Source organism: Chamaea fasciata, unplaced genomic scaffold (genome assembly GCF_029207755.1).
Source record: "Chamaea fasciata isolate MVZ Bird 193981 ecotype frontalis unplaced genomic scaffold, bChaFas1.0.hap1 SCAF_6, whole genome shotgun sequence".
Classification (NCBI taxonomy): Eukaryota; Metazoa; Chordata; class Aves; order Passeriformes; family Sylviidae; genus Chamaea; species Chamaea fasciata.
Genome location: NW_027094091.1, coordinates 36,129,039 through 36,199,308, shown reverse-complemented (window position 1 = coordinate 36,199,308; position 70,270 = coordinate 36,129,039). Strand labels below are relative to the sequence as shown.

The following is a 70,270-nucleotide window of genomic DNA, read 5'->3' as shown; positions in this document are numbered from 1 at the left end:
TCCTCCATGGGTAGAATGCCAAAGTTTTAGTGTCTTCACATGAAATTACTGTCCAGGATCAAGGATTTGCTACCAGGCTTTTATAAAGATAATGGGTTGTTTGGTCATCAAATCATACAAAGAAGTCTCCCAAATAGGAATCCCTTTACCATTTTTCTCTTTCTGGTTAAGTTTCTTTGCCTTCTAAGTCCCACATGAAAGTTAACCATGAAATGCAGTATTGTGATAGTAAAAGTGTGTTATGCAAAAGAAAGAACCCTCCTGAAAGACAGGTGTAATAAAACCAGAATGTTTTGAATGTTGCAATTTTATTGTATTTTCAGTGTTTCTAGAATGCTCATTGAGTCAGTTGTTATAAAAATGGCTTTTTCTTTTCCGTTAGCTTTTCCGAATCAACGAAGCCAATCAACTCATGCAGTATGATCAGTGCTTAACTAAAGGACCAGATGGATCCAAAATTATGATTACACACTGTAATCAGAACGAATACAAGGAGTGGCAATTCTTCAAGGTTTGCAACAGATACATGGAAGAAAATAAATTTTTAGATTTCATACTGGTTTATTTGCACCTTTTAAAAATTGTTTTATGTATACCTGAAATTAAAGATCTAGTACAAGGTTAACTGAGTCGAGTAAATTGTTAATGGCGCATTGTCAGAAATACATGCTTGCCAGAAAAACTTCCTCTAGTGAAAGATCCTTTTGTTTAGTGATTCTAGTTGCTGTCTTCTGTAGCAAAATCTTTAACGAAAACTCTATGAGGCTACTTTTGTTGCCAGAGAGACACTAGGAGTTAGCACATATCTCAGAGGAAGCAAAAAGCATGTCCACTACTAGTGACACTTTATTAAAGGTTTTTGTGCCACCACGCTCTCTGCTTGTATGCTCTATATCAAGAAAATCTCTTTATCTCATATATGCTGTGAGAAGATGGCTTAAATGCTGGAGTGCATTTAGAAGCTAGGGTTGCTATTAGGTCTCATTTTGGGCCATCTAAATTGAAGTGTTTCTCTGTTTAAAAACTGAAGATTTTTTTAAGCCTACATAGAAACAGGTAAACATAAGATTACTCTGCCTTTTTGTGTCATCTTTGTCTTCTTCAGTATTTCACTTCCTGTTCATTTGCCATTCTCTAGTAATAATAACATGCTCTGTTCTTAATCCTGGGTGTGGTGATGTTATAATGCTATTGCAAAATCTTTAGATTTTTAATGAGGACTTGGAATGTTGGCTGATATACATGTGAGGGCTGCCGCAGTCTATTTAGTCATTACATCTGTAAGTCCTCTATTCATGTAAGTTTTGTTACTGTTACTTTAAAAATGTCCAAGTTTCTATTTCTGTTTGTCTCTTAAAAAAGTGAGACTGAATAGTCTAGGGATGATGTTATCCTTGGATATAGTGTATATAACTTGGTTCTACATCTAAGAAACTATTCCATGTCAATTTTTCTTCAGCTTATATAGCTAGCATATTGAATATTTATTAATTCATTAGCTGGTTTTCTGGATTCTTTATTGTTTGTCTGAAAGACGCAGGCACAGTTGAGTGCAGAGAAATCTATTTGTTATCCTTTAAGCCACTCCACATTTTCTGGTGTTTGCGTAGGGCTAGAAAATAACAGGTAACATAATGCCATTTCCATCCAACTCAGCTTCCTTGTGCTAGATAGTCAGACAAATTTCTTTAAACCTGAAATGTAAAAGTCAATAAACAGTGGCAGGTAAGTACCAACTTCAGCTTTAATATTCAGCAGAATAATACATAGCTGTTCTTAACTCTCTGGCCATTCTAGCATGTCCCAGCATGTTACTTGGCTTCTCTCTAAGAATTTCATTTATGCAAGATCCATTTCCTCTACACTAGCAGCAGTTGTGTAATTGTTTGCTTATTACCACAAGTTATAAGAAAGCCCAGTAAGCACAGTCTGGGCTGTAGAACAAAACACTGACTGGCTTCTAGAAGGAAAAAAGGGAGGGTGAGAATGAAAGGACCACCAAGGGTGTGTAACCAAATATTAAGAACTGGCCACACTGCTGTGCAGTACAGAGGGTATAACTGTTTCTTCTAATGGCAAAGGTGTAAGGAATGAGACACTTACCGACTGCTGAAAAATGTTGTGGCCGTGTGTAAATTAAGGCTGCAAGGAGATGTTGTCTGGTTGGTCAGTTGGTTGTCTCTGAAACAAACAGTGTGCCAGTTTGGTGGGTGTAACGTGCTGCTTGAGCACTGAGCAGTAGCAGGCCTTCAGTGCCTGTAAGCAAACATTGAGAACAGGGCTGGTGGTGGTCTGCCTGTTGCTTTTGTTTAGACATCCTTTTTTCTCTCCAGTTGGAGGACCTCCATATCTGGCCACACGGGAGGAGCCAAGTATTGATCTGAACCCACATTTGGCTGTGCACATGTGTGTGGTGGTGATGGAGAGGGCCCCATGCCGGGGGTTTTCTGTGTGCACGGGACAGGGCTGCAGAGCCACAGCCTAGCCGCAGTGCCAAGGACTTGCTTCTGCTCCCTTCCCCTCCCCACTGGATGCAGCCAGTCAGCAAGTCAGGGCTGCCTCTGGCACACAGGGTTAGCAAGAGGGAGAGGAGCCACAGACTAAACACATGAGACTGGAGCATGGGACCATGGTGGGTGTGGAAGGAGATAGATGTGCAAGAGTCAGCCTGAATGTGCCTGGGGCAATAGGTCTGCACTTCCTTAGGCAGCCTGCTGTTCCTCCAGAAGCCAGACTCAACTCTCATACTCTCTACTCTTCCTTCTGCCAGCCAAACAGGGAGCCAAGTTCGTTCTTTTTTTACCCCCTCTGTGGTGTTGTGCAGTTGCTTTCTGTGAGGTTTTACTGGAGGAGGACCTGCCCAGTGAAGTCCTCATAGGGCTGTGCACAAGAGTTAATCTTTGAGTTTGGTTACTGGATGGATGAAAAGGCTAGAAGCATTTTAGATAGAGTTTTGCTCATTTTGTTAGCAGTTTGTTGCCTAAGAGAAATGGGAGGAATATCAGGTGGACCTACAGGAACCAAAGATTTAATATGAAGACTGCAAAGCGCTAGGTTTAGCAATAGTAAGATGAGTATAGAACTGATCTGTTTTGGGATGCTGAAACCTAGTTCTGTAAATAACAATATTGCAGATGTAAGGAAAAGATTTTAAAAAAAAATGCCAAACAAACAAAAATAAACCCAACACGTTTTCCTGGTGGTTTTGTCTTTCAGAATCTGCACAGATTTACTCACATTCCATCAGGGAAGTGCTTGGATCGCTCCGAAGTCCTCCATCAAGTTTTCATTTCAGAGTGTGACTCCAGTAAAGCAACACAAAAATGGGAAATGAACAACATCCTTAGTGTGTAGACAGACAAAACCTACCTACTGACACATTCATTTGTACAGGACTGAAAAGAGCCTGAAAACTGCTGCAGTTATTAACTTTGTACAGCTGTGAGCCTCCTGGCTTGGATGAAGGACATAAAGGAACTGTGATTATTACAATAACATTATCATCCGCAGTTAATGTTTACAAAACTGCTTTACCTTAAACTCTGTAGATGTTTACATCTTTTTGTTTCAAGATGTTGGTAAATTAATGTGCTGTTAGCTATGGTTCATAGGAACATAGTTAAAAGCGTTGTCTTCTTTGGGATTACACTCAGGGGTCTGAAGGCAGTTTTTTTACACACACTTGAAAAGGTTGGAGTAATCAGATTTTCATAGAACTTGGTGATTATCAACCTGTTGTATATTTTTATTTAATTTTACATCTTACTAAGCACTGCCACAGGTTATTAGCCAGGGTGGCCTTCTCTCACAGTCATGCTGCTTTTTTGGAAGATGAATTTCAACGTATTTAGTGCCTCTTTCATTTCTCTCTTTCACAAGGAAAGCATTTGTTGGAAATTTACAGTGGATTGTTCTGAGCTGTCACCAGGGGTAGGGACCAACTGTACCACCCTATGTAATTACTGTGCTAATGAAGACAGATTTCTATTGCCAGTTTGGCTGCTCTGCTTCGACTGAATGCTTGGTACGGTGGAAGGAAGACTGTCGAGTTTAGTGCTAATGTGGTACAATTTCATGGAGGTAAGCACCCTCACGAATCCAGTTAAGAATTTATAAGCACTAATTTGCTTGTTTAAACCATGCCTTACATAAAAATAGTTAAAATAAACAACAGCAAACAAGCTGCACCATTATGTAAAACTTGGAAAGAATCAAATACTTCATTTATACTGCTATTTTGAATGGAAATCACTTAGAGATGGACTAAAACTTTTAATTAGGAAAAAAAATCCAGCTATTTAACACATCTGCGTAATTTGTCACAAGGACATCTGTCAGCAAAGTTTGGATGCCAGATTTAGATCAAAAAGAGAAATGGAAATCCTGAAATCAGGCTTGTTTGTACTAATTTTCTTGTTACTTCTGTCATTTCTCAACTTCTCCAGAGGGATTAATTAAAACACAAAAAACCAACTGCTTGGTGCTATAGTGTACAGAGTAGAATGTGAAGAAGTTGTTTCAAAAAACGTTCTGGAAAGGAGTTGATGCGAACTCCCTTAGGAGTATAAATATTTACTCTGAACGAATAGAGAGGTGGAGAGGAAATGACGTATCCTCACTTCCTTTGTCCAGATTTTGTGACTTAAATGTTGACATCAGTGTACTGATTCCATAACAGTTATCCCTGTAACACGTCACACAATTAAGTATGACTAAATACTTCCCTGAAGACTAGAATAGCATTGCATGCAGCTTCCATTGATGTTAACAAGGGTTATGTATCATATTTGGTGACAGAGTTGGGTCTTTATAGATCTGTCTGCACTGATCTATTAGTTTGGGATCTTTCCTGGTTTCTTTAAACTTCTCATCTATCCTTTCAGAACTATGAAAAATAGAAAATAAAGGAGGGAGAAACTGGAAAAAAAAAAAAGGAAAAGAAGGTTTTGTGCCAGTACTTGTTCCATGTGTGTGTGAAAACTGACTCCATTTGTGTGTTGGGTAGATTAATTTAATCATACAACTATGCATAAGAGAAAGAATGGTGGCACATAAATTGTGCGGGTGTGCATTTTAAATGGGTATTATGTGCAATTCATTGAAAGCTGATGCTGTATGTGAATATGAATCTGTATGTGAGACTGAAACCTTACAAAACACGAGATCATAAGAAGCTGTTGCTGTAATGACTTTTTCCTACTAGAGCCGGCTTGGAAAAAAAAAATATTCCCATATTCTTGCTTTGTAAGTTGAGGATAATATCACTATGCATTTCTACATATTTTATAAATTTGATTTATGCAGATTTTGATACACTGTATGTTTCTGTAGAAATTGTATAAATCTTAAAAAAATTTATTAGGGATAAATCGGGGAAACCTATGTATATCTTACTCATGGGTTGCTTGTTTTTTAGGTGAAGTAAATAAAATATTTGAATTTTTTGTTTTACTATACTTTTTCAGAGTAAAAATGGATTCTTTTCTTTATAGAACTCCCATATCTCAAAATCTAGACAACATCAATGTTACAAACTTACCAATATTAAATGTGGTTTAATTTAAGTTTTATCAAGGTACCTTTTGTTGCATCTGTGAGGACTCTGTTTTTTTCCAGTGAAATGAAAACTTAAATTCCCACTGAGAAGTGCCACATGGACATATTTGGATTTTTATATCACCTGCCCTGATACAATTAGGTAGATTTAATATGCTCATAGAATATGAACTTGAGAGTAGAACCAAAGGTCAGGTCTAGTTTGTAGTGTTTTTACTGTGTCTTATCTTAGTTCATTTATGTTTCCACCAAGAAACATGTCAATCAAACTTTATTTTTTCCTGAGAAGTTTCTTTAGCAAAGGAGGAGTCATTAAATCAGGGCATGAAAGACACAAGTTCTAAGAGTGAACCTAAGTGCTGAAATCTGCAGGTCTTTTTTTACAAATGGGATTCTTGTTTCCCAGCCATAACTGTCAGTGCACTTCTGAGTATTCAGATTTCAAAAGGCTGTTTTGACAAAACCCTGGAATAATAGTACAGACTATCCATGTAGGCAGCACCCTTTATGAATGGAAACAGGGACCGATAGGAAGGAGGGGAGATCTTTCTTTTTTACCAGAGATCCTGGCACCAGGAGAACCTACAGCGCACTTAGGACATTACCAAAGACATTGTCCCCACTGATAGCATCCTAGACTCAGTGCATTCTCTTTCCCTAATGCCAGTCAATCTCCTTTACTACTGTCAGATTCTTCCATACCATTTGCTTCCAAACTGCAGTCCCTAAAGCCAAAACTTACCACCTTACTGCTCTAAAACTCCATCAAGAAAATTGAGATCTATTACACCAAGCCAGAGATGTTAAAATTTTATGCTTAGCTCTTGATCTGTGAGCGTTCTCGCTAGAAGGAGCAAAACATACCACTGCCTGTAAAAACACAAAAGGTGCTTTGGTAGGTTTTGCTGTATATAAAGCGCAATTTTCCTTTTACTTTAAAAAACATCAAATTGTACAAGAGCAAGAATCTATGGAGGCAAAGTAATAAGGGGAGTTTAAGAACATGAAGAAGAAATAATCTACGCTCTTGAACACAGACTTTGTTTCTGTAAAAGCATTTATTGTTTCTTCCCTGCTGGTGAGCTTAGTTCCATCAATTGTAATAGGTGAAAAATAACTCAAGGGAAAACAAATTGGCAATGTTTCTGTTTCTGGTTGTTCTCATTGCTATGAAAGGCATGAGAATACTAGGTCTTGCTGTGTTCTGAAATCTTGTCCTGCTTACTTATCTGAGAAATGTCAGTGGTTATCTTCCAGGGAACATCAGAAGTGGTTGCCAGCATTTGGTCCTCTAGCTCTTGACGTACCCTCCAAGCCTTCTCTGAACTCCTGCAGTGTTGGAATAGTAAATTGTGTAGCTTGACTGGCACTATATAAAAGGACTTTCTATGTAGAATGAATCTAGTTTGAAAAAGTGATAGGCCATCCAAAAAATGTAGGTGATTTTGGCTCCCTTGGGTTTTGAATAAAACCCAAAACATAAACTGTAGGTGATACCTGAAGTCTGAAACCAGTTTGGCCCTCCTGTCATGGGGAGCCTCCCTCCCTGCTGCCTCAGGTGTGTGCACTGGTGTGAGCTGTCTCCCTCGTCCCACCCTCAGCTGTGGGAACTGCTGTGGAGCTCAGAAAAGCAGGAAGCAGTGTTCACGTGGATTTTACATCCCAGTAACTCCGGTAATGGTTAGTAACCTTTGTTTTTTAAAATCCTAGAAATCTAACCTGTTCTTTATATGGAGGAAATAATGAAGTGTTCTCCGTAACCCTGTAATATGGGGCCTGGTCACACTAAAACTAAGGTGTCTGCCCAACCCTTGGGGTTTTTACCTCAGTGCGCTACTCTGGCTTTTCTGAACAGCAGTGTGGATAGAGACTGTCCAGCAAAGCAGTGGTCTGAACCGACCCAACTGAAAAATGCATGTTCCTTCAGTCGTGTTCCAACAGGTCGATGAAGGTGACAAGCATCCAAGTCTGTAAGGAGGAGTTAGAGCTGCTGAAACACCAAGATGAAAAAGGTTTGTTTGCATTGTTAGAGCCTTACTTTTTCTTACTAATATGCTTCACAGAGAAGAAACATGATTGTTTTAGGGACAAGAACAGTGTCCTCTGAAGTGGAGTGCAGCTAAAGCAGGGCTGAGAGCTGCATGTGTCCAGCAGCTCTTGTGAATGCAGTTGTTCAGTGTAAAAGCAGATCTCCCTCCAGTGATCTAACATTCAAACAACTCCATGATGTTTCTTGTGCGAGAATAATGTCTCCTGCACACACACACACACAGGGAAAAAAAAAAGAAAAAAAAAGGAAACAGAAAGGTGAGAGAAGCAGCATAGCTCTAACTCATAATTAAAAAAAAAAAAAAAAAATGCCTGAGATGAGCATGATGGCAATAGCAGCCTTCTGGCTGAACATCCGTGGGAAAGGGGAAAGGAATGGAGAGATATTTTAGTTCCCTGGAAAGGGCTGCTGGTGGCAGTGTGTGTCAACTAAGAAGGCAGCCTGCCCAGTCTGCTTTTAAACTACAGCCTTCAGATGAAGGAGTGCGGCTTGGAATGGGCTCGATGAACCACATGAAGGCACTAAAGTGGAAATAGGAATCAAAATACAGTCTTTCCCCTTGAAATTTGTGGGAGGTTTTCCCCAGGAAAATAGTGTAGGGCAGTATCTTTCTAGAAGTCCTAACATTAGACAGGAGTAGGTCTTTGGGTCCAATGTCTTCTGAATCATCAGTGTGTGAGGGTGCATGTTCTCTGAGTTAGACCCGCCATGGGAAACAGCATTAGCACTTTTGGGAGACAGCTGGGCCAGAGCCATGGATACTGGTACTGGCATTTCTGAGGGCTGGTGGTGAAAACACCCCACTGCAAGCTGATGAAAATACCCTTCCATAAAGCCAGGGACTTTGTCCCACTGTGTCACTCTGCACAGGAGACCCCAAGCTCTGCCTGGCAATGGGAGCTTTGCCAGCCTGTGGGATGGCTGCAGCACCTTGGCAGAGCCCTCAAGGCCATCACTATTGCCCAGCAGCTACAAATGCAGTTTTTTATGTTTTCATTTCTCAGACAGCAGAAACTGTGGAAGAAAGTAGAACTGAATGAAAGTAGAAGCCTTCTGGAAGATTCTTGTGAGTTTATAAGAAGTGGAGATTTGGGAAATGCAGACCAGGAGAAAAAGCATGCCCAGCTCTGGAGGGGCTTTGTAGTCAGGCTGCTCTTTTGATTGCACTGAGGAATGCACTGAAGTACTTCCTGTCCTGAAGATGCTAAGGAACCTCTAGAGATACAGGTAATCAACCTGGCAACGGAAAGGAAAGCTGTCTGTCCTACCAACTGAGAGAGAAGGTAAGATGTGTGGGTGTTGCTGAGGAAAACAGTTCTATAACCCTGTAGCAGAGTGGGGTCTGGTTACTATTGACGCCAAAGCTATTGAGGATGAAGTAATATTGAATGGGCCATTTCCAGCTGGAGATAAGAAACACTCTTGGGGTTTTTTTCATGTAACATTATCCCATTATCTTCCATTATGAGAAAACGGTGTCCATATTGCATAATTATGATGAACAGGCTGAAAAATATTTTGAATTAAGGTAAGAGCTGGACATAACATTAAAACATTAAGCAAAGGCAAGATCAGATCAAAAGTCCAGGTAGCACAGCAGCCTATCTCACTCAGAGGTCAGAAGGATCAGTGTGGTCAAAGAGTGCAGGGCAGAGTGAAAGAATGCTGTGAGGATACTTGTCAAACCTTGTCTCTGCTTCTGGCACTTTCTGACTAGATGGCGTTTCTATTTAATAATACAGAATTTCTCCAACTGCTGCTTTTATCTAGGCAGACTTTAGTCACGTGCCATCTGATTTATGCAAAAAATATTAAGGTTTCTGAAAACGCATGCTGGCTCTGCAGTGTACTCCTCTGCTGTGACAGATCAGATATAGGTGAATTATGAAGGTTTGGTAAAGGTCTTAATTCCTGAGGGAGTAGTCAGTGCTAGGTCAGTGCAGAGTTCAGCCAGCCAGGAGCTGGTTTCAAGGTGGAAGCACTGACAATAATGTCATCAACTGCTCATTTTTCAAAGGGCCTTTCAGAATGTTATGATCTTGTCCATATAAACATCATCCCTCCAGCTCTGCTGAAGAAATGATTTGTGGGTACAAACTGTACCATTAGATGTTTGGGCCAGGAAATACTGACAGTAGCCATACAACTTACAGGTGGAACACTGGATCTGCTAGCTATAAAGATTTTTCTGGTGGTTGACTTCACATTCAGTCCTGGAACATCATGAGTCTCTCCAGCACTGAGGCTAAGAGCAGTAGTTGATTTCAGGATGTCAGCGTAGTCAGAGCAGTGTACAGGTTCACTTACTAACTGGTGCTGGCATGTGACAATTAAGTAATTTGAGGAATTTCTGTAGGGAGTCATCTTTTTTATCAGGTAGATCTGAATCTTTTGTTATCCCACAGTTAGGAGACTTAAAGCATCTCTGAAGGGCTGTGTGCATTGAAGAATGCAGCAGTGAGCTCAACATCTGGGCTCTGTTATGGGATTCTTGACACTGGATTCAGATAGGATCGTGGAAAAGTAGATGGGTTGTGATGCAGCTCATACAAGAGGCCCAGCAACTTCTGGAAATGCAGAGCTTGCTGGACAAACACTTAGATATTTCAGGATGTATAATGAAACAGAAACCAAAATGAGAAAACAAACAGAAAAATGGATCTGTGCTAAGGCAAGTGTAGTGGGATCAGCAAACATCACCACCACAGCAAATAATCCATCACTGAACAAATGTACTAGTTTATGTACCAATGCTATAGACCGGATGCCTATGATACACTGTTACGAAAAAGTTCAATACATCATTGACTAATCAAAAGTAAAACTCCTATTTAATTTTTTTTCTGTTTTTCTCTCCACAACTGTTTGCAACTTCAGTAGTGTTCTAGGAGTTTTAAACCCTATCTATACTGAAGTCAGTTCCCAGGTCGGTAGCTATTCTAATCAAGACACACACACACGCACGCACGCATATTTACAGTTTTCCAGATCAAAGGTTTAGCTTCGGAAAAATAAGACCAACTTTGTAAACAGGCTTTGCTCTTTGATGACTTAAGACAAAGGAAACCTTATATTGTATTCCTCTAGGAAAATGATAAGGAAATAGTGAATATGTGTTTTGTTTGTAACTCTTTTACCTGATAATGCCCAACATGTTGTGTGCTTTTCTAGAAAACATTCATTATGTCTTCACAGAATTATCTGTTATAGCTCCAGCATCTCCTCCAGACAAATGTAATATTACCCCATAATACCCATAACCTGAAGGCATGCTTTTTCCCCTTCACATGTCATAGGGGGAGCACATATTAACATGTAATACAATTTGTACTAACACCGTATTTCACCTGCTGGTTTTACTGTTCTGTCACTTCAGGCTGCGGGCTGGCTTTGCAGATCTTCACTGTTAGCTCTTGTTATTCATGCAAGATCTTCCATGGTGACTTATTTCTTTTATGAGAGGTAGATGAGAAAAGCTCAAGTAGACCAAAACTACCTGATCTCCTTTACCTTAAAGTTTGCAGATTTCTTTAAAGAATATTTAGAGCTCTGTGGAACAGGATTTGAAATCACAAGTTCTATTTAGACATTTGTCCAGCAACTCTCAGCTGTACTGTGGCTCCTCCCAACTTGTCATGTGGACATTACTGGTCTGAAGCTCTCTGCATCTCCACAGAATGTTTTCTAAAAATTAGTGTCGTATTTGTGACCTTCCATTCATCTAGCATTTAAGACAGTTTTAAGTGAAAAAAATATAAAGTGCGGTTCAAAGTTCAGCCATTTCATCACTTGAATTTCCTTAGAACTCTTGGATGAATACCATCTGTCCTGTCATTTTGTTTCAAGTTCTTTTACACTTGAATTTGAGACAGATGCTTCACCATGCCTCTTCCATTAAAAATTTTTGTCATGAAAACTGCCTGAAACTCCTCTACAAGGTTAAAAAAGTTTTCTTCCAGGCATTGCTACAGTATCTTGAGCACCCATTGTCCCTAGGACAGTTTGGCAGCCGTCTTGCTTGTGTGGATGCACAGGCTTTGGGTGAGTTAATTTTCTTCCTAGTGGCTGGTACAGTGCTGTGTATTGGATTTAGTGGGAGGATAATGTTGATAACACACTGATGATTTAGTTCTCACTGAGCAGTGTTTACACTTAGTCAAGAACTTTTCAGTTTCTCATGCTGCCCTGACAGTGAGGAGGCTGGGGGTGCACAAGAAGCTGGAAAGGGACACAGCTGGGACAGGTGACCCCCACCACTGACAAACGGATATTTGATACCCTAAGAGTCAGCAAATAAATTGGGTGAAAGCTGGCTGAGGGACACTCTTTGGAAACTGGCTGGGCATTATTTGGTTGGTTTTCATTTGCACCACTTACTTTATTTCTCTTTTTGTTATTTTCCTTTCTAGTATAATTAATTCATTTATTATTTTTTTTATTTCAAATGTGAAGCTGCTTCTATCTCAAGGCAGGAGTTAGCTTACTTTTACCATTCCAATTCTCTCCCACATCCCACCATTTGGGGGAGGCATGTGGCTGTGTGGGGCTTGGTTGCTGGTTGGAGTTCAGCCACAACAGATGTGTTTGAATGTTATTCATCTGTTTTCTCATATTGCTCTGATGCTCTTTTGCTTTGTCACATCTTGCTGTGTCTGGCCTGTTGATGTGCAGGGTTGTTTGGTTTTGTTTGGGGTTTTTTTTTACTTACTGGTTTAGAAATAATTTGAACTTTCTAAAAACTGCTTTCCTACATTTGTTATTCTCATTCTTCCACTTAATCCACCTCAGACTTACTTTTGGTGGTCTTTTGGTCTGCTTTAATACATCTGTGTGGGATGTCTTTATGCTGGATGTTGAGTATCATGTGAGAATTCTCCCCAGTGTCTGCAACCATTTGGGGCATCCCTTTTAGTTTTGGTTTTAGACCTCTCAGTCCACCTCCAGTGAGTTACTTCATAAGTTTGTCCATATTGAACACTGATGTGAAAAATTAATTTAGCTTTTCTTCTATGCCTTTATCTTTACTGAACATTCCCCTTACACTGTGATTACTTATTAGTCCTTTCCAGCAAGTGCTCACAGATGGGCATTACAAGAACTCCCTGACCTGACACATCATACTTTTTAAAGCTTAATTTGAAAGCAGGTTTGTTTCTGGTTTTTTTAATCTAGTCTTTTCCGTTTGCCTTTATACTGAACATCCTTCTTACCAAAAAGACTTTTTTTTTTTTTTTCAAATGTTAATTATCTTTTGTCATGACATTGTTCTCAGTTCAGCCTGATGCAGAGCTTTTGGTGTGCAACTTATAAGGACACCTGAAGGGGGTTATATTTTGTTCCAATTTTTTTAAAAATCCCCAAACATTTCAAAGAATCAAAATAGTCAATTTATTCTGACTTTACTCCTCCACTGCAGAAAACTTAAATAATCTTATCAGAAAGACTTCATGAAGCAGCATTGTTCTGCTCAAGGAGACAATGTTAGAAGTGAGAGGACGTGATGGTGCATTTCTACAGGGAAGTCTGAACAGGATGTGGTAACAAGATCAGCATGATCTTGGATACACACTGTAACAGGGAATCGCCTCTAGATGGAAGAATTTTTGAGTTAAGGATACAGGTGCTGTAGGACTGCAAATTCTACAGGAAAAAAATGTTCTTAAGCACTGGAGGTGCTGTGCACAGAACCACTGCTTCTCACTTCTAATTTATGCCTGCAGCTTCATGAAATCTGAGCCTGAAAAATGGAGTCATTGATGTCACCTGTGCCAAGTTATCTCTGGCAGGTCCAACATGTAAAACAGCAGCTAATCCTTCTGATGCTACTTAAGTATCTCAGAGGCAAGGTGGGGAGGAAAAAGCAACTCTGTGTTTCTAAGGCTCTCAAAGATTAACACCTACTCCATTATAAAAATGTTTGAATTGCCATTACAGTTACTTTATTTCCATGCTTACAAAAATTTACAAAGTATTTTTCTCAAGCCTCTTGTTTCAGAAAGTGGTGTTATCTCTGACCTACCCAGTGACATTTACCATAGTAAATTCCTGAAAGCACTTTTTATCTTACACATAGTACAATGATGGGACACAAATTTACTTCATAAGCTAATGGACAATAGGGAGGCATTTTAAACAACATCTTGGAAGCCTGCCCTTTTATTACTTAATTTTTTAGACATTACACATTTTCAGGGCTGGGCTTTCAAGGGCTAATAAAAGTTATTTCCTGGTATTTAGCTCAGCAAATTAAACTTCAGCTATTTAGTTTAGCTGTAGGATCTGAAATTCCCCAGCTGAAAATATTGCTAGGTATCTAGATTTAAGCCTTTACATATACTAAAGTAAAATAAAAAGTGAAAGCCAAGAAATAGTCTAACTGGTGACAGTGTTATAACCACTAACAGGAAAGCATCAGGAGCACTTCTCTTCACAAATGCCTTCTTTCTGGAGAAATCTGGCATGTGTGGAGATAACATTCCAACATTTTTCATGCTGTTCTGCAAGCTGTGTATTTTATGAGAAGCCACTAACAGTGGAGGCAGGGGGAGAGGGAAGTAGGCAACATCTGGGAAGACATGCCTCTAACCACATCTGTCTTATAGCCAAGGCCAGTGACCCTTGAGCTCTGGCTGAGAAAGTTAAAACATTCATTCATTATCAGCTACTATGCCAAAACTAAGACCTGTGCTTCAGCAGTCTGGGGAAAGAAGATAACCCAGGAGTAATTATCAAGAACTTCACTACTTAGATTTTTTTTTTTCCCCCCACAAGGTAACACAGGCAAATGCTACTGCAAGAAAAGCATCAGTTTTAACTAACAGTACTAGATGTAGGAGAGGAAATCAGTTAAAGGAGTTTAAGTGGCAGCAAAAGCTCCAGGACCCACCCCTAAGGGACCTGCCAGTTTTGTAGGAACAGCAAGAGCCCAAGAACACTGCACGTTCCCATACAGGATTCCAACATTCTGGGGGGGCCCAGCCTCTCAGAAACATCATAAATACAAAAAGAGTCATGTACAACATTTTATTACAAAACTGTTAAAAAAGTAATACAATGCAACAAAATACTACAAAATATAAGATCAGCTATTAAGCTACCTGTTTTACTTAGCTACAAAGAAACACCTGGCTATCAATCACTGAATTTCAATAAAACCATTAAATATGCAGAAACAGCAGAAACATTCAACAACTTTTCTTTTTGCAAACCGAACTGTAGCAGGCCTTGGCTACTGCTTACATTATAAATTGAAGTCTCCCTACAAAGAACCACATTACCTATACACAATTCTGTACAGATTTTTATACTGAAGCTAACAATGAGCTGCACTTGAGTTCACATTCTTAGCAAAATATTGGATTCTGAGCATAAATCTTTACAGCAGGACATTCATTTATTCTTCGTCCTCATCTTCTTCCTCCTCTTCCTCCTCCTCTTCTTCCTCCTCCTCCTCCTCCTCTGGTTCTGCTTTCTTCTTAGACCCTGCAGGCCTACCTGGACCCTTTTTTCCTCCCTCACTCTTGCTCTTGGCACGATATGCTGCAATATCCTGCAAGAAAAATACTGTTAAGTTGCTAGCAATAGAATGCTGAAGACAGACTGGTACTGCATAGATCAGATACAGTGCATGGGACTCTCACGCTTAAATCCTTAAGCAAAAGAACATGCAATGCAGACAGTTTTAAGAATTTTATGACCACAGTGCTTTGGAGTCTGACTATATTTATTTTAGCAAGCAGGTGACCTGTTTTCTGGTGGTAAGTCATCTGACTGGTAAAATCTCTAGACATGCAAAAGCCACATCCAGGCTCACTGTAAGGGTTCCAGATACCTGCCCCACCACAGCTTTCCACGTCTTCTAAAGTCTGATGGATGCTGACATAAGCATTAAGAATTTTAAGTCCCATATGGTTTGGGTACAAAACATAAGTCATACATTTACAATGAGCTCCACAACTTTAACTGTGTTTTATTAGTTTTCCTTACCTTTTCATACTTCTCCTTTAGCTTTGCAGCCTTCTGTTCATATGGCTGTTTATCTTTGGCCGACTGTTCGGACCACATTTCACCTAATTTCTTTGCTGTATCTCCAATAGACAAGCCAGGATGTTCATTTTTGATTTTCGGACGGTGTTCAGAACAAAAAAGGAAGAATGCAGATCTACGTCAAGAGACAATGATTAAAGTTAAGTATCAAACTGTTAAAACCAATACTTTTTTCTGTGTGGGGGGAAGGAGTCATAGAAACACTCACGGTGGTCTTTTAGGAGCATTGGGATCCTTTTTCTTTCCCTTCTTCTCGCCTTTGGGAGGAACGTAGTTTTTCATCTCCCTGTCATAACGAGCTTTGTCTCCTTTAGCCATTTCTTCAAACTTTCCTTTTTCCTTGCTTGACATTGTCTGTGGACACACGGAGGGGAAAGAAGAGTCTGGATGAGATAAAGCAGCTACTGACCCACTAACGCCTAAGCAGCAGCTGCTACCGGGGATCTTTTCCCAGCAGCCCGCAGCAGGGGTGGGGGCTGGCCCGGCAAGGGCTCAGCGCGGCTCGGCCTCGCTCACCTTCCACCGCTCCGAGCACTTCCGCGAGAACTCTGCGAAGTTGACGGACGAGTCCGGGTGCTTCTTCTTGTGCTCCTCGCGGCACGTCTGCACGAAGTAGGCGTACGAGGACATCTTGCCCCGCGGCTTATTGGGGTCGCCTTTGCCCATGGCGAGGTCGGCGGCGGGTCCCTGAGGGAGAAGGTGGGTGGAGAGGCGCCGTGAGGCGGGGCCGCGCCTCAGGCCATTCCCGCCTCTCGCCCGCCGGCGCCTTCCCACCCCAGCGCGCCCGACCCCGCCCCTGCTACAGCCCCTCTCCCTTTGCCCCCCCGCCGGGGCCGCGGCACCTTCCGCCGCCAGGCGCCTCTCCCCGCCCCCCGCGGCGGCTGCGGCGGGCAGCCCGCCCGGCCCCGCCGCCCGTGCCCCAGCCCTTCCCTCCGGGGCCGGAGCCACCGCCGCCCTCCCGGCCCCACCCGCCCGCTAGGAATCCTCCCCTCAGCCCCGGGCGTGCTGCCCGCCGCGGGAGTCCCTTGCTGCCTCTACGCCCAGGATAGCCGCTGGTGTCCGCTCCTTCCCGCTCTCCCTCTGTCCCTTCTGGCGCGCTCACGCTCCGCGGGTACGCGGGCCTTGCCTGGCTGAGCGGAGCGGGCGGCACAGGGCTCTGCTCCCTCAGGTGCTGCTGCCGAATGGTGCCCGGCCGCGCACTTACCGCCTCTTGTTTTCCGCGGCACTGCCCGCCACAGCAACCCGACCCGCGGCGCCCGAGAACCCGCCCCCACCTCAGCCCATTGGCTGCCGCGCCGGTTCAAACTGCCCGAGGCTCCACCTCCTGGCGCAGACACCGGATGTGATTGGCTGTCTGCCGCTCTGACGTCAGAGGCAGAGCTACTCCAGGGCTAGGTCGAGCGCGAGGGGGTCGTTGGCGCTCATACCCGTTGGAACCGGTTGGGGTGAGGAGAGCGGGGGGGCGGAGCTGGGCGGAGCATGCTGGGCGGTGATTGGGGGAGAGGGACGGTTTAAAAAACCGCGGGGTCCCCACCATTGGTCGGCGGGGGCTGCGGCCGATCTGATTGGGCGGAGCGCGGGGGCTGCAGCGTGGTTTAAAAATACAAAGGAAGCGGGGCCGCCGGTGGGCTGGGGAGCGCGCGCTGGGAGCGCGGCGGGCCCCTCAGCCTTGCCTGCCCCAGCTCGGTGGCGGCCGAGTGGTGGCCGCCTTCTCCCTCCGTCCTTCCCTCCGTGGGGCGGGGATCTGGGGGGTAGCAGCTGCTGGTTGTAAAACTGGGCTGAAAGTTGGGTTTTGGCGCCCAAGCAAGCCCCGTTCCTGGGGGCCCCCGAGCCGGCCTGGCCCGCCCAGACGCGGGGTAGGGGCTGCGGTGGTGCCCGCCCCCGGCTCCAGTCCGGGAGTCTCTCGCGGAAGGAGTGTCTGATTTGTAGCAGTCCCTAGGCAGAGAGAGCTCCTGCTCCCCTCCCGCAGGCTGGAGGGGGTTGGAAGAGCCCGGGGCTGCTTGTGAGGTGGGTTCCCTCACTGAGGCCGGGGCAGAGGCACCGGCGCTGAGAAGGGAAGGTGTCGGCTCTCCGAGCTTGGTGCTCTCTGTGAAATGCAACCTGCAGCAGTGGAAAGCCTGGGACCCAATGTGGGTCGAGCTGAGGTTTTAATACAAACTACGCCTGTGGTTTGCATTAATGCTTTCTAGTGTACCGCTAGCAGCAAAACTAGCAAAAACCTTTGGGTTTGGGGGAGAAAACTGACGTTTCCACACAGTCATTTTATACTGCCGTGTGACCCCATGACATGATGCTGGTTTTGCTAGCGTTGGTTTTCTTCTGTCTGATTATTTTCGTCCAGTTCTCTACTTTGAATAAATATTCTTAGTAATCTAAAACACTTGCTTTTTCAGGTGTAGTTTTACAGCCCTGCTGAAAAGCAGGTTTCTGCTTTTTGTTTACTGAAGATGTGATGTTGAGCTTTAATCATGGTAACCTTCCTCAATGGTAAGAAAAAATAAATCCCTAAGCTATGGGAGAGTATTGAGTAGCTGCAGGTGTGAGAGTGGTCAATGTCTTGATCTCCAGTTTTGCCCATTCAGAGTTGCTCAGTATAAGAACTTACCAGGTATAGTTCTTCAAACCTTTCTCCTTTCCCTTCTGACAAGTACAGGTTCATGTGGAACTGTTCACTAATGTCGTAGTAAATGCCACCTTTATCCCTCTTTCATTTTACACTTTGTTTGCCCAAACTGCAGCCCTAAAAGCCAAAATCCACTACAGAAGAGGGTAGCTGGGAGGTAAATTGACAGAGCAGCTCACAGATATGCATTCCCTCTGCAGATGTCAAAGCCTTCACAAGCCAGTTATCCAAAATCTTCTATCAGTTCACTTATGTGGCTATTACTTTTTATGGTGTTTAGCATACAAATAAAGCAAGCTTAGCCTTCCTTACCTTCTAAAATAAACATTATCATGGGGAATGCTTCATGTTCCAATGTGGGCTTTTTATTACTGTATTCCACTGCTTCTGTGTAGCAAATTAATGTTCTTAGTTCTGTGTAGGTCTATCTATCCACTTTGCAGAGAGTTGTTTCATCATGCAGGTTTAAAAATGCCTTTATTTCACATTTTACATGGAAAGTGCTATTTTATTTGATGAGTTAAGCTGCCAGATCGGCCACTCATTTACTTTGTGTTAAAACCGCCTCTGGATGACAGCTTTGTGTGAAGTGTTTTCTAGGTAATAAAGCAGTTCTGTAAAAGATGGTAGAATTTTACAATACTGGTGTGTACTGAGTGAATTGTAGTACAACCATTGTATCTGTGGTGTAAAAGCATTCCTTGCTTGCCAGACTCACCTAGACACTCTAGCAGTTATTGGAGGGGAAGGGGAAGAAAAAGCTGTAGGTAAGTTGTGTTAACATTTTCACTCTTTTAACATTAATATAGCACATTCATGGGGGAAAATTACTTTGGAAGAGTCTTTGGAAATTGTGTGATGTAACTGCAGTATGGCTTCCGCTGTTGCATCTGTTTTTATATCTGCTCTAAGAATATGAAGAAAATTACTGTGGAAAAGCAGGTGGGATGAGAAAATGTAATTACTGCTATGGGAAAAAATGAGATCTGCCTTTAAAATGATCTAATCAAATGTTTTAAGAAAGAAGTTAGGACCTTTAAATGTTCTTTCTTGGAAAAGAAAGCTTGTGTACACTTTACTAGATCCATAGACTGTTACATCATGCTGTCTCATACAACACAGGGCACATAAGAAACCAAAAAGTTGTACTCCTTAACATCTGTCTGTCCTCCAACAAGGAAAGCAGTATTGAGAATTTTCCATGCTTGAACATGATACTGGAAGCTTCCTACAGCAGTGCCAATGCTGAAAGTCCCACACAAGAATGCTGATGTGAGGAATTTGTCATTCCCAAAGCCGTGCCTTCTTCCCAGCACCCATGTGCCTGGAAAAGCGCTTCTCTGCTTCCACAATAAGCTGTCGCTGTTTTTCATTGTGCCACACTGTTCCTTTTCAGAGGAAAACACAATTTCTGTCTGCAGAGATTCAGTCACTGTTACTCTTCTAAAGCAGTGATCTGTGCAGTATTGACTTTGGTCGGTACGCGTGGTTAATTTATTAACCACATGTGCATGACAGTTGTGGGGAAGAAGCATAAACTCCAGGACTTGGAGTTGACTTCAGTGTGAATAATTCTGCTCATGAAATGGCTCTTAGGTTTTATAGTTCCCTGGCTTGGAGCCCTTCTGAGTTTGTAATCTGCACCACAATTTGGGGTGCTATTGTTAACTCAGCCCAATCTTCAGTAAACTGCAGGTGAGGAGAGATAAGCAGTGAGGCTAGAAATGCTGGATAGAAGGTAGAGAAAGGACCAGATGAGTGAGAGACCGTGTTACAGAGCCGAGAAATGGATTTAAAGAAAAGTATGGCACGGACAACAAAAATGCCTGATGACTTTACTGCTTTCTGTCATACCATCTCTTGGCCTCTGTGGGCTGCTTCTGGAGCTTTTCTGGATAGTGGTGTCAGTGTGGACAAAGCAAGGAAAGAAAGGAACAAAGGCCTTCTATTTGCATTACATCATCAGCAGATCCATTACAGCAGATACTGTTCAGCTGCAGAGACTGCAAACTACAGTTGCATGACCTTAATTCTGACCAAACTTTCATTCTGATGTAAGTGTACTTATGTAGTGATGCTGTCAGTTTTAATTCAGTCAATTGGATAAGGAAGCTTTACTGTCACTTCCCAGAAAATAATCTACTAGCCAAATTCCTGTACGGAATATGGCTTAATGTAGCCTAATGGCAGTAAAATTCTGCTTTGGAAAGTTATCACTCTTGATTGATAGGCAATTTTCTTCTTCTGGACTTGAAAAGTCAGTGGATGAATAATGAAAGTGAGGTAAAACTGGTCCCAGTTTTAATCAAACTCAACTTCACTAATAGGAATGGAAGATGTTGAAAGAAAGCAAATTTAGCTTTAATCAGCAGGGGTTTTTTGTTACAGAAAAAAAAAGATTAAAATTCAAGACACAAAAGGCATTTAAGTAGGTCACTGCTTTGAAAACCCTTTTAATGTGAATTACAAAGTCTACAGACAGCAACAATGTTGTAGGCCTATTTTTTGTGAGTGTTTCTCACTGGATGTATTGGTGGGAGCTTTAGGATGAAAAGCAAAAATCAAAACTATTTAAGCTACTGCTTACCTAAATTCAACACAAAATTTATTTTGTTGTAGTGTTTCAGTTAAAAGCAGCTACTTTCTTTATACTTCGATAAAAACATATAACTGGGCTGCCTAAAAGTTTACAAATATCTTAAATATCAGAATCTTAAAGAATTGCATTTACGATAATGGATTTAAAATTCCCCAGTTTTTCTGTTGTTGTATAACATGTAAATAATACGTATGTTGTAAAAATGAAATATATTTATCCTTTAAACATTAGGGGTTTATTATGCCATTGTAAAGCCTGCATAACCAGTTAAGCAGCTCACAGGCAAATGCAGCTGTGTTAGTTACACCAGGCTGGGTTAGTCTGAAAGCTCAGGAGCTTATTTTGACTTTGTGCTGTGTACCCAATACCTAAAACAAAGGCAGCCTGCATGAGACACTATCCGGGACAGCTGCAGAGCAAAGGCTGAAACTGCAGTGGTCACGTGTTAAGAAATAAATACAACAAATCTCTTCTGTACTAACATGGATAATAGCAACAATAGCAATTCCTGATCACAATAATTGTTACCTGAACTTTTTCAATCTTAATTTGACAATAACCTTTTTTGCATTGGGTTTACAAGCTTTTAACTTTTTTTTTTCTCTTTTTGCTTTTCTCTTCACCTGGCTTTCATTCACTTTCTTGTTTACATTCAAAATAATACTCATGCAACATTTTCCCCTTAAATGATATTTAAATGTATTTATTTTAAAATATTTAAAATTTTTCTTTGTTTTGTTATACTGCTAATACCTTCTTACATGCATGAGAAGAAAGCAGCAATTTGTCTTTATATATTGGAGAGTTTCACAGGCAGCTTAGAGGGGCTCTGAAATTGGGTAGTCCTTATTTACAGTAAGAATAAGGTTTAAATGGGTAAGAAAAAAGTTTCTATTCTTCTCTCCCCACCCCCAAACTCTTTCAGCATTGGTAAACATTGGTACTTTGCCTGAAACATATACACAACTTACTCTTAAGAAATGAAATTTAATTGCCAGTAAAATTGTTCAGTCTTTTGTGAATTGGAGAGCATAGTTTGAGAACTTTTTTTTCTCCTTCTAAGCTGTAAGACAAAGGGTTGGACTGCATCTGGCCCTGGAGGTGTGACATCCGGTGAGGAGATCTAAGGAGGCTGTAGTCACAGTCCAGCTTCTGAATAGTCGTGTTTGACACTAGCTGTTGGTGCTTGCTGCTGCCAGAATGAAGTACCTGTCAATCCATGGTGACTTACAAATATTGTTACATTTCTACAGAACAAACCAGGATGCTTTGTTTGTACCTTTGTCCAGTGTGAGGGACTTCCCTTCTGTGGTCATGTGGGCTGGAAACTTAAAATGAGGCTGAACCTGACAGTACAATCTGTTTCCTATGTCACTGCAGCTCTGAAGTCTCTTGGGAAAGAAAGAATAGTGAGAGTTGACAAGGCTCTGTGTCCTGGGCTGCAAGAGGAAGAAGCCAGCAGACATAAGCAGGTTTGGCTGGTAACAACCAGGTACCTCTTAAGCACTCTGATATTCATAAACACACTGGTCTTTGTCTTGCATCCAGGTAGTGAAAAAGCTTAAATTAATTTCAGTGGGTCTCATTAAACCTAAATGGGTCTCAAGTGTTAGTCGTGTAGTGTGCATCCTGTGCCATTGTCAATGTAAACATTGCTGGGAGAAAAATTTATTCTGTTACTTATGGCAACTAGTGCCGTGATATGTGTCATAGAAATGACCACAGGATACATAGGTGATCTGAGACTAGAAAGAAAATGCACATGAAGTTTTGAAATCATTGATTGAGTCATCAGTTTCATTTTTAGTCATGGTTCCCATGGGATTTTCCATCAACTGGTGATATAAATGTACTGTTTCCTTACAGGACCCCATTGCATACCCTCCTCTGTACTGCTAAAGTACTTTACGGTAACAGGGAAGGTTGTTTCACAGCTATTATGCTACTAGAAAATGTGTCTGTGTGTAATACCAGTCAAAAGCTAATGCTTCTACACCAGAGCCCCAATCCTTGTGGAAAAAAATCCCCAAACTTGGAGTTTGATAATAAACCTGTGGGCCAATGGTTAATCCTCATCATTTAGTGTGACGGTGTGTGAAGTAGAAGTAAGTAAGTAGAAGCTCTCCCTAAGTACTGGCAGGGATAAGCACCTGCTGCAAATGAAAAAGAATCAGGGAGTGGCACAGTTCTGAGTTGGAAGAAATAAATGCAGAAATTTCAAGTTGTTCCCTGTCAAGGATAGGCTTGCTTATTCAAAGCTATGGAAAAACTCAATAGCAGCCCAGAACACGTCTCTTCCAGTTTTAAAAAGTTGAAAAACAAAAGCATCTGTATCTGTAAACTCTCAACTTCAATGTAAGCCTTTAAGAGAGAAACCACCCTAATGAATACACTCCAGTTCTAAGGCTTGGTCATGTTGTGCAATTTTTATGTTGCTACACTTTATACTACTAATTACCATTTATATGATGCTAAATTACTGTAATATGTACAGATACTAAAAGCAGAGAACTTATTTTGTAGTAGTTAAGGTTTACCTTGTAAAGATATGATCTATTTTTTAATAGATTTTCATGATGTAATTAGAAACACATACTCGCACAACAAAGAGGTGAAAGTTATGAGGTAAAATATCTGTACTATTATTTTCCTAACTCTGACGTAATTTACAAGATTATGTAAAATCCTGCTCCAGCAGTCACTTTTGGAGAGAGGTAAGGATTTTGTTGTTGTTGTTTTTGGTGTTTTCTTTTTTTGTGCCTGTGAATTTTTTTGTAATAGCAAAGTTTGGTCTCATTTGTGGTGTTTATAAAGTTAATAAATATTAAAACCAAACACTTGGATAAAGAAAAATACCAAAACACTAACTTCTAAGCCCATATTTGTTTAAAACCTTTAATGTTGAAACTGGAGGGTGAGGGTCTCTTTTTAGTGTTCTATGATTTAGAGTATGTCCTTCAACAGTCAGACATACCTTCACAACTGTAAAGGCTAGAAGCTTTACCAGTATAAAAGCTGAGACTCTAATATTAATCTTTCAAGTAAAGAAGTTGAGGTTTGAGAGCAGTAAAGATGAACAGCAATATCTGAAAGAAGCAATGTTTTTTTGTCAGCTGCTGTGTATTGAATGTGAATAATAGCAGTAGGTACTGTTCAAACATAGGAACGTAGTACATTCTACCTGGTGGCCATTTTTGGTGACAAACTTTGCAAAACATTTTAGCTGATCCTCTTCCCATAATATTTCTCAGTTAAGGGTTTATTGTCAAGAAATATCTGCAAAAAACAACTGCAGTTCAGAACTATTGTTATGCTTGAATTTGTTGGAGTATAAGCCTATCTTTATCTTTTACCCAGATGGAGCCCTGCAGGAGGTCAGGAAAGCATTTAAACCCCAAACTTACGTGTAATTTTATTTATTCTATTTTTATAAAAGTGTCTGCATTAGTATCAGACTATTTTGTTTTTACTAAGGGAATCCAAGTATCTAATTGAACGTTTGGTGGACAAAGTGTTCACCTGTTCCCAAGAGGCACTTAAAACCTGTTAACTTCAGCAAGAGCTAAGTCAGACCTAGAGATGTTTGTAACAATACTGCAAAGACAAAGGCACTTGAAGAGGCTTTAGGGCTACAGAACTTTCCTATTTCCTTTCTGTAAAACAAATCAGAAGAGAATATGGGGGTGTAACAGAACCCTGTCGTTTCCAGGATCCTCTGACAAAACCATGAAGATGGTGTAGTATGTGTTATACAAAGCAAGAGGTTAAAGCCATTGTCAATTCTGAATTTCTATAACAAGAAAACAGTGGCTCACAAAATGCAAGACTGTAGAACGGAGTATATACAGTGCTTTTGTGGTATCAAGAGTGCATTAGAGACGAGCAAAATTTTCTGAAAAGATATGACAGTTTATCTTACAGGGAAAAAAAAAATCTGAGCAAGATTTTTATTCAGTTTCAAAGGGTTGAAAAATAATTCTTAAGCAGTATACTGCATTGGTCTGTAACTAGTAGTAAAATTTTTTATTGCATTACACAAAACCTCTGGGGGTGATACTTTTCCACAATATGTTCCAGATAGCTGCTTTACCTTTCTGAAGAGCATGAGTGATGATTTAGTGGGGTGTCTGTCTAACTGTGTGATCTCATATAATGTGAAACAAAATGTTAATCAAAGCAACCTGGATGAACAAAAGATCAGTGACTGTGAAACAAGCAGATGGAGGTGCACTTGGGTCGAGTGGAGGCTTCGGAGGAGGAGGAGGAAGGATGTTGAAAGTGAGGGGTACCTAAGGCAAAGCTGGAGGTTGGCTTCTCTGCTTCTGTGGTGATTGTGTTTGAGCTCTCTCTCCTAACTCATCCATCATTGTTTAAGTCCACCAATGAACAATTTGTCAAGTACATTTAACAAAGAACATAACTTTTGCACCTAAGAACGATGCCTTCTACCAGAAGATCCTTTGATGGTTCCAGTAACAAATGGCTTATTGTGAAAAAGGATTTGCACAAACCATTAAGGGGACTGTATTACAAAACCTTAAAGTTTTTACAGTACATGGGTTTATCTGTTTTTATCCTAAATTATTCTTAAAATAAAATGTGTCATTTTGGACCATCTTTACTGCTTTAAATCTTTTAATTAAAGCCTATGTTATATATACTCTTTCATACATTTTGTGTTTCCATTGTACAAGGCCAAATGCTTAAAAAAGAATGACTGGCTTCAGCTGGATTAAGACCTGGAAATATTTCTGGTTAAAGTTATGATTTTTTTTTTTCTATTACTGCACTTCTTGAACAATATACAATAAGCTCTATGTGTAATAATACAGATAATGTTTTCTTATACAACTAATTATCTGAAATTATATTTTAACTATCCTTGCCTAAAACATGGAAAGAAGTAAAAAAAATACAGTCTGTAGGCAAGTTCCAATATTCCTATGCTTTGGGTCTATGTTTTAAAAAATTTGGTCAATTAATTGGAAGCAGAGCAACAAGCAGTAGCAGGTTAGGTGGTGCTGGAGTGGGAAAAGAAAATGAGATTTAAAAAAAATCAGAAAAAAAAAAGATGAAAAATAAAAAGAACAGCACTTGTCTCTGGTAAGGAAGGAGAGATTTGGTCACTGTTCTTTATCACAGCCCATGAATGCTTATCAAGTAGGTTGTTTCTTTATTAAAACCACTAGGATGTGTGGTGGAATTTGCAGAATTTTTCAAGTGTTTTAAAAAAATCTTTTTTCACTGAAGTAGTTACATAACAAATAAAATGTGTATTTGCTGAGAAAAATGTATACCAATAGTTTTCCTTATTAATCCCTTTGCTAACAGGATAATTTCAGGTTCTGAACACAAGTGCACTAATGTACCCTTGGAGTTCAAGTGAATGGTACCTGCTGGGGAAGGGAATCATCTTCCCCAGCTGAACTGTATGCCATGGAAATGCATACAAAGTTGCAAGCCACATTTATCTTCCAGGATTGATTACTAGTAATGTGTTTGCAATGTGCTTGCAATATATCCAAGGTGATGTGTCTGATTATCATTCTTCTCTCTCAAATTACAAAACACATCAATCAAAAGCTAACAGGAGCTGGGACATATGGCATCTCAGAGAAGCACAAGCTGCTAAGCTCCCACCTGTGCCTGGCCTGCCTCAGTGCCAGGAGGGGCCACTGAGTCCCGCTGACTTCAGAGCTTGGGAGCTGTGAATTCAGACAGACTTTTTGGGATGCTGTAGTTCCTGCTCTTTCTGCGTGTCACTTACAAGTCATCCATGCTGTGTTCTTGGCACCCCCAAGGGATATAGATTACTGCTGCCTTCTGTACTGCTCGGCTCTGCTGTAAGTACTAGCGACGTGTCATGTACAGGGTAGTTGGTTTGGAGCTGCTCTTTCCTTTGAACTGATTTAATTTTTGAAGTTTAGTCAGGATATGGTTGCAATGCTGCATGGTTTTATGTTTATTTAAAATATCTCCCCATACATGCTTTATTTATATCTGAACACTTATGGTAGCCAGTACCAGAGTTTATGTTAAATAATCATAATCTTAGACAATATATTCCACAATGATTTTTCTTTTTATTTCATGTAGCCCAAGCTTCACAAAAGTTTGTGAATCCATTTTGTAGTAAGCTTCATACTGTCTGATAAGCCCATGTGGCTGCAGCTCTTTGTATTTTTCATCCCACGTGTGATGCAAGATTAAAAGTGACATGATTTTATTGTTACTGTAGGTAGGCGTTCATACCAAATGAGGAGGCCATCCCCAGTCACACCGTCCTGCCCTTCTACTGTGTCATCCTGTGTGCTGGGGCATCCTACAACTAAGTGGTAAAGAAGATCAGGATTAAATCTAAATAATTTTTCTTGTTGCCAGTCTAGTTGTAACCCAATAGAGTTTGCTGTGCAGCCACAGAAATGTTTTTATGGGCACAAAGAAGCACAGGGCACAAGTGTGGAAATGAGCAGCTTACAGCAGAAGCAGAACCATCTTCCTAAGTCCCACAACTCTCTTATTGTGACCTAATCATGAAACTATGATATTACTTTACTTGAAACTACACTTATAAATTAGCATCTTGGCAAGCACGGCTGAGTAACATAATCAGGCTTTTAACTTCTCACAAACTGTACAAAGAGGATCAGAAACATTTAAAATGCACAAATGATCTTTGCATCAAACCAAACAACAGCAGCCAGACCCAGATTGACATATTTTATGCTCACAGTAAGGTCAAATCCATCTGGAAAAAAACAACAAAAACAAAAAACAACAACAACAACAAAACAAAAACAAAAAAAGCAAAAAAACCCCAAAAACCAAAACAAAACAAATAAAAAAAACAACCAAAAAAAAAACCAAAACAAAGGGACCTCAAAAGACATAGTCTGAGAGTCTAGAAATTGCTATTCATGACCTAGATTTCCACAGAAGAATTCCTGGAACTTGCCCTTGTCCCACTTTTCCCAAATCATGCTTCCTATATTCTCAAATTTTAAGGTCTGCTATGATTGTTACTGGGTTTTTTTGTTCTTTTTTATCTTAACATTATTACAGTTTTTGAAAGTTTGAAGTTACAAGAAATTCAAAAACTGAGTTAAACCTTTGCTGCCTGAGATTGCTCAGCAGCAGAGTGTAGAATTAAACCTAGGCATTATACAGTTTCAGCTTGGCTGGTAACAAAGCAGAGTTCAGTATTTTTTCCAACTCTCCTATTCCCCTCACTAATCACTAAAACGTGCCTCGTGGATAACTGCTGTGACTTTACGCTCAGTTTAGCTTCAGTTCTGTATGCTTCATTCAGTTGCGACAGCGGGACCTACCCTTACTCTCTAATACCCGGTTACGCAATCAGATTAAGGAGCCATCTGCAGCACAAACTGAAACTGCTCTATAATCGTGTTCCCGGCTCACGAAGAATTTTGGCTTACGCAGGATCTGTGTCTCCTTGAATTATTCACCAGCTTCCCCGCTACTCCTCTCCTTCTTCAAGCTGGAAACGCACAGCAAGCAATACGGTCAAATATGTCAGCGATTAAATCATTGCGCTTTGAGCACACTCAGCTCAGATGCAGTTTCTGAGATTTAAAGGAATATTTGCGGTAGTTCAAAGGGAAAGCAAAACCTCTCTCCCTTCCTTGCGCCTCCTTTGAATGTGCTTGAAAGGACAGTAGATCAGAGCCTGCTGCTTTTGCCACTCTGCTGTCAACAGCTGAATTGTTGAATCATTTAATGCCAACGCATCTCTTATGTAGCTTTGTAAAGCCTCAAAACTAAAAATACCTGCTTTTGTCAAGTATTTTCAGAGTGTCTATTTTACCTAGTCGTGTGCACAGCAAGGTCTTGGTTCATCATTAGCGAAAATAATTCTGCATTCTCAAGACTTTTCTGTTCTTAGAGTCACCTTTACGAACAAAAAGTCCTTTTAAATGACAAAACTGGAAACTTGCACTGTAAGTCGCCTTTGTCTTCAGAGGGCTTTGCCATAGGAACGCAGGACGGAGCCCTGACTACGTGTGTTGTAAAAGCAGCTCTAACAAAGGCGGGAGCTTCGTTTTCTGCCGAGAGACACATAGCCGGCCACTGCGCTGCGGCTCCCGGGAGCTCCCTCCCGCAGGAGCGCCCGGACAGAGTCCGCCCGCCCTCTCCGGCCGGCGGGAGCCGCTGCCACCCGTGGCCGGCATTAAGCGGAAAAGAAAGGAGGCAGGGAGGGAAGAGGCCAAGACGGAAGGCAGGAGACAGACGATCCGGAACGAGCAGCCCGAGCAGTGCCGGCGTCGGCTAAAACACTAGAGCGAGAACAAGTGAACAGGGGGGAGCTGCTGCGGCACAGCGAGGCGCCGCCGAGAGCCGGGAGAAGGCGGCGGAGGCCGCCGGCCCCGCGTCGCTGGGAGCGCGGGTACGCTCTCGGCCGTGCCAGCGACAGCTCCGACCCGCGATATCCTCCGGGTCCGCCCTTTCACATCCCACAGCGGAGCCGCCGGGGAGGCGCGGGAAGGGGGGGGAAAGAGGCTGGCACACGGGGCTTTTTAAAGGTGGGCTGACCGCTGCCGCCGCTCCCGGGCAGCAGGCCCGGCCTCCAGACGGAAGGGAAAGGGAGCGGAGCGCGGGGCGGGAAAAAAAAGCGGCTGCCGCAGCGCATCTCGCCGCCCCGCTGATGCCTCGGCCGTGCTCCCGCCGTCGCACAGTCCGCGGGGTGACGCGGCCGCGCCGGCCGGGACAGGAACTGCGCTTCCCGTGGGGCCGCGCGCGGCAGCCGGCATGCGCGGCGGGCGGGGCCGGCGGGGCGGGGCGGCAGGTTGCTGTTGTTACATAGGAAACAGCTGAAGAGTCTCCACATGACAGGGGGGGAAGGAGGAAGTGGGGTGGCCCGCGGGGCTCCGCCGCCGCCGCTGCTGCTGTAGCCGCGGGGCTCGGCCGGCGGCTGCTGGCGAGGAGAGTCCTTTCCGTAACGCGTGGGCTGACCGTCGTCGAGGGCGGACTTGCACCCCGGTGCCGCCGCTGAAGGGAGGCAGGCAGAGAGCGGGGGAGCCCCCCGCCGGGCCGCGGCGCCTCGCCGGGGAAGTTTGGTGCCGGGCGGGATCCCGCCGGCCGCGGCGGTGGCGCCGGGTATGAACGGCTTCGGCCCCGAGGAGGTGACCCAGCGTGGGGCAGACCCCGCCGCCGCGGCGGTGGTGAGCAATGCGGGCTCCGTCGTGGAGGTGCCGCCGCCGCCGGCGCCGCCAGGGCTGGGTCCGGCCGCCGCCGCGGGCTCGGCGGGCGGCGGGTGCGCGGGCGGCCCCGGGGCCGGGCAGCTGTGCTGCCTGAGGGAGGAGGGGGAGCGGTGCGGCCGCGCCGCCGGCAACGCCAGCTTCAGCAAGCGCATCCAGAAGAGCATTTCGCAGAAGAAGGTGAAGATCGAGCTGGACAAGAGCGTAAGTCCGCGAGGGGCGGACGCGCCAGGGCAGCCGGCGGGGCGGGCGGACAAAAGCGGCCGGTGGGTCGCTGCATCTGTGTCTTAGTTGGTTGGGGGACTTTTAATCAAGTTTAGCGGGGAACGAGGGGTGTTAGGCGGCGGGGAAGTGTTCGTTTCCCCTTCCCACCTCTTTTCCGTAGCACGGCCGAGTTTGGCTGGCGCGGCAGGAGCGCTGCCTCAAAGTCCCTCCGGGCGGGGGGCAGCGCCCGCCTTTCCTGCCTGCTCCTGGGGTCCCCTCTAGCCCCAAGAGCCTGGGCATCGGCTCCAGTAGCCCGGCCGGGGGTAAGCGTGGCCGGGAAGCGCCGCCGCTCGCCGGAGCGGAGCCTGCATGGCTCCCAGCGCGCTAGTTTGTCTGTGTTGCTGGCGAGGGCCGCGCTGGCTGCCCCGCCTCGTGTTGCAGCGCCGCACGTCTCCCGTGCCGCTTTATCTTCCGCTCGGCAGCCATCGGGCCCCGCGCAGCGCGGCTCGGCACGGCCAGGCAGGGTGGGGGTCGGCCGCCTTCCAGCGGGGTGGGATAGCCGGGAGAGCGCCTGCCCTCGCCGGGTGCCGCGGGGGGGCAAGGCGGGCTACGGTGTGGTGCTGCTGGCGGGAGCGCCCCGCTCTCCGGCCGGGGCTGCGTGCTCCCCGAGGGACCCCGGCCCGGCTCTGCAGCCCGGTCCGTAACGCTGCCCCGTGCTCTCATTTGCCCTCAAAAGCACGCAGACCTGGGCACTCTGGGCTGGTGCGCAGCTAGATCTCCCAAAGCGTGCAGATCCCCCCGAAAGGGAAACTTGTTAAAAAGAAAGAAAGTAAAAATAAGTCTGTTGCATGATCACGCCGGGTAACGGAAGTAAAACAAGGAGGGGAGGATATAGCCGGGGAAATGAGAGCCTTCTCTTAGCCCTGCAGAGAACAACTGAAAGCTTGTTTTTTGTTTGCGTGCTGCCCGGCCCCCGCGGTGCGATGCGCGGCCGGAGGGAGGGAAGGAGGGAGGGCTGTGCTGCGTGGCTCTGCAGCCTGGCACTGCTGCATCGGCCCATTGCAGCATTTCAGCGAGCTCGGGGCCCAGCCGGTGGCAGGGAGCTGCAGCGCAGCACACTCTCCATTTAGAAGAAGCCAGTAGAAAAGCTTCCTCAACCCAGTTAATGTGGCTGTGAGTGCTTAGGGGTTGCCTGTCTACGTGCGCTTTAGTCTGGGAGATACGCTGCATGGGGTTTGATTGAAAGACGCCGTTTCATTCTTCTAGGCAAGACATCTGTACATTTGTGACTTCCACAAAAATTTAATTCAGAGTGTGAGAAATAGAAGAAAGAGGAAAGGCAGCGATGATGATGGTGACTCACCAGTGCAAGACATCGACACTCCAGAGGTAGCTAAACAGTTGATCTTTCGTTCCCGAGTTGTTGTGTTAAGCTCCGTAATGACACCGAGTCTGCAGCAACACCACTCTCCCGCTTTTACAGCTTACCTTACGTGTGGGAAAGGGAAGATTCTTGATTCGTACTGTTCTTAATATAGCAGAATTTAACTGAATTTTGTGGCATGATTTCTGATTAAATGGTGCAGAGTACAATGAACCAGAGTCTCTATTTTTAAATGACTGATGGTTCTTTTAGAAATCTGCTGTTTTCAGTTTCCTCCTCCTTGGTGCTTCCTCTTCTTAGTGCATTGCCACATACCGTCAAACTCTTATCTTTTTCAGGACCTGACAACCTGAAGGGAATTGCACATAGTGCTTTGGATATAAATGCTTCTCTGTCCTGCCCCTCCAAACATTTCTTTTGTGCTAAATGTCTTGCAGATGGCTCTTGGCAATTACTCCATTGCCTCAGTCACTTTAAGCACTGAGAGTTTAATGATGATAGCTTTGTTTCTGCCCCACTGTGGGGGCAAGAGCCATTTGGGAAGCTCTGCTGTGAAGGAGTGGAGTAGAGATATACAGTGTATTTTCAACCTGTTTTCTCCACTACACACCGATGAAATTTGACCCATTAAAATAAGAGAACCTAAGCGTTCAACTTTTTTCATAGTGTAATGGGTTGATCTTGAACATAAGGCTCTCTTTTTCTTACACGTACTCTGGGTTATTTCGTTTATTTCTGCTACAGCGTTGCTTAGCAGGTGCTCCACAGTGTGTTAATTTTGGGCAGAGTCTGTTAAGCTTACTGGTCCCTTCTGAGACGGATTGTTAAAACATTCTTCAGAAATTGCTCTGTACGTGTTAATTTAATGGCATCCTTGTGGTCAGCATCTGCAGATAACAGCAAGTAAGGGAGGAAACTTTGTGCAGGAATCTGTGCCTGTAGGCACTAGGCTTCAGTCTGAAGGCTCTGCATAAGAGGATTTTAGGAGATTGAAAGTAGTTTGATGCTGGGTGGTGTTGTCTGTCTGGTAAATATCTGGGATTGTCTCTTGGAAAGTTCTTTCTAAAGCTAGTGCTGTGAGTGACTTCAGGTATCTCTCTGATACTGTGTAATTGCAGCTCTCCTGGAAGCCTGTTTTTTTATGCCAGGATTATAGAACATGTCGCTATTGACAGATATATCCAGAACAAAATAACAAGCTTTTTTCTTCTTAACAGTATTACTACAAAAAAGAAAACTGGGAACTGTTTTTGAGGAGTGTCAGCTGGCTGTTTGGACACGGGCAGGATGTTCATTCCTTGTAATTACTGTATGCCTTAGATACCTGTTTGCCCTTGACCACCTTTTTTTTCAATTATTACCCAATTTGCTGAGGAAAAAAGTATAATTCTTGTGAACAGTTGAAGGGCTCTCCTGCTTCCATCTCAGTCATGACCATCTTTACTGTTTGGAAATGATTCCTGCAGGAGGAGAAGAAACTCCTGCTGTACTGGTGGCTTCTGGGGTTTGGTGAAAAGCTGCTGTTCCTCTTTTGCATGCTGCTGCAAGGGTGACTTCCCCACTGTGACTTGGGAAGTGGAATTTAATGTCATGTAAGCTTCAGAAACACCAAAGGATACCATCCTTTATCATGCAAGGTGGCCTCACTTTAAGTCTGGCCAGGTTGCCAAGTGTGCAGTAACACACTTGTTTTAAATGTTCTGCAGTAAGACTGTTAAATAAAAATTAATGCCTTAATCTTTAATGCAGTGAATTTGGAGAATACTATTGTAATTGCAACTGACCTAATAGAACTTCTAATTCAGCCTGCTTTCTGAGCTTGCTCTCCCATTCAGTCATCTGATTAAGCTCTCTTAGGTTGTCAGGGAGGATGGGAGGGTAAGCTGTTGCTGGGAGAAGTGTCTGATCAGGGTACATAGGATTCAAAACTGACCCAGTACTGGATTAAGGCTGTGTATTTGTATCCTTGAGAGGACTTTGTGTAATTCTCTCAACTGTTGACTGACACTGAGAAAGAGTTTTGAACATTTATGCCCGTGCACATAACTCCTGCATTTTCCTTGTGTAGCAGGGATATATGTGGAGAGCAAGTGCAGTTGTTTTCTCTCCTCAAGCTGAGAACACTTGTGCTCTAGACTTTGTCCTGATTCTAATATGTGCTCTTTCATGATGCAGATGTGCTGTGTCTTGTATGTAATCTACATAAGATTTAATGGCTGAAATCACAATATAGGGATGTCCTTTGGATCAGCATCTTCATAGATATTGTATCAGAGTTGCTATTGGGCTTTGTGTTACTGTGCTGGAACTAGCAACCAAACAAAAAACCCAGAACAGATGAAAGTACAATTGTGAGTTCTAAATACTGTCCACAGCTAAAGGGAGGTAGAGGCATGCTCAGTAGCAACAAAACGCTCTTAAATGGAGCTGGGCTATTTTCCTTTCTGCTGGAAGGTGCAGGGTGGGGTTTGTTTTTTGTCAAAATGACAACTGCTGAACTGACTGTTTACACTTGTGTATCTGTAAGTTTCCAAAATGTTTTTGTGAGGGGAACTATTAATGACTGATTTTTTTTCAGTAATATTAGATTGTTTTCTTCCCCTTTCCCCTCTTTTCTTCTAGGTTGATTTATATCAGTTACAAGTAAACACACTTCGAAGGTACAAAAGACACTTCAAGCTACAGACCAGACCGGGACTTAACAAAGCACAGCTTGTTGAAGTATGTATGAGTGTTTCCCATAATAGAAAATGCAACTTGCTGTGGCATGTGGTTTTCTATACACTGTGATCCTTGCATAAAGTGTCTATATAATTTGGATTTTAGGAGAACAAAAGGGAGCTGCTTATCTAGCTTCCTTCATTGGCCACAGCTCCTGAGCCAAGTTAATCAAAAGTAAAAGCTTTCCAGAGGAGGGACTCTGAACTTCCAAAAGGAGTGTTTGCTGCTTAAAAGCACAGTGTTAAACTGCAGCAATAAGATGATTTTCATGCCCCTGAATATCATAGAATTGTGGATTTATTTTGTCTGTGCATCAATCACAGCTTCACCTGAAATGTCCTGCTGAAAAGAACTAGAAACTGAGAGGTTCCAGTGAAGTTCTGGTAAGGTTCAGACTTCGCTTTAAAAAGCTAGTTACTGCAACCATAGGTTTCTGTATATGTAAAGTACAGAAACCTGAAAGAAACACACTTCTATTGATAATTAGTTCAGTTAAAACCTCTGGAATCTGCTGTCAGAAAACTGGAATTGTGTGGAATTTACTGTTTCTAAAAGTGCTGAAGCTGCACGTCAGTACAGCTGTATGTTAGCATCTTTGCTTCGCATGAGTGCAATTTTAAAGGAATTCTTCAGTGCTGCAAAGGTGCAGTCACAGCATATTGATGTAAATAAGTGGAAGAGCTGGTGATCTTAACAGGAAGGTATAGCTACTGATTTTTCACTTTTGTGCAGTGATACATTCAGCTGTATTTAGGTGCAGACACTGTTTTCATCTCTCCTTAATCTGTGTGGATTAAAAGCAAGGCTCTTAAAGGTATGAGTGATCTCAAGGCTGAACTGTAAAAGAATAGTCCTGTTGCCACTAAGTGTAAGAATGCAAAATCAGTCTTCCATATTCTTATATGTAGGTTTGCTCTTGAATTAGCAGGACTATGATTTGAGAAAGCACAAGCAGTTTTTGTTCCGCGAAACTGGTGTTTTGAAGGGTGTGCTTTAGGTACAGCTCATATGATACTTGCACCAGGTTATTCCAGTGCTGCATGGTGTGCACTGGCAAAGCTGCTTCTGCCACGTGCTTGATTTGTCTGACCTGCAGGTGTTTGTGAGCCATAGCCACAGAGATTCCTTAATATACAGTACATTGGATGCCTTGTAATCTGTCCTAACATACCATAGACACTGCTCTAGCTGTTACTGAAAGTTCATGTCAAATTACTGTGTCAGACTGCTTCTCTGTGAATGCTTTTGGGGTAGAGTTTAGAAAGCTTCCTAACTTTTTAGTTAGGCTAAACATTTATTCTTATATCCTGTGGTGCTTAAGTGAGTAGTCCCATGTTTTTCACTTCATAATTTTAATTACCAGTCTGGCAAAAAGCCAGAGAACAGACTCAGTTGCAATGTTTTGCAACTTTCTTTTGAAGCTGGTGTTCATTTTGATGAAGGGAAAGACTGCTGAAATGACAAGTGATTCAAGAACTGCTTACAGATTGTCATATTTCAATGGTTACAGTATGGTGACTTTTCATTGATAGCTCTGTTTTTCAGAGCTGAATGTTCAGTTATTGTTCTCTGATAAATCTTGTGTTAGATGTTTCTGTATGTGATTTGATGCAGACACCACCTCCCAAGCAGTAGCTTCTCCTAACTGTGCTGTCACTGTTGATATTCTGTAGTCATCACTTGTTATATTCAAGCTTTAACTGAACAGATGTAATGATAGTCCCATGATTGTTCTGATAGCTTTGAGGGTTTTTCCCCTGAAAAATTTATCAGCTTTTTACTTTGGAAATCAGGGATACAATCTACTACATTTAGTTCACAGTTATCAGTAAAATGGTTCCTGTTTACCTTTCTATGACTACTAAAGACTTCTAGAGAGAGGCAACATTTCCTTTTTTTGTAAGCTTCTAAATCAGCCTTTAAAACTTTATTGTGTTCTATTTAAATTTGTATCTTCAGTTTTTGCATGTAAGAGTGATTATTTAATTTCCTTGCATTCTTCCTTTATAGATAATTGGCTGCCATTTTAGGACAATTCCAGTGAATGAAAAGGACACCTTAACATACTTCATCTACTCAGTGAAGAATGACAAGAACAAACCAGATCTAAAGATGGATAGTGGGGTTCATTAGGCAGAAAAGGTTGGGACTGAGACTCAGGCTGCAAATCAAAAGACTGAGGTTTTGTTGATATACAAAAGCTTTCTTTGTAACTTTTTCTCATGAGAGAGTTTGCCTGTTTTATTTTTCATAACCTTGCTGATTTGTTTGAAAACCATCTCTTATGAAACAAATTTCCTCAGCAAAAGTATTTTAAATAAATATCACTGATATTGTTGCTCAAATGGGTGTGTCTGTAATTTTAATGAGTTGGACTCGATGATCCTGACGGGTCCCATCCAGCTCAGCATATTCTATGATTCTATGATACTTGTACCTAATAGTTAAGCTTTGATGAAGTATGTAATAATATTAAAATATTTTTCAATTAAAATGTGCCAAGGATATATTTATAAATGTACCTCAAGTGCTCATGATGCAATGCCTTTAAAAAAAAAAGCTGTAGCAGACTTGTCAATAGGTTCTTTTTCCTATGGTAAAAGTCTTTAAGTGTCAGTTCTGTACTTAGCTGGGCAGAAATGGCTGAGTAACACATTTTTTTTCCCCCTTTGGAAATAAGAATTGGAGGATTTTCTGATTTGTTTGTTCATTTTGTCATGGTGGAGATACATGCTTCCAAGCACTGAGGCGTTCCTGCTCCTATATTAAAATGGGAAAAAATGCAGCTCTCGAATTTCAAAGCTGTAAGTACAGATGAAGAGACTGCTGCAGCTTACTGTGCTGAGAAATCTTTCGGCTCGGTAAGAAATCCTTTACCTGCTGACTTCTCCATTTGTCTGCATGGACTGCTGCTAAGAACTTAATTGGAGAATGACAGTCAAGCCTGTGTGGGGTCAATACAGTCTCTTCTAAGAGGCACACTGTTTCTTTCTCATTGCATGGATTAGCTCAGGCCTGTTTAAAAGGAACAAACCCCCCCTATCAATAAACCCAAAACTTACTGTAACTTATGGAGAATAATATCCAGCAATACTTAGGCTTTCAATTGATTGTCTTAGAAAATTCTGATGTTGAAGATGGAATTATGAATGACTTCTTCTATTGTCAATTATTGTGCCAGTCTAAATGTGTGGTGTATGGAATATGATTTCTTTCTGCTTAAAGCTGTGCACAGAGGGTGAATAAAAAGCTGAGGGAAAACAGTTTTCATCTTGAAGCTGAGGAGGACATGGCTTCAGCTTGTTCAGTTAGCATTCATTGCAACTCCTAACCTTATCTGATGTTTGTAAGCTTTTTCTTAATTTGGGAAAAATGAGAAAGCAGTATGTCCATAGTCTAATCTGCTTGATGTTAATCTTTTGAGTTTTTTTAAAAATTACTGCTCTGCTAGCATCACTACAACTAAGATGCTTCACTTTGCTTTTTTTGACCTGTGATGCTTGGATAGAACTGAATGATGATAAACCCTAAACTCAAACTGGCTGCCTTCCCAGTATCTCTCAGTGGTATGATTTCTTTCACTTCTACCACTTTATGTATTTCCACAATACAGTTCTGCAGTGCTGGCCTAAGTTCGAGACAGTGATATCTAGCTAGTGACAGCTAAAATTGGTACTCCTCTGAAGATACGTTTTCATGCCCATTTCACGGTGGAGACTGTCAGTTTGTTTACTAAATGTCCTTTGCACACATTCTAGCTTCTTACCTTCAAAGTGCAAGTTGCATAAAAAGCCAGGGAAACATAGTCATGGATAGGACATCCAAAGGATAAAGAGGTTTTTTCTGAGTGCATGACAGGGTTGAATGTTCTCACCTAGGCCTGGCAGGACCTGTAGAAGAAACTGTGTGAGGGAAGGAGAATGGGGAAAGAAACAAAACCAAGTTTCTATGGGAAGTCAGTCTTAAAGTAGTAGCTTAAGTGACCCTGTCTTGCCCCAGTGGATTGTGGATTTTCCAGGAGTCATGGAAGGTAACTGAAAGCCACCAGCTTTAGTACCCAGCTTTGTATCCGCCTTACACTTTTTTGTTATGGCTGCTTTGCAAAGCTGTGAATGCCAGGCATATGCAATGTGATTCTTGCAGAATCGATGGCACAAACAACAGAAGTTAACATACCCTAAAAGCTTGTAGAGGACTTTAAACAAGAGCACATACCGTAAGTTTTTTTTTTGCAGAGCACTGACTTGGGATATTTTCACTGGGTTGCCAGATTTATGGGGTTTATTTTACTATCAATTGATTATTTGGTAGGAAGCCCAAATTACTCTAATCTTCTTGAATAAATACACAAACGAGGCTTAGAAAGCCTGGTGACACAAACTGTTTAACAGTCCGTAGGGCAAAAATAGTACACACAGATTTACTCAAAACATTTATTATTGGCTGTGCATAATCAGCCCCTCACCCACTATCAACCCTTGTTTACTAACAAGAAAAACAGCCATGGTGATATTTCATAATGACACATGAAGTAAGTGTGGTAAACTGATGGTAGCAGTTTGGGCTAATGTGTAAGATTAGTAGGTGAACAGTGCATTTTTTGAGTAGAGAAGATGGCACCGTTCCTTCAGTACTGCACACTTTCCATCTGACTGACTTGATAGCTAAAGAGTTTGTATGTGTAAGGCAGCAAGTCAGGCTCGCTGCTGCCTGTAAGCCTGGCTTGTTCAGGTGACTGATTAAAATTATGTGATCACCTCTCAACACCTGCCAATACAGATTGTGGTATAACAGAGAAATGATCAAAAAATATGTTTCTTTGTATCTGTTTCATAGATCACAATACCTCTTAAATATTAAGATGATTATCTCTGAGTTTTCTGGAGCTATTGCCTTACAGGGCTAGCCTAAAGAAGGTAGCATTTAAACTTGATTTTGGGGTACTGTATTTCAAATAGAGCTTGATTTAAAAATCGGTTGTTCTAATATTTTTAAATGTTCAGTGCTAAGATCAAGCAATTTAAGGGTTTAAAGATTGCATAGTGAAGGCAGGTGGCCAGTTAGACATAAGACCAAGTGTGCTTTAGTACTGTTAATGTCAATTTTTACTGTTTTTTTTATTCCAGTGAAATACTTACAAATATGGAAATATATGCCTTTTGTATGTGCAAATATTTTAAGATGCCTAAACAGAACATGGGAGCCTCTCTTTCAGAGTGCCTGGGACTGAGTGGCTTCAGCTTAAAACTGCTTTAAAATGTGATGGCAATAATGGAATATGAAGCTGCACTGCCATAAGTTGCTCTGAGAGTCATGTTCCTGACTACATGAAGGCTTAGGCTTGAAGTTTCTTTGTCCAAACCAGCTAAGGATATTGTGCTGAGTAAGAAGAGTTATGCTTTTTTGCTGGGGGATGCATATTAGAATACATTAGGAACTTGTACAGTCTGTTAAACCATGGAAATGGCTTTATGGAAATTAGGTCAGCTACCAGATTTGAAAAGAAAACTTCTTATATATTTGATACTCCATAAAGGTATAGAAAGGAAGCTCTTTCTGCAGTGTAAAGTGAGGCAGTGACTTGCGGTTAGAAAGGAAGTTTTTTTTGTTGGTGGTATTTTGTTTTTCCCCTTGAAAATATTATGTGATCGTAGAATGATGTCTGTTATCTTCACTTGCAGACTTGAATCATTGACTGTTGCAGGGGATCACAAAAGATACCTTTGGTCCAAAGAAAATATCCCTGAAAGATAGGATCACATATTTAAACAATTAGATCATTGGTTTATTAGAGCTTTAACATGACATGCATTTCCTGCTGTGGATATTTTTTAGCATGTATCACGATATATGTGGGATTATTGTGGGATGTCCTTCCAGAAATGCAAATGCAACTGCAGGTCTGGATGAAGATACTGCGTTGCTACCTCTGCTGGCCTGCTGTGGGAGCAATCACAAAACTTTCAATGGCTGACTGGGTTGCAGAACTCTACTCTGATATTTTGTCTTTGAGAAAATAAACTCAGCAATAGATTATATTATCAAAATAAAGGACTTTGGCATGTGCACACATAATGTTTTGGTGCAGTTTGTCCCAGGAGCACATATGCAAAGCAGGCCTTGTGTACCTCGGGATGGTGGAAGGAGTACTTTCTTCCGTGTTTGTATCAAAGGAAGAGGCTTTACTCTGCTGCTCAGAGCCTGAAGCTAGAGACCCAAAGGGTGCTTCAGAGTGAGGACACCATATCTGGTTTTAGGGAAAGCTAAAGATTAAAATCTTACTTGAACCCTGCTCTGAGTTTGTGAGATTTTGAGCTTTAGAAGTCTTTCTCACTTGGGTTAACTTGACTCCCCTGCAGGAGTGCTGAAAAGTTGCCTCTATTGGATTTTAGGGGACTTGAGAAACGAGTGTTAAGAGGAGCACATATGAAAAATCTTTTTTTCTTGCGTATATAATGCCATCACATTTTGGTGCCTCTGAAGTATTAGTAAGTTTTGAACTGTTGATATTTCTAATCCAAATTTACTGAAGAAAAGATGTTGCTGAAAAGCTGAATGAAATAATGCCTTTTAATACATTTTATTACCTAAAACCAGTATGGACTGATGGTGTTTATTTAACTCAGTTATGTTCTTTCTATGTAACCCCAACAAAAACCCCATATTCAGTGAGAACTTCACTGTTCAACTTTGTCAGCAGACCGAGCAAGCCAGGGAGATGTTGATGCTCTTGTGCTCAATCTCTGCCTTGCCTTAAATGAGTGTGTGTGAACCTCAGTGCCCCTCCTTTGTTTTTCTGCTTTTAGCAGCTATTTTTACAGAATTACTTGTTCAGCTGACATATGTGAATGCAGTTTAGAATAGCAATACAGTTCTCTTCCATGGAACAGAAATCAAACAGGATTTTTTTTTTTTTTTTGTGGTCCTGAAAACATCTCCATTGGAAAATGCTGTGAATAAGGGTTTGATATAGTTATTCTTAGTTTGGATCAGTCAGGGGAGTCAAAAGTTGGATGATTCAAATGCTGAAGTTCCTGTTAATAGGACAAGGAGGTTTACAAAACGTGCTGAGCACATCCTAGGTGAGCCCCTGAAAAACAGATCCTCAAAACTGACAGTAACAGAAAATTGGCTATATCTTGGTATCATTTCAAACTATCTGAAGTGATGAATTTCTTTAAAATGATAGCTTATTCCACGTGTGGAAACTGTAAAATGATGGAAATATAATGGGCAGTTGTGAAGAACTATACAAGTTTACACGAAATGACTGTGATCTTACTTTGGGCAGCAGAGCAATTCATTCAAGTTGCAGTAACAGATCACCTCACAGCCCTTCCCTTCCCAAAAATGATCTTGCAGACCATCGTCGATGTGCCGGAGGTTCTCCTTGCTTTCGGGGAGGGTGTGGCAGCTGTGCTCCTTGAGAGCCCTCTTGTAACAAGCCTGGCGCTGGGAAGGCGCCGCAGGGCTGCCCAGGAGGGTGCTCAGCAGCAGCAGCAGCAGCAGCAGCAGCACCGAGACCATCTTCATTTCTGCCAAGCTTCCCACAGCAGGGTGCTAAAGAGAAACGAGGTACGTGACACACAGGTATTGCTGCTGAACAGACCTCTTTCCCTGATTTGCTTTCTGCCTTGCATTTTTCTTTCCCGTGAAGTTTTGGTCATTTGAGCCTGAGTGCTGGAGAGTGTTTCCTCCTAGGAGGTAAATAATATTGCAGCAGAATTGATATTCATTACTTTCTGTGCAACCTTGGGAATCCTTTCATTGGGAATTGAGGCTTCTGATGCTGGCAATTTTGTTGTTTCTTTGGCCTCTCACCTTGAGAAAATTGCTTTGAGCTGGCCCTGTTTTCTTGGTGCGGTAAGTGATTGTATTGATTACTGCCAAACCAGGGGGAAATGTCTGGGTGTGTGTCCTTGCTTTCCTGGCCACTTTGCCTGTCAAAACAAGAGTCACTTACATAAAATAAATAGTATCCTTCCCCATCAAGGTTGTGGGAAAACTGCTTGCTGACTGAATCCTGTGTCATGGGCTGTGAGAAACTGAGGCATTAAGCAGCCGAGGAAGCCGAAGCTGTCTGCAGCGCTGCCAAGTGCTGCTGTCCTGGGCTCTGGTATGATACAGCATGATGAAGAATCTTCTTTATTGGGTCTTTTTAGTACTGCAGACTGCTTAGTTGAGTCTTGCTACTGAAGGTCATAATGGTTTAACTGGGTTTTTTTAAAGGTGGGATAAATTGTCCCTTGCAAAACTCTCCTGCTGACCACTAGGCTTTCCATGGTTTCGTTTAACATGAGCTCTGCTGTTCTGTGCTGCTTTGCACAGTCTGACCATGCCATAAAGCTTTGGATCCTTGAACTTGCATTCACTTTTAAATCAGGCTTTTCAACAACGTTTCAACTGATCTTTTATTGGTATTAGGAAAGAGAGTGGGTTTTTACCTTTCCTCATGCTCAAACAAAATGGATCTGTTCTCTTAACTGAATTTAAATAGGAATTCTGCTCTGAAAATGAACCTAAAGAATGACCAGCTCTGCCCAGTACCCACCCTGTTTGCTCATTCTTTTTCTTGTGTAAGACTTAAGGAAGACTTTGCTGTCCTTCATCTTGTTGGCACTTTGGAATTGATGCCGTGACATGACGTTATGGGCCAGCCCTGGTCTTCTTTGTGGGGCTGAAGATTAGAATGGGTTTACCCAAAAATAACAAGGTGTAAGCCAATGTCTAATCTAAGACTATCAAAGGTGAAGTTAAGATGGTAGAGCTATTATCTAGATAAGGAAATAAATGAAGTATGCCAGCTGTAGGTGTGACTATAATATGGGTTACTTTGTAAAAATCTTGAGACCATCTTTGAAAAACAAACAGTAAACTTTAAAATATATAAGTCTATAGCATTTTTTAGTCATTTTTCTCAGGTAGTTGTCTTTACCGCAGCTATCTTATCTTTCACTTCTCCAGCCAATGAATAAAATGCCATGAAAGAAAATCTGGAAATTTAGATTCATATTCAGGATAAAATACAACACCTCAAAGCTTTTTGGTTATTTATTTTTACATTTAAACTTGGGTGTTTTTTGAACATCACTAGCCAAATAAGATATTAAAAATTGGCCAACATATTAAAGATCATGACTGAAATGAGAATAAGCTCTTCTGTATTTTTTTGGCTTCTGTTGTCGAAGCAGAATTCATTGAATAATTCCTTTTAGTTTCCATGAACTTGTATGGGAACTTTTGAGTAGAAGACTCCTATAAACTACTAGTAATGGAGCCTTGGGGATCTATTTTTAATTACCTCAGAGTGCAGTATTGAATAACATATTGTCTTTATTAGTTTTAGACCTCAAAACTACTACTCAAATAAAGTAAACATTGTTCTAACCTTGGCTGGTGTTTTTTAGACTTGAGCAAAGAATCTGTATTATTATATTTATGGTTTAATTTTGTAGGAGTATAAACACTTTAGTTATGAGGGTTCTGCTCAGAGAAGTCTAATGCTTAAAGAGAAAAAAAGTATTTATGCTATACCTAGATAAATGCCAGTTTCAGGGAGTACAATTTAATCTTCTGTTGAAATAGTTGAGCTTAATTATTTAAGGAAGAAAATTTCCTCCAATTGGATTATTCTGTGTTCATCTACTGAGGATGAGGCATTCATGATACTTTGCTCTTGTGGACTTTTTTAAAATTTCTAATAATTCAGGTGATTTTTCCCTACCTGAAGTTCAACTGAAATGCTCATTGAATTTGTTGCCAGCTGCCTATCTCCTCAAAATATGTAGGAATTCACTTCCTGGAAAATAGGCCCATTCGTCCTGAAAATAGGCACATTCTCTATGCATTGTCAAATCATTAGATTCAAAAATCACAACATACAGTTTTTAAGGTGATTCTGTAACTCACTACTTGCCTTGAAAAATAATAGGTAATTGCTGTAGTGTTTCATCAGGAGGGTTTCTATGGGTGGGTGCCAAAATCAGTATTAGCAAAGTCAACATGCTGGAGAGCTATGGACAGACACCTCCTCTGACCAGTTTTGCATCTCACCAATGATAAACATTATTATTATTCAGAAAAAATATATTTTTGTTTCTGCTTAAATATTTCCTCTGGGGTTTTTTTTTTGTTGTTTTTTTTTTGTTTGTTTTTTTGTTTGTTTGTTTGGGGTTGGGGTTTTTTGGGGGGTTTTTTTTGCAGTTCATAGTCAAACAGAAACTTCATGTCAAATGACCTTTCTTGAAAGGAGTATTTCTTTCCTGGGGGCGAACAGTCCCTGTTTGCAGATGAAAGATTGCCAAGGAGCTGGTATTTCATCAGCTCCCTACACAGGATCGATGCGGGTAAACTCAGCAGACCTTTCAGACACAGCATTTCTGTCTGACAAACTGCTGCAACGTCTTTTCCTGAGTGCAGCTGAACAGATGTTGGAGTGTCTAGGTAAAGAACAAAGCTAGTATATGCATGTTTATTTCAAAATGAGTGTCAGAAGCATTGTCTGCTTTTGCATAGTACAGAGGATAGGCTTTTCTCATTAAATAAGTCAGGAAAATGCAATTAACAAATCCAATCGCTAATGAGGCTCAAAGACTCATTCGTTGTCAGCAAGCATCCTCTTATAGTCCCTTTTTTTTTTTTTTAATAAAGCCTTCTGAAAAGATAGTAATGCTAAGATAGCATGCTAAGCCTGACCAGCTTGCTCTATCAAGATTTTATAATCTCAAATTCTAGCAGGAGTAAAGCCATCTAAAACTACTGAAAATGAGCTCCTTGCATTTGCATAAGTTCTTTTCAGTTAATTATTTTGATTATTTTGACGTGGTGTAAGTAAAGTTTAAGACCAAATGCACCTGGGAATACAAGTTCTTTGAAACAGTTTGGAACTTTTCCTAAAGGAAAATGGTTAGTTTGGGAATATGCTTAATGAGTCAGGAATTAGTGCTGTCTCTGCTTGTTCAGCTGAGAGTGTTTGAATTATCTTGCCAGGCAATTTGGCACCATCTAGCCTTTGGATCCGCTAGATGCAGAGGTAATCAGACTGAAGAGAAAACCCCAAGTCTCAGCCTCCTTGTCCAAGAACAACAGGGTAATAGTTCATGAGAAGTGGTGTCCTTTAAAGGCCACACATTATCAGTAGGAGCTCAGGTGTTAGAAACAGAGGAAACTGAGAAATGGCACAAAATGTGTATTTTGGCACTTCTAGAGATCCTGTGTGGTTGGGAAAATAGAAATATTTGTAGGTTGGCCTATTGACCATTAAAAATATCAATCTTCATTAAATATACCCTTTTCACCTTAAGTAGGCTGCATTTCTAGTTGCCTAATGTTGAAAACAAGAAATGTATCAATTGGCACACTTTTGGTGTATGTTCTTTTCCAGTCTGTCCAGTGGCATGTGCCAGGTTAACGAGTTGCAATTAAAAAGCAAATATATATTGAAATTGTTTCACTGATTTAAAATGAAATGTATTTTAGTGTTTATTTATTTGTCAAGTTTGCTTTTCAAAAACACCTGTAAGATGCTGACTATTTAGTATTTAGATGTGTTAGTGCTTGATAGTTAGGTTTATTAGTGCATTACTAAAAAATCATTACACAGGAACTGCATAACTGATAATATTGTAAAGAATTTTTTCCATCAAAAAAACCTCTTAAATCTATTTTACTTGAACAGTTGGTGCACTCTAGGGACAGCAGCTATTCCACTGACCATGAATTCAGTGAATTACTGCTTTGTAATTGTCATCAATACCATGATTCTTTCTAGAATGTGAGTTCTCATTAAACCCCATTGAATTTTCTTTAAGACAGCAATTCATTGTGAAGACATCTCTCTCTATATTATATTGAGCACTGGAAGGCAATATAGTATATTTAGTGACTTCAGATGTTAATATGTAGTCTCCAACTTCGAAGAAAAGCAAGATAGTAAAAGATTAATTTTGATCTGGATCCCAGCCATGCAACTGTCTTGAATGGTACCTCCTACCTGCAATATAGCAGCTTCTCCCAAATATTCTTCTGCATGTTCCCATATGTATTTCTAATTCTGTATTCTGTAACTAGAAGGAGCAGAACAAATAGACAAGGACAATTTCAGGAGCAAAACGTACCTTTCTCTTCTGGTTCACTCCCTTCCACTTTCTTGGCAGCTGTATCTTTTTAGATGTACCCAGAGAGCGCTAGAGCTCTCGGGGATGAGATGAGAAGAGGGAGGGAGGGCTGATGGGAAGTGCTGTACAAACAGCCCTTTCTTTGTCCTGACTTCTGCCTGTGAGTGGCGAGCGCTGCTCTCCAGCAGCGGCTCAGAGGATGGGCTTCAGGAGCCTCCTCTTCGGTCCTTCCAGCCTAGTCTTGGGGCAAAAATTTAACGTATCCCTTCCAGCAGGAAACAGTCAGTTCATCTAGGATCTGAGGCAAAGGTGTCTCCTCAAAGAGCAAAGCATGGCATCCAGAACAAGGGAAGAGGAAAGATCCTATGGAATAACTGTGTCTTGCTAGTGGAGTGTGAGCAGGCTGGAGGAAATAGGAAGGAGCGGTTTTCTGGGGTTGCACAGCCTGAAAAACATGGTTTCTAGACAGGTGCCTTATTTTTCATTTGATGGACAAGAGCAGGCCTACTCAACAATCTCATGCAGTACTTTAATTTTTGACATCAGGATCCTTTCAAGTTTTCTGAAACTGACATAATTTAAAAAAAACCCTTAATTATTTTAACCAGATTTCTAGTACAGCATGCTCGATGATGCCACACATCAAGTTCCTTACTGAACAGTGTTTGTTTAATCAAGAGGTAAAGCATCACATTGGACAGTATCTCAGAGGAAGTGATTTTAGACTAATTCCAGATTAAACAAATTATCTGGTACCATAAAAATACAAAACAAGGATCTTAAATGGAATTGAAATATCATGTACTAATGAGAAAATAATCTTGAAGGTGAAGCATGTGTCCTCATATTTCTGTTGCAATTTAACTCTTGTTCTACTGTAGCCATCCTGGACCTATTTTGGATGATGGGAATAGAGAAGCATGATTGGTGAGCCATAATTCTTGTATTTTTCTTGTGTGCATTGTTTTGATTCTGATGTTGTGTTGTAAGAGTTTTGTTTTCTCTGTCTGTTGGGCTGCTTCCAGTACAGAGGTTTCTTAGGAGTACAAAAAGGTGCCCCTGCTCAGCTGATTCAGTTTACAATTTGATGTCTCAGAGCTTGTTCAGTTTGATTTATTGTATGCCAGAAGCAAGCTCGGGCCTCTGAAAGAAGTGCGTATCTCATGTTCTGCTGCCTCAGCAAAGAGAGGGGTTAAATGGCACAGTTAGTTAGAAGCAAACCTTTGGAAACTGAGCCTACCTACTCATGGTCCCATCCAGCAGGGTGCTCCCCCCTCTCTGCTGGAGATGGGCAGCTGGGATGGAGAGAACAGGATGCATGGCTGTACCTCTGCCTCTAATTCTGGTTAGAAACGTGAGGAAGGTCATTTTTTGCCGCTGTGGTACACGCACATAGCAACTTTAAAGGGAAGGGAGGAGATAGCTGCAGGCAGCGGCTGTCAGAACAGGACAGCCTTGCCTTTTCAGGGTGACAAAATGCTGCTCCCTCTGCCTTGCTACAGAAATTCTTTTCTGGTGCAGAGCATGGCCGCAGCGTTCCGTGCCTTAAATGAGATTATCGTAATGCCTCTGGGAGTACGCGGTGTTCCAGGGCAGCGCTCTCCCTGCGAGGAGGGAGGAGGCTGTGGGCCTGCTGCCGATGTACGGCGGCGGGGGCTGGCTATATATAAGCAGGGATAAAACTTGGAGAAGAGAGGGAGAGCATAGTGTGCTGGAGCTGTGTCTGAATGTCTTTTTAGTTACTTGCAAATAAATTTTGGTCTAAATGATTTCAAGTTTTTATCAGAAGGCGTAATAAAAATGTATTAGGATTATTGCCTTGCTTTCTGTCGAAGTTTTCTTGTGTTTTCCAGGGAACATACGTGTTTTCAGAACAGGTTTTCAGAGCCCTGTTCTGGACAGCAGTCCAGTGAGCTAGTAATTTTGTATATAAAGTGAAGCATGTGAGAGATAGTTTTCTTCAGGAGATGTCTTACTGCATTTTGAGAAAAGACAGTTCTAGCAAAGTTGGTGTTTGGCTGGTAGGTTTTTTTGCTCTCCTCCATAGTTCCATGTATATTGTTTTCAGTCACTGAAAACTTTCAGGAACAAGACGAAGTTTTCTCCCTTGTGATGCTGCTACAGAGTAGAGATTGAGCAGCAAGTGGGATCTGGAGGAAGCAAAAGTTTTAAGGAATTTCATCAGCAAAATGCAACCCAAAAAGAAATCATCAAGAGAACTGTAATACAACCCTTTAAGGAGTTAAAAGTGAGGTATGGGAAATGCATGGAAGGGCTGGGGAGCCTGCACTGCTAGAAAGCAAAGTTTGTAGCAGTACTTCCAGATCTTACCTTCCTTTCCCTTTCTCCACTTTGCCCCTCACCCATTACCCTGAATATCTGTTTCTAGCCCTGATGGCCCTTTCTTCATTTTTGGTTTCCTTGGGCCTTTCTGCTCCAGCACCACATCCCCAGCAGGCTCAGCAGCCGGTGTCTGGCACAGGCTGGCAGGGTGCCAGCTGTGACAGAGGGCGATTGAAAACTGCAGAAGCCTTTTTGTTCCCTACCATGGCGTCTGGGATCTACAGGAGAACCATAAGGAAATCTTGCTTTTTCACCCTCCTTCATCTGTGTAGAGAGAGTAATCCTGAGCTGCGACTCTCTTAGATGTACATGTATCCCTGTTTCTGTCTGAAGAGGTATGGCATTATTAGAGGTAAGATAAAAGTAGAGCTACTTTGGGGTTTTTTTTTTCTCTTCCCCAGGCTGAAGTCAGCGAGAAGTAATGGCCCATGAGGAGGCAGTGGCAGATGGAGGCAGGAGGGGGTGTGACAAGGTAGCAGCAGCAATCTGTAAGAGATGAGTAGTTTTCAAAGGAGAATGGCACCTGGTAGGGTGAGACAGAAGAAAGAAAAGGCAACACTAAAATTCAGCTGCAAAATCATGGCTGTCTCTGACATATAGCATTATTCTAGACTAAATTTGTGTGACATGCCCTGGGAAAATGATATTTTTCTTTTTTTTGTTTTTTGTTTTTTGTTTTTAAGTACCCAGTGCACTGTAAAATGTGCTTTGCATTTTTAACATGAGCCACACAGGTTTAGCTTTTTGCTGTCAATGAAGACCACTTTGCATCTTATTTGTATCCTTGATACCAACACTAAGCTCTTTGCAGGCTGACAGTGAGAAATAGCGATGCATCTCCACTCACAGTAAATCTTCTTAAAAGATACCACTTTACCTTTGAGTTAACTGGCTCATTCATACATAGAGCTCATATGAGGGGATCCATAAGGAGCCTCAGAACCTGATTTTGGCAGATGATGCAGTCTAAAACTGTACTTGAAGATTATAAAGGAATGTAAGTATTGTAGGGATGCATAAAAACCTTGGAGACATAATGCCAGTAGTAATGACAGTGCAAAGATATTAACTGCTGTCATCATTTGTTACAGCACCGCAGTGGGTAGGGGACCTTGGATTCAGTCATCAGCATAATGGGCTTTTAAGCAAAGATAAAAAAGAGAGAAATCATATGTGTTCATTTTGCAAATGTATATAAGTGTAAAAACAAACATGTTATACCCCTCATGTCACATTTTTCATCACTCAAATTTTATTATATCAGAAAAAGTAATTGGAAACAGTTTTTGTGCTTTTGTTTTATGTAGTTTAAATTTTTTCATTTGTTCTCTTGATTTTTTTTTAAAGAAAATGTGCTGTTAAATACAATTGCCTTTGCAATTCTTGCATCTGATAATTTGCTTTATACCTTGTATTTGCATTAGCCTGGGAGATTCATCTGAGTTTTCTGGAACACTGTTCATTGTTTGTTCTGTACAGTAGTTCTTGTTCATCCAACATTTCTTCTATTTCTTGCCTTTGTTTTTGAGTACTGCTTTACTTCCAGCTGCTGTTTTCTGCAGAACCCCTTTGTTTCTCTCTCTGATTTTTGCCTTACTGGTTTTACTGTCAGTTTTCACAACTTTTTCTGCAGGCTGCAATCTGTCCTTGGTAAAAATAGGCAACCCAAAGTACTGGGTTAATCAAAGGCATCTTTTAGTGTATTTCCTCAGACCAATGGCCTGTTGGCATGCTCAGGCTGTTGCTGGTTTTTCCTCTGAAAGCAGAGAGGATGCAGTATATTCAGAACCTGCTGATGTTATGAACTATCAGCTCCAGACAGGCCAAATGAGTCAGTGTTTTAAGTGTGTATATATAAATTTTGGTGTCTCAAGCTGGCAAATGAGTCTGAATGTATTATCAAAAAATAATTTTAAATTGAGAAACTATGCCCAGCCATCACCGATATTGCTCGTTGGATACCTAGAAATCCATTCGTGCTCTGATTCTCTAATGATTTAGGATGTTATTGGGTTTTGCTTGGGCCTGTTTTTTTACTGTTTAGCTAGGAATTACCTATTGACACTTAATACCTGGCACCTGGCCTTGAGGATGTGGAGAATCCTGCAGCTGCTGAAGTTGCCTGGTGCCAGGGGTCTGAGAGAAAACCAAAAAATACCTCTGCCTCTATCACCTGTGCTATTTTCTGTCTAGTTGAAGAAAATAAAAATGAAAATAAAAACAAACCCCCAAAACTTAATTGTAAGATTTGACTTAGTTTTCTTTAATCACCACCACCAAAAACATTATGGTTGCTGCACTGACTTCTGAAATTCTCGACCACACTGCTGCTTTTGGCCTGTCCCAGGGTAGCTGTGACCCTACCACAGGGCTCCTTGCTGGGCGCTCAGCTCTGGGGTGTTGCAGTGACACCATAAAGGCTTGTCCAGCCTTCAGACTTTCACCCCAGCTCTACAGCCAGCAGAGTCCTGAAAGATTTCAAGTGTGACTGTATGAGGCAAAAGCATCTTTGCCCGGGTTGGCCAACCTAGGGAGGACAGCTTTAAAAAGGAGCAAGACAGGAAGAAGATGGCTGCCCACAACTGAGTGAGGAATCCATAATAACCTCAGGAAACTTGCATCATAATCAGGAGTAGAAAGAGAGGATACTGTGCAGCTAATGGCTAGGCTGCCACTTAAAGAGCCTGGAGAAACAGGCTGTCAGAAACACCATGATGTTCAGCAAAAGCAAACACAAAGCACTGTATGTGAGGAAGAATGACCCCATGCACTACAGTAGGCTGTGGTTGGAGCACAGCTTTGGAGAGTAGCATCTGAAGGTCCTGGACGGCACCAAGCTGGATAAGCCAGCAGTGGACCCTTGCCGAAACAAAGGCCAACACTATCCTGGTCTGCATGAGGAGGAGTGTTGTCAGCAAGCTAGGGTGGTGATCCTTCTCCTCTTTGTCCTGGGTTGTAGTATAGGATGTGCACAAAGTATTCTATCACCATCTTCATGAACTGTTGAATCCAGGTGGGGCAGTGTTTTCCCAGACCCCCTCCCTCTGGGCCATTATCTTCTGCTAATGGCCCATCAACTGCCTTGCCCATGACTCACAGATAACTCCCTCCAGGAGCTATCTCTGTTTAATGGGCCATCAAGGACCTCCTGCATGACTCATCATCCCATTGTGAGATGCTCCGCCCAGGGGGAGGAACCAAGCATTCCCACCTGGATATAATCTGGGGTTTTGGACAGTACAGGGGGCCCTTACCCACTGGATTCCCAGAGGACCCGAGCTACCAGACCTTTCTACAGGATCACTGCTTCAGGAAGACCACCTCATCTGGACTACTTCCATCACCCTTCTCAGGTTGTATTCTGACTCTGTCAGTGGTCTTTTGTATTACTGCATCTATTTTTATTTTACCTTTTTTTTACTTTCTTCCTATTAAATTGTATCTCCAACTTGGAGCCTATCATTTGTTTTGCTTTCAAACCACTACACTCTTTACTGGTCAGACACACATGGAATGCTGGGTCCAGATCTGAGCGACGTAGTGTGAAAGGAATGTGGATGAACTGGAGTGAAATCACTGAAGGGCCACAAAGGTGATTAAGGGAGTGGAGCATCTATTGAACAAAGAATCTGGAAGAGCTGGGACTTTTCAGCCTGGAGAAGGGAAGCCAAGGAGAGATCTTGTGTGTATCTCTCTATTAAAAATACCTGGTGTGAGTTGGAAAAAGAAGGAGGAGCCTGACTTTTCTTAGTGGTGCTCAGTGACAGGACAAAAGGCAATGGGTGCAAGCTTGAACACAGGAGATTCCACCTCAAAATCTAAAGAACATTTTTTATCTGTGAGGAAGGTAAAACAGTGACCACAGAGTCTGTGGAGATCTCCTTAGAGATATAAAATCCCAGCTGAACACAGGCTAGACCAAACTGTAGCTGACGCTGCTTGCAGGAGAATTGGACTGCTTGGTCTCCAGAAGTCTCTTTCAACCTCATCTAATCTGTGATTTCAGCCCCTCACTCAAATGAAAATCAACTAGCACTGCAGCATAGGCTCTGAACTGTAACCATCGTACTGAGTGCACCATCTTGAGTGAGCTTGTGTAATTGTGGTTTTACAAAGCAAATCTTTTTTTCTGCAGACTCCCTATCTGTCCCTATGGCTTTTTATCAGGTCACAGCCCAGATGTCCTGGAAGAAGAGCAACTTCCCTGTGTTGTGGCAAGTGATTGTGTATGCCACCATTTGTTTCTGAACATTAAGTATTAATAGAAAATTTGGTTTCCTTAGGAGCCTCTGATGAAGGATTTTTGCCAAAAGCTTTATGAAAACTGCAGATGATGTGATAGAAGCTGAATGACTCTTAGCACTTAGTCACAGTTGATCTCACAGTGTTGCTCTTCCACCAGCTGTACCTGCTGGGAATAGTTTTGGGGTATAAATGCTGAAAGATCTTTTCCCTTTGAATCTCAACAGAACCTCTTCATTTGTTGATAGGTAATAATGAGGTCGTTTTAGATGTTTATTGACAGGAAGAGGATTTGTTTGTCTAATAACTAACATAGAGTAATGGTTATGGTTCTTGAGTATTTGCCTTATTTTTGCGAAGTTGTCCCTCTGGCCTCCTTCATCCAAGGAATTATTACCTTTAGCTTCAATTACATGGTCCCTTGGTAACTTCAAATTGATTTACAAAGGTTTTTTTACCTGTAAAGGGCTGTAGCTCCTGAGCAGAACTGCAGCTATTTTTTTCCAGGTTTTTATGTATCCAACAGCTACTGATAGCAAATGCTACCAGCTTTGGGGATAATGCAAAAAAGCTAGCAAATACAATGGTGTTATTAGAGCTAATGCTATCTGTGGTATTTCATATCCTGTGAGATTAAGACTGTAGAGACATGTTAATTACACCTATGTATGTACCCCAAATGAAGCCCCACACAAGGAATTTGGGGGTTTCACCCAAACTTTACTGCTGCTGACAGATACTGCATTCTGCAGCCCTTTGAAACATATTTTAAAAAGATAGATCTTTGGCTCTCAGACAGACACGACTCTAACAGAGGATGGAAATGAAGAGAGGAACATCTCCCCAGTCAGCAGCATTCTCCATGCAAAGTGAGACATCATGCTTTGCTGCTGGAAGGGCTGGGTTAAGTATGCTGTGGGGGCCCCTAGGCAAAACACTGCCTCTGTTTCTTTAAAGTAATAAGTGAAGAGGAATGTTACTGAAATCACTTTTAAATTCGAACTTTTATTCTGCAATCAAAACAAGACAAAACTTCAGTGTCTGATGTGTACAAGCTGCAGATTGCATTCATAAGTGACATTGAGAAAGAGTCCTCCCTATACTTTTGGGTAACGAAACTGCAAATCACAGCTGAAACCTGTTTTTGAATGATATTTGTCTTGGTTTCGATAGACAGGTATCTGCCAGGGAGGGTTGGAGTCTCCCTTAAAATGTAAGCCCCTCCCCCCCTTTTCCAAATTATCATAAATTTGCAATTAAACGGCTGTCAGGCAAAGATTTTGGGAATAGGTATAGCAGTTCTTTACTAGGGATATAAAAATACAGATATTGTAGTACAGAAGAATAAGCAAACAAATAAACAAACAAGAAATCCTAGAAAAACCCTGACAGAGTCAGAAATACAACCTGACACCCTGTTGGTCAGGGTGTTGGAAGCAGCCCAAAGTAAGCCCTCCTGGAGTGGCAGATGTGGTTCTGTTGGAGTAGAGATGGTCCCGTTGAAGAAAAAGGGTCCAGTAATGGTGAGATGGGTCCGGTCTTCCTCCAGGGATCCGGTGGAAAAACTGGATACCTAGCGGGACTGTGGCTCCGTTTTATCTAGGTTAAGACGGTTTGGCTCCTCCTCCCTGTGTGGAGCAGCTTACAATAGTGCACTGTAATGTGTAATGTCATTGATAAGCTCTTAATGGTCCATTAGCAGAAGACATTCCCATGGAAGTAGTGAAACAATGAAGAGAGATAAGTAGCACTCCACCACCTGATAAGTGACACTGACCCATTTGAGCAAAGATAAGCAATTCTGCTCCACCCAGATGGAATAGAATAATATGCTCTTTACAAAACCCATGACAATATTAGACTTGGCACTCAACAGAGACAAATAACATGATCTTGTTTGTAACATATATCAGTGCAGCTGATTTTTAGTCAGCTTTAACTACTAAAAGAGACCACTTACTGTTGTAGTTTACTATCAATATAATCCAGAAAAATCCACAAAGAATCTTATTTGTGCAAAAAAGGAATTTCATCTAATCAATCTTTACTTCTGAGCAGGAGCTGAACAGGGATGATAATTATTCTCTTGCTAGGGTATACAGCCTGCCATGAATAGTTTTTACATTGTTCCCCTTGGTCAGTACGGTTAAGTGTATTACTCTTCTGATACTATTTTATTTTTAAATATTTATGTATGCTAATTCAGTAGGAAAACAAGTCATAAAATAATGTCTTTATATGCTTTTTTTGGTGATCCTCAAGTCAATAAAGAGTATATTTTGGTTTCCATGAGCAAAGGTCTTGGTAGCACCTTCAAAGGTACTTAGATGACTACTTCATTGTTGCATGTTTCTTGTTATCACTGTAAATAGTTTGCAGGGCTTTTAACTTTGCATTTAAATTTGTATATCATCCTACACCAGATCTCTGTTTTCCAAGGTTTGAAAATAATATACATCTTTACAAGATATCTTTTATGCAGGTCCTCAGCTGCTTCTTATGCAGTCTTCCTTGCATGCCAGAATGACTGAGAATTTAATCCAAAGCATTGTCTAAAATACTTTCCAGACTCTCCCTGCTTCAACAGAGACGTAAACACATCATGTTCAGAATATCTAAAACTGCATGATTACTTTATAATCTCTCCACAGCCTCTTGATGGTATTAGTAAGACCTGACAGTAGAGTGTCAGGTAAACATTATTCAACTCTTCAATACAGAACTAGTAGAGTTCAGCAAGTTTTGACAGTAAATTGCCCAAGAAAAAGGACAACTTAGCTTAAAGCAAAACCAATTAAGCAATTTACTATTGTCTTCAGCAACCTTGGCACTCATTAAGCTTAAGATATACCCAGCACATGGAAAATGAAAGAAAAAAAAATGACAGTGTGTATTTATGTAAATGTTTATATAAAATTAATATTTTCTATATATTGCCCTAAGGCTGTTCACCACCAAATTAATCAGGACTTACTGCAGATGATTACAGAATGGGTAAGGGTGAAAGGGACCACAGTGGGTCATCTGGTCCTACTTTCCTGCCCAAGCAGGGTCATCCAAGAGCACATTTCCTTCATTTCCTTTCTCCTTACAATATTTCATTATCATATTTGCAAGACACCTCTATGGGAGTAAACTATAGAAACAGGCTTTCATCTGGCTTTTGGTAAATATCTTAACATAAAAAAAATTAATTGCCTGTATGACATACATATGCAGCAGATTTCCCACTAGATGATTGACATTTTGTGGCTCTTTTTGGTTTATGGTTTCTATTTTAATAGCTCAAAAAAAATTGCAGAGAAGTGTTTCTGTCCATAGGGTGACAATCCAAGCGTGAGCATTCTTCACATTTCTTGAGGCATGCTCGTTAGGGAGAGAGCTGTTTAACCAGTTCAGGAGGTTACCCATTCCCTGTTTCCTACATATTTTTATTGGTTTTGTTGTGCTGTAATGGGACTGTCTCCCTGGGATTCACAACTCAAGTGAAAATGATTATTAGAGTCGTACTTCCTTTTAACCCCTCTTGCCAATGCTGTTCCTCACTGTTGAACTTGTATAATTCTGAGTCAGTGTTACCAGATTGCTTTTGTCAGTACCAGCACATTAGCATGCACAATTTAGAGATTGTTTTTGTAGCCTGAAATACAAACTGTCACTAAAAGAGCTTGTACAGTTTGGCAAACTTGACCCTGAAAATAACTGCAAAAAATAACTTGCAAAGCAGCAAATTGACTTCTAGGTGGTGAATATTCAGCGTTTATAAAGCCATCATGAGAAATTCATGATTGAAAGCTCTTTGCATTCAATTTCTTGGGTTTGCTGTCTCACCAACTTAATAAACACAGGAAGGCTTACTTGAATCCTAGTCCTCAATCTGCCAGTTCTAGAGGGCTTTTAGTTTTCCAGTAAGAATGTAATTTGTTGTTAATTGTATTCTATAAAGCTGGATTTGATGAAAAGTGTGAAGACTCTCATAGTTTGAATACTCCTGCAGTGTTTACTGCAGTGCTCTTTTCTTTGCTTAAATTCTACATGGTAGATCTAACCTAACTAATGACTTCATATGTTCTCCCGTTGGATAAGCACTCATTTCTGCTCTCTTGTTACTTGTTGATGAGCCTAATTTAATGTGGAAAACAAACCTAAGCATAGTTGATTTGCTAATTTTTCTTATCTTTATTTGCTATTCCCATTCTGTTACTGTCCTATCACACGTAAAGCTCTGACAACACCACCCAGACCCCCAAGGCATTTAAAATGTAAAAATGTGAATGCAGTTAACAGCACACAGTATACCAAAGGTGGATTCTGAAGAGGAATAAATCAGCCTTGGAGTGACCACAACTTATCCCAGCTGGTCACACTTAATCACGAAGTAGGTAATGATTTTTCTAAAAGGTCACTTTTGTAGGCATCAAACATTCCTTTGGGCCTTTATTTCCGCAGTTTTGCTTTGTAGAGGTTACATGTCATTTATAGGTTGTTTTGGCACTGGCTGCTCACTGGCTGGGATTTGCCTTCGATTTAAACCCCAAGGCCTGTTTCTGCTCGGGGTGACTAATGGATGAGGGGGATGGATAATGGTTCCCCATACCACCTCCCTGGAACTGTCTGCCCTTGGTCTGTTATCATTGTTAAAAGTATATGAGACTTGTGTGTATGGAAGGAGAAGTTAGAATGCTGAGGAACTTCCTTCTTTGATGACTTTCCCAAAGAAATGAGATTTCTAACAAAAAGGGGTTGTGAATAAAGATTAGTCCATAAAATGTAAAGTATAATGTAGTTGTGTGGTGATGGAGAAGGTGCTCCTGCACAAGATTAAAAGGTAAAGAAAGACTATTCTGTTCAGGAAGATATAAAGTCTGTATCCATCACCTGAGATCTTATGGATTAAATATACCAGGGGTTTTCAGGGCTCTCAGAGGTAGTTTTATGCATATGCTATTAAGCATCCATCTCTTGAAAATTAGTTGGGTTTGGTTACAAAGAGAAATGACAAGTTACAGCAAGATTCTGTAGAATATAAGAGAATTTTTTAATTCTAGGAGGCAAACACAGTATCTTTGTCATTGAAAGTATCTAAGTTCAAATAATATGCAAGAATGTGGTCCTGTCACGTTCATGCAAGTAACTCTCTGAGAAAAATTCTTGATTTGATTTGCTTGAACTTTTCATTCAGGCTTTGTAGGAATATGCCCTTGATCTTTTATCAGAGGAATCTGATCCCCAATTCTCCATATTGTGCAACTGGTGTCCAATCTTGCCACTTTTTACTCATGTAAGCAAATTTTAGTTATTTTTATTTGTCTTTTATGGGACCATGTGTGCATGAGGGAAGAGCAGAATTTGTTTGTTGGTGAGCCAGGCAGTGTCAGAGTAGGAAAGTGGGAAATTGGGCTAGTAAGGAAAATAGATTCTTTAAATTTTTCACCCTATGAAAAATAAAAATATAACCTAAATAATGATTTGCTTTAGATGTTAATGACCACTGTAGAAAAATACAACTTCCACAGGAGAAAAAGTTATCATTTAGTGAAGCTGCTATTCAATTTCTTATACCCACCATCATCACCCTGAACACCAGTCCTGACCTGCAGGTATTAAGCCTGAATTGCAGAATTGCATCACTCCTTCCATCCTTCCTGAACCTCTGCTTAAAGGAAGGAAGTTACAGCAGGGCACTTTGTCTCTTCAGTGGTGGAGAGAGAGAACACTCCTAATGCTATTGAATTTGGGAAGGATGCCAGTTCTGCCACTTAAGAACATAAAATTCAAGACTCCTGCCTGATTGCTTATTAAGATTAAAAAAAATTAAAGTTCATGGCCTAGTTGATGGTCTGAAGACATCTACCTTGCAGAGACTCTGATAGGTGTGATTTAAATTGTACCCCAGCAGTGTAAATAAGAAATGAAAGAAGAAGCATCACAGGAAGCACGTTGCAGAAATTGTACGTCATTACTGCATGAGAAGGCAGTGAATGAGGTTTATATAATCAGCTTTGGACAACTTCATCTTCAAAATGTAGTGATAAGTATTAAAATCTAGAACTGGCTTTCCTTACTGACATTTTTAAACAGGCTGTTTGACTTCATTCAAAATGAATTCTCCTTTAAAATGATTTTTATTAGTTAAAGCCTGCCTTGAAGACAGCCTTTTTCTCTGATCACACAGGTGGCTGATGTGTGCCTTTGTGCTGGTTCTTTGCTTGCTCTGACAGTGCTAATCACACCCCAAACTTACCATTGCCTGGAGAACTTACATCGGGATAAATGTGAATCTGTCCATAGGGTTAGTTTGATAGCGCAATGGCCATACGGGGGGTGTGTACAGTACAAACATCCGTATTTTTAGAGATAATGTGTATTTATTCTGCTTCCCACTGCCCAGCCCTCCCTATTGCTCTGCCCTAAGGCAATGGGGATGTATATCCTGTGAGGGCTGGTAACCGCAGGTCATGAGAGCAACCCTCGGCTGGGATATCCGCACTTTATCTGTTGGACAGGCTCTAACAGCGCCTTGAATTTCTTTTATTGTCAGAACCTGGAAAAGCTTCAGGGTTAAGTTTCTGCTTATGAGTTTATGAGCAGCCTCTGTCCTTTGGAATATGTGAATATTTAAATTCTGATTGCTCCCTTTTACATCCTGCAAAGGAAATGAAATTAAATAATTGGTATCAGATTGAACACCTGCACATGTAAAAGACGATAATTAAAATAACTGTATTAACCATGTATAATTGGGTTTTCCTTGCCATTAGTTTGGAAAATCACCTATGGCAGTACTGTGGCTTCTCAACAGCTTATATGGTAGTCTTTGAGTGTGCTTTTCTTGTGCACACAACAGACTCCAACCAGAATAACTTTATTCATTATATCGATTGAAAAAAGCAGAGATGCTTTGGGATTTTCACCTGAGGCATTTCTAAAACTTCATTGCAGAAGATGTTGAACTGCATGGTCTAGCTTAAGTTAGCTCTTCTTTTGGCTAGACAAATGCAGTCTGTGGCTTCCAAAAGTCCCTTTCAATATTTTCATGGTTCTGTGAAACACCATGATGCAGTGCCTTCATATCAGGTACAGTTACAGTGCTTCTAAAATTATAATTGATTATGAAAACGTTGAAAAAAGGAGTCTAAAACTTGCTCACAAATATGGGGGGAAGGGGAGGCAACAATATCTGGTCTCTGGTGGCTATCAATAGGACCTGAGGGAACAGTTTGAAGCTGTGTCAGGGGAGGTTTATGCTGAATATTAGGGAAAGGTTCTTCACCCAGAGGGTGGTTGGGCACTAGAACAGGCTGCACAGGGAAGTGGTCACAGCACCAGCCTGACCGAGATCAAGAAGTGTTAGAACAATGCTCTCAGGAACAGGATGTGACTCCTGGGGCTGTTCTGTGCAGGGCCAGGAGCTGGACTTCAATGATCCTTGTGGGTCCTTTCCAACTCAGCTTATGCTATGATTCTACGAAAAAAGCAAACCAGCCAGTTCATCCTCCTGTGCCATTGGTCTTCTGAGCAGTATCCTGCAGAGGAGAAAGCACCACCCTATTTTTGTGCAGATGACCCATTTTTGTGCCCAGCGCGTATAGTTTGCACTTTGGCTTTTGCAAAGAATGAACTGTCCAGATGACCAAAGTGCAGGGTACAAGTCATGTCTGCTGGTTGTCCAACACGTCTCATGTGCACTTACAGGCCCCAAAAGCATGATTTCTCCTTCCCCAAAATACTGGCCTTTCTCTCATTGGCATGTTAAGGTCTGACTGAGCAATGTTATCAAATGGTGGTGGCAAGGAGAGCCCCACCCAGAAATCTGGTGACTTTGTAGCAGTCAGTTAGGAGGAGTATGTTTTTGTTGTGAGCTGCTAAGATAGTTGCTGCTGTCAGGTCCAGAATGAGCACCTGCACAGGCAGGTAAAGCTAGGAGTGCCTGTCTGCCCCACCATCTCTCTCCATCACCATTTAGAGGAAGGCATTGCTCTTGGTAAACTCACCCCAGATTCATTCTGAGGTTTGTTAGGGTATTGTGTTTGTTTGGTTTGGGTTTACCTGTTTGGTTGAGGAGTTTTGTTTGTCTCTTTGGATTTTTTTTTTGTCTGCTTTTTACACCATCACACATTTCTGTGGGCTCTTTTTCACCAATTTGCAAAAACAAACAAACAAACAAAAACAAACAAACAAACAAAAACAACCCAAAAAACCCCAGGAAACACCCCAAACCGACTAGGGCACGCTGTTGAAAGTTGTTATTTGGTGCCACCTGGTGTTGGAGTGTGGCGGCTGAGTGGGGCGGGCCGTGTGCCCGGGCCGGGGGCCGGCACAGCCGCACGCTGCGCGGGGCCGGGGCTCCGGCCGCGCCGCGCTGGCAGCCGGGCTGGCGAGCTCGGAGCCCGCAGTCCCGCTCTGCACTGACAGCCTTGGGTGCTTTCCTGCGGGACAGGCGGGCAGTCTGCGCTGGAATTCGCCGGGACAGACGGCAGAGGGCATGAGTGAATGCCTTAAGCATCGGGGCTCGCTTCCGACGGGAACCTGAATTTTTCTGCTAGTGTAAATGTACCCTTTCCCTTCAACCTTTTCCCCCTTCTTTTTTTAGCGTGATGATGGTTATGTTTGCCACTGATTTCTGCATGCTTTGTTTTAATTTCTGCGTCTTTCTTTTAGATACCTCCTTTATGTATAAATATAAAGCAAAAATACTGCTGACAAACCCAGGTCTATTCTGCCCGAGGGGATGGGAATGTACCGACTGGAAAAAGACTGAAAACTGAGGTATATGGTTGAGGAAGTCTAACCTTCCCGAGGAATAGCAAAAAGCTCAAAGGCATTTTCCCCTCCTTACTGTTCAGTTACGGCAAAAAGAGTCAACAGAGACATCGTTGTGATGGGAGTGTTGCTGGGTTTACCAGACCCGGTGGACTGCTTTTTTAAATCTGTAAGACTGATCAAAAGAAAACGCTCAGCTACTCTAATCCTTTATAGGCATGCTTCACTCTTGTACTATTTCATTTCTGATAGGCAAGTTCAGGACTGAACTAATTTACTCCTGGCATGAAGTCTGGGATGTAACATGCCAAAGAGCAGTATATAATAACTACAATTGGATGGGGGAGCGTAGGTCAGCACATGTTTCACACCACTCCTTTTACTACTGGAGTCATGGGGTAAAATCTACTCTTTTTGCCAACTTTGGTGAAGGTGTAAATGCACATGCACAATGTAATGGCTTTAAATCTTGGATTCCTACTTGTATGCACCAGATGGATCTTGTATAAGTGTTCCACTTTACAGCATGTTAGCATTTGCTAGTAGTTAGCTGGAGGTTACAGCTGCCAGACTTCTCTGTGGCAGTTTCCAGGCTTAAAAAAAAAAAAAAAAAAAAAAAGAAAAAAAAAAAAAAGAAAAAAAAAAGAGGCAACAAGAAAAAACAAACAGAGAAAACAATCACCCACATTAGCGAATGTCCAAATAACAGAAAATAATAGATAAAACTAGTTTTAAGAATTGTATGTATGAATAGTGTTTGATTTGGCTTGTCCTGATTTGAACCACATGGGGTACATAGATATTGGGATTTTTGAGAAAAGCTATCTTCATTTATCAGTAGTGATTGAAAAAGTCTTATAAATGTTTGTGTATCATACACAGGATGATGCCTATCTTATATACATATGTATAAGTATATACATTTTTCTTAAGAACAATTCTGGAACCTAGATAGGTTCCAAATTAATATAACAACAATTTAATTTGATTCTATAGATCAGAAGTATTTTTCAGCGTGTGCACTACCATATATAAAATGCATTTGTGCTGTCTGAATTTTTAAAATGCTTTTGTCTTTGCTAACTAGAAGTCTAACTCTTCCGGACTACATCTTTAAGACGTGATACAGTGTATTTTAGGAGTCCATTAATTCTTGCCTCCAAATCTGCTCTTCTGTACACCTCAGGCATGTATTAATGGTCTTGGAAAATATGTTTTAGAGTGCCTACTTTTCATGTGTCCCCATTTCTCTTTCCTTTTCATTTTTCTTTAGAATTAAATATGTAATTGCTGCCAGTGGGGGGAAAAAACAACAACAAAACAAACAAGCAAAAAAAGTCAACAACAAAAAAGACAAAAGAAGGTTCCAAAACACAGAAGAAAAATTCACGAGTTTTATGATGCATGTATATAAAACCAAAAATACTGACTGGGCAATTGTTAAAAACAGGGCAAAGCCAGGCCTTTCTTAGCTGGCATCTTTCTCTTGTTTTCATTCTACTTCCTCCTACAACTTTCTTGTACTCCAAACAACAAGCACATTTTTGTCCTAATGAAACTTCAGTTTCAACATTACTATGACAGGTGTATAGTAGGAGGTACATGGTGCTGCTCTAGTGGCTTCCAGGAGGATTTCACCACACTGACATAGGACAGTGGGGTACTGTTAGTCCTGCCAAGTGTGAAGCACATCTTCATCCCTCACTCTCTCCCCTGAGTGTATCAGAAATTCAAAGCCTTGGTGTAATCTGGCTGCAACCCTGAAGAGCCAGCACCTCCAGGCATGGAGAGGAGCATCCAGCCATGTTTGATGCTCCCCTGAAAGTCAGTGGCTGCAAAATTCCCCCTGCCTTGCACCGAAGGCATTGGAAATCATGCTCCTGGGCTCCCATGTCTCAAAGTACAACACTTGGGCCCTGTTTTTGTGCTCATTTTAACTTAAGCAGGTACTTGCTTTGGGTGATTAATCTGGCAAGACCTGTGTCTGTCCTCTGCTAAACCTGGACAGTACGACTCTTGGCAACTGGCTCTCAGGTGATACCAATTTGTGATTGGGATTTCCATCCTCTACACGGTCATGGTCAGTGTCATTTGTTGTGAGGGAATTTTTTCCCCTACGTTCCTCCCGTACGTGAAGAAGAAAACACTCGTGTTTTCTGTGATGGTGGCCAAATGTCACAACAGCATCTGCTGCCTTTTTCTGCAAGATCTTGCCACTACTCCTGCATTTAACTTCAGGTAATGGTCTCATGCAGTGTTTATAGATGATAATGCCACATTTTTAAAAATGTAGTTAAAAATGTCTGGAAATTTAATAGTTACACTCCCCACCCTGGAAAGCACATTTGCAGAAAAACTAATTGTAACCAATAGCTCTAATTGCCAGCCTTGATCATTAAACTTTGCCTAGGGTCAGCCTTCCACTCTGCCTGATTATTAAGCACAGATTAAGAGGCTGTTCCTAGCATTAACTTTGGACTCATGAGGCATCACTGCTCCTAAATACTGTGCACTTTATCTGAGCAAGCTTCAGCAGCAGAGCACTTTTCTTAAAACTTCCATTAGTGACCAACTGTCAGAGGGACTGAGGGCTGTAATCAGATTATTGCCTCTCGCTGGATGCAGAGGATACAGGCTTCTGCTTGTCTCACGCTGCCGCCGGGCCCCTCCCTGCTCTCTTCAACAGCTGAGGAATTGTTGAATGGCCAGGGTCTGGGGGCCGTGTCTTTCTGTGCTGGGAGGGCTCACATTCTCTCCTGCTCTCCAGCGACGGCTCCCTACTGGAATGCTCGGTGGAACATTTTTAACTTTGGAAGTGTTCCCTTCTGAGCTCACCGTGCATTTTAATTCTGCGCTGCCGGCCAGGATTGATGTACGTGGGAGAAGAGAGCTTTAAAATGCCTTTGGATGTGGTTTTCTAAAAGCTTATTTACCATATGAATTATTTAACACCCCCCCCACACACACACACACACAAAACCCCCCCAAAAAACAAAAAAAAAAACCCCAAAACCCCCCAAAAACCCAAAAACCACAAAAAAACCCCAAACTCCCAAAATACCACAAAAAAAAATCCACCCAAAAAACTCCAAAACCGACAAAAAACCAAAAAACACCACAACAAACAAAACCCCCCAAAAAAACCAACAACAGCAAAAAAACCAAAATCAAAAAACCAAACATGTGCGTATCATGCTGGGCTATGCACAGTTTCCAGGCACATCTTACCGATTTCAAAAATAAGAAAAAATCTTTCCTGCCTGTTGAATTTATGACTGAGATAGCCAGATTACTAGAAACACTTATGTGTTTAATCTTTTCATGTTTTGAGCGGGAGAAGGTAAGGCAAGGAAAATGCCACGGAATTGCTTTTTATTTTGTGGAGGCTGTAAATTCAGTTATAGAAAATGTAATAAAGAAGCAGCTTAAACAAAAAGAGTGGCTGTGTGAAATCGCAAAATTTCCATTGGGTGAAAACAAATCCTAACTTTATGTACGTTTCCCTAGAGAGATGTAATGTGAATGCTTACAGCTGTTTTTAGTTTCTTATTCCCTGATTAGGTTTAAATTAAAGGAAGGATGTCATAGTGAATTATGAAAAATTACTTGTTTTGCATATTTTGGTTTATATGTACTTTCTATCGCAGTCTCACTGTGGCATTCACAAGGACCTACTGAACAAATGCACACAAAGAATATTAAAAGTGAACTGGCTGCAGTGTAGTCATTCTGACAGAGAAATGTGTCCACCTTCCACCAGGAAGGGAAAACTACCCTGCCATGCTGAGCCTTCCCCTGCAAGACAGGTTGGTTGCTGGCCGAGAAGGAGGGTCTGTGTCTTGTTGAAACCTTACCTGCCGCACCCTCTGCTCCAGGGGGTCCTGCTGAGGGACCAGAGCCCAGAACATCTTTGCCAGCCCCGATAAAAGAGGACAAGTTCTCCGAGATAGTCAGTCTGTCCAAGGCTGAATGATATCTGGAGCAAGCTGAGCAGGAGGGGACAAGGAATTGCCTCAACCATCCGTGCCATTCCTAAATCCAGGCTTTTTATTTTATGTCTGCTTTCGGCAAGCATTCTGGCCATCCAGCAGCCCAGAGGTTTGAAATTCACTCTCTGGGGAGATTTATGTCTCTCTTCGACAGAGAGGTGCTTTTTTGCTGGAGAAGATGGTATTATATGACTTACCTAAGTAGTCACAGCTATTGGTGCAGCTCAAACTGGGTGCAGATTTGGTTCTGGTACAGATGAAAAGATTAAAAGAACTTGGTTCAAGCAACTGGCACACTCAAAGTCTTTGTATGACTATGTACAAAGATTTTAAAAAATGTAAATTGGTTTTAAAGCATTCCATGGGATACTTCCTTTAAATTTTTCTAGCAAATTATCAGCTCTGCAGGAAGTTGTAAGACCTAAAGGATTCATTAATAAAAACTAGTGTGGTAAATAAACAAATATATATATGTAAGCAGATATATGTTTAATATAGAGTATAAAAAAAGAAAATTGTATGAATTAGACAGAAAAAGTGCTGATTTGGGTGATGGTGTTTGCAGAGTTGTGTTGTGTACTGCAGCACACCATTTGGGGTTGGGATCAAAGGGGAAGAAGTCTTGCAGGATCTCTGTGCCTGGTGGATGTCTGTAGTTTGCATAAATAAATGAACAACTTGCTAGCACAGCCTCTGCTGTGCAAGATGCATTAATGTAATCTAGAGATTTAAAAAAAAAAAAAAAAAAAAAGCAAAAAAAAAAAAAAAGCTGTCTTGCTGCAGCTGGAAATCATGCTCATCTTATATGTGCACAGAACTGAACATGTATGTCTTTGTGCTGCTGTGGTCATCTCTTTTTCCTTCTCCAGAAGAGGTTGTTCATAACATGCATACTATGTTTTTGAGTGGAGGACAAGGAGCCTGCTGCTGAACTGAAGGGTAATTGCAATAAAAAAGGTAGGATAATATTCTGAGAAGTGGGATTCTCAAAGCTGGCAGGTAAGGGAAAAGGAGGATGGAGACAAGGGTGTGAGAAGCTGTTTTGCTGTGAGCCTCTGGGCATCCTGAGGAGCAGCACCTCTCAGGTGTGCTTTCCTTGCCTTTCACTGGGCTTCCCCAAATGTTCTGTCCCCCAGTCCCAACTAACACTAACCCTCTCTCCTTTAAAGATAGGGTATTTGGGCCAGGTCTGCTGCTGAGGAAGGGAAGACCACCCCTGGGAATGCAAAGAGTGGCATGGTTTGGTGATGGGGGTGCTGCAGCCTGTTCCAGAGCATCCTGGTGACTGAGTTCTCCCTACATGCCTCGGAGCCTGGGGAGGAAGAGGAGACCACGGAGCATGATCTGAGATGAGAAAGCTGCTGGTTGCCACTGAGCTTTTTGAGAGACACTGCTTAAAGGAAAAAAAAAAAATAAATCATGGCACTGTTATACAGTATATGGCCATATCCTTATAATTAATTATGTGACTTAATAATTATTCTCCCCTACCATTCCGTATAGAACAGAAAGAAATTTAAATGTTTCAATGTGCTTAGAAACATCTAATCTGACGATCCCTTCAGTGACCACCAGCACAGCCCCTGGTTTTCATCACCCCAAGTAAAAAACAGTCTGATGATGATGACAATTTGCCAGTCTCAGTGTGTAACACTACTTCTAATTCTCTTCAGTCAAGCCCATCTTTAGGTTTGATTCACACCACGAGGCACTTTCCAGTTCCTTTCTACACAGCCTCTGCAGGGGCCAGCAGCTGCTTTGTGGTCCTTACCCTCTAGGAATTGAATATATCTTAGTGTAGAAACTGTCATACCTTATCAATGTCTTATGCATCAGCTCTTTCCTGTCTGCTGGTCTAAAGACATTTGGATATCTGTAGTCGCCAGCAACACCTTTGTATAGTAGCAATAATAATAATAATATAAAAATAAGGGATTCAAACAGGCAGTTGCTTTTATTCTTGGAGAAAAGCAATCACATTCTCACGCAGAAATTTCCAGATCCATCGTGCTTTATCAGTGTACATATCCCATCTGACATCAACTCAGAACATTTCTGTAGCATTTTCCCCTCTCTAACATGGAGGCAAAAGAGGCATCTGCTTCTCAAAAGTACATTGTAAAATTGAATACCTTTTTGTTTTGAAGCACTTTTATGCAATATGAACAGGAGCCATAAAAGCACCTCAAACTGAGTGAAAGAATATTTTATTATACACATTTTAGAAAAAAAAGCCCTTGCAGAATAGACAATGGATACTTTATCAATTTTCCTACCTTCCTTTTAAAATCAGTTATGAGAGAGAAAAATTTATAACCTCACTACATTGATACTCTTTCTTTCTTTCTTTCATTCTCTTTGCATATCCATAACTTATTAGAACTTCCATGTGTCCTTTCAGCCAGATTACTTTTTCCTATCAATCTGTGAAATTTTGCAAAGCAAATAGAATATCCTTGAACAATAGCACTCTTTAGTCAGTTAAGTCACTGATTTATTTCAGCTTTGGAAAACTGACACTTTTTCAAGTTCCCAGCATACATAGTGCAACCCATACCATGTTTTGTCTGCACAGAGCAAATGCAACTGGATTAAAGTCACTAGTACCAAAGCAATTCTTAATTTTTAAAATCAGTGAGTAGAACTCTGGCCTTTCTCATGCTCAGGAAAAGAGGACAATGGGAAAGAATGGGTAAAACAGGCAGGTAGTTGCTCTACATACAGTCATGTGCAAAAAAAAAAGTTTAAAAAAATTTCCCTCTACTTTTAAAACCTGGGTTTGCTCCTGCATGTTCTTGACTGAGATAGAGACCATGAAGGATGTTGCTCCTGTAGACCATAGGTCCCTGCAGTCCCTAGTCTCAAAAAGGGAAAACAGAAACAAATTTTCCTGTACCAACCACTCAATTACACCCTTGCTGTCAAGCGAGGTGTTCCATGAAGTGGGTTGGTGTGTTTTGGACATGTCACTGAGTGATGCATTTAATCAAGAACACCTTGCATTTGTAAGCCTTGGGGTTTCTTTCTTTTTTTTGTTTTCTTCCTTTTTTTTATTCTTCTCTTTTTTCTTTTTCTGTTCCTCTTTCCTCTGTTCTCTCACCCCCCTTTTGCTTTTTCCTCTCTCTCTCCCCTGAATAGCTGAATCTATTGAAAAGTAAATCCCCTCCTTCATTTACTTTAATATGCTTTCATACCACGTTTGCTCCACTTTATTTCTCAGCTTTGCTATTTCCACTCCCCAGTAAAATCTATCACCTTTGAGTGAGTTATTTGCTTTTCTGGACTGCAGCAAATACCACCCACTCTGTTAAGGTCAGGCTCCAGCACCTTGACTTCTCTATTGTTCCGTCCCTTCCTTACCCACTCTGTCATTGCAGTACGACAGCTCCAGCTGGGAGGGCAGGGAAATCACTCCCTCAAGAGCAGTTTATCACAGCAATAAATGTTATGTGTTTTACTAGGATGCCATCAAAGTTCACCATCACACCATCATGCTGAAGTAGAAACAATTGTTTCTTTTATTCATCTATTATATATACTTTATTGGGTAGGTGTCTATATCCTGCAGAGACCAACATCCTGAAGATACAAGGCACTACTTTGAGCTTCTGTTGGGTTGTGAAAATTACAGAATTTGCAGTGAGAAGCATCATAATATTTTAAATTAATTACTGCTTCTCAGTTTTCTTCCTGTTCTCCCTACTGCCTGGGTTTTAATTACTTTGCTCACATAGGCGTCTCCGAAGTCACGTCATTAAACAGTATTTGTGGCCTTTACATTTCTTTCAGGTTATTTGCTTCTTTTTATAGTACTGCCTGTGCCAGCTCTGTTAACTTCAAAGCATAAGAAGCCTGAAATTTTTGTGATTGCAACTGGTACTCAGCAGAATCGGGCCAGTCATCTGAATTGATCTGTCATTCATGAAATTAAATACTTTAATTTTAATTTTTTTTAGGTACAAGAGAGAAAAGTGAAACCTTTGTGCTTGCATTCCCTCCCCCATCTTCCCACTAAATATTGATATTTCCTCAGCCAAGAGAGCTTAATAAAAACTGAGAATACACTTTACTGCATTAATTTCATCTGGCAGAATTGCTTGTAGCAATATGAAAACAACTTCTTGAATGTGTGACAGGGTAATTCACTGAGTACTAAAGGAAATTGCTAAAAACAAAAAGAAATTTGTTATACTCTAAGCTCTTGGTGACATATGAGAGCTCCAGCATTCTGTTGGGAAAAATGGTCAGCAGCCTTGCACTGACATATGTTAGCTATCTCTATTCCCTGAAATGCAGGTTTGGATTGACTGAAACTACCTGAGGCTTTAGGTTAAATTCCTAGCAATGTTTTCAGTCAAGAACTTGAAGGAAACATTTGAAAAGCCATAATATTTCAACTTTTTTCTTGAAATGTTCTAA

General features: G+C 41.5%; 4 protein-coding genes across 9 annotated transcripts in view; 2 read left to right on the top strand and 2 right to left on the bottom strand.

The window, feature by feature from the left end:
* GALNT7 (polypeptide N-acetylgalactosaminyltransferase 7) overlaps window positions 1–5,456 on the top strand; it is a 70,981-nt gene extending 65,525 nt beyond the window's left edge. For 2 of the 3 annotated variants that reach the window (XM_066185975.1, XM_066185976.1), the window contains exons 11-12: window positions 383–511; window positions 3,217–5,456. In XM_066185975.1, coding sequence (XP_066042072.1) covers window positions 383–511; window positions 3,217–3,354 — 267 coding nt within the window. In that variant the 3' untranslated portion in view covers window positions 3,355–5,456. Of the gene's footprint in view, window positions 1–382; window positions 666–3,216 lie in introns of those variants that run through there. The other variant, XM_066185977.1, reaches the window with a different exon arrangement.
* A 9,159-nt stretch (window positions 5,457–14,615) lies between these two features.
* Window positions 14,616–16,957, bottom strand: HMGB2 (high mobility group box 2). Of its 2 annotated transcripts, none has more exons than XM_066185973.1 (5): window positions 16,857–16,957; window positions 16,169–16,339; window positions 15,861–16,006; window positions 15,593–15,767; window positions 14,616–15,155 (listed from the first exon to the last, which is right to left on the bottom strand). In XM_066185973.1, exons 2-5 carry the CDS (start codon window positions 16,316–16,318, stop codon window positions 15,000–15,002), a joined length of 627 nt encoding a protein of 208 aa, XP_066042070.1. In that variant the 5' UTR covers window positions 16,319–16,339; window positions 16,857–16,957; the 3' UTR covers window positions 14,616–14,999. The 2 variants fall into 2 exon arrangements, with proteins under 2 accessions (XP_066042070.1, XP_066042071.1); XM_066185974.1 differs by lacking the exon at window positions 16,857–16,957 and adding an exon at window positions 16,779–16,854.
* Window positions 16,958–29,700: 12,743 nt separating this feature from the next.
* On the top strand, window positions 29,701–37,377 carry SAP30 (Sin3A associated protein 30). 2 transcript variants are annotated; one of them, XM_066185968.1, is made up of 4 exons: window positions 29,703–30,293; window positions 31,560–31,682; window positions 34,300–34,398; window positions 36,409–37,377. In XM_066185968.1, the coding sequence occupies exons 1-4, from the start codon at window positions 29,991–29,993 to the stop codon at window positions 36,529–36,531; spliced, it is 648 nt and encodes a 215-aa protein (XP_066042065.1). In that variant the 5' UTR covers window positions 29,703–29,990; the 3' UTR covers window positions 36,532–37,377. The 2 variants fall into 2 exon arrangements, with proteins under 2 accessions (XP_066042067.1, XP_066042065.1); XM_066185970.1 differs by lacking the exon at window positions 31,560–31,682 and having other exon boundaries at window positions 29,701–30,293.
* A 1,429-nt stretch (window positions 37,378–38,806) lies between these two features.
* On the bottom strand, window positions 38,807–46,607 carry SCRG1 (stimulator of chondrogenesis 1). 2 transcript variants are annotated; one of them, XM_066185971.1, is made up of 3 exons: window positions 46,515–46,607; window positions 41,681–41,958; window positions 38,807–40,141 (listed from the first exon to the last, which is right to left on the bottom strand). In XM_066185971.1, the coding sequence occupies exons 2-3, from the start codon at window positions 41,929–41,931 to the stop codon at window positions 40,087–40,089; spliced, it is 306 nt and encodes a 101-aa protein (XP_066042068.1). In that variant the 5' UTR covers window positions 41,932–41,958; window positions 46,515–46,607; the 3' UTR covers window positions 38,807–40,086. The 2 variants fall into 2 exon arrangements, with proteins under 2 accessions (XP_066042068.1, XP_066042069.1); XM_066185972.1 differs by lacking the exon at window positions 46,515–46,607 and adding an exon at window positions 46,391–46,431.
* Between the last annotated feature and the right edge of the window lie 23,663 nt (window positions 46,608–70,270).

Coding starts and splice junctions, on each gene's coding strand:
- HMGB2 (XM_066185973.1), bottom strand. CDS start 16,318: ATGGGCAAAGGCGACCCCAATAAGCCGCGGGGCAAGATGTCCTCGTAC. Junction 16,007..16,168: donor AGTGCTCGGAGCGGTGGAAG/GTGAGCGAGGCC, acceptor GTGTGTCCACAG/ACAATGTCAAGCAAGGAAAA. Junction 15,156..15,592: donor TAAAGGAGAAGTATGAAAAG/GTAAGGAAAACT, acceptor TTTTTCTTGCAG/GATATTGCAGCATATCGTGC.
- SCRG1 (XM_066185971.1), bottom strand. CDS start 41,931: ATGAAGATGGTCTCGGTGCTGCTGCTGCTGCTGCTGCTGCTGCTGAGC. Junction 40,142..41,680: donor GAATTGCTCTGCTGCCCAAA/GTAAGATCACAG, acceptor CCTATCTTTCAG/GGATATTTTCTTTGGACCAA.
- SAP30 (XM_066185968.1), top strand. CDS start 29,991: ATGAACGGCTTCGGCCCCGAGGAGGTGACCCAGCGTGGGGCAGACCCC. Junction 30,294..31,559: donor AGATCGAGCTGGACAAGAGC/GTAAGTCCGCGA, acceptor TCATTCTTCTAG/GCAAGACATCTGTACATTTG. Junction 31,683..34,299: donor AAGACATCGACACTCCAGAG/GTAGCTAAACAG, acceptor CTTTTCTTCTAG/GTTGATTTATATCAGTTACA.